The 72089-nt window shown below is 36.5% G+C and overlaps 2 protein-coding genes and 1 long non-coding RNA gene across 5 annotated transcripts in view; 2 read left to right on the top strand and 1 right to left on the bottom strand.

The window, feature by feature from the left end:
• LOC127800363 (uncharacterized) overlaps positions 1–1655 on the top strand; it is a 4706-nt gene extending 3051 nt beyond the window's left edge. The window contains exon 2 of the long non-coding RNA XR_008022785.1: positions 1474–1655. This is a non-coding gene — a long non-coding RNA (uncharacterized LOC127800363). The remainder of the gene's footprint in view (positions 1–1473) is intronic.
• Positions 1–3490, bottom strand: part of LOC127800362 (uncharacterized) — an 8945-nt gene extending 5455 nt beyond the window's left edge. For 2 of the 3 annotated variants that reach the window (XM_052334937.1, XM_052334938.1), the window contains exons 1-2: positions 3311–3490; positions 1781–1872 (exon numbers count right to left, since the gene is read on the bottom strand). In XM_052334937.1, coding sequence (XP_052190897.1) covers positions 1781–1872; positions 3311–3409 — 191 coding nt within the window. In that variant the 5' untranslated portion in view covers positions 3410–3490. Of the gene's footprint in view, positions 1–1780; positions 1873–2577; positions 2624–3310 lie in introns of all 3 variants that reach the window. The other variant, XM_052334939.1, reaches the window with a different exon arrangement.
• A 29533-nt stretch (positions 3491–33023) lies between these two features.
• On the top strand, positions 33024–60977 carry LOC127798964 (oxysterol-binding protein-related protein 1C-like). Its single transcript, XM_052332622.1, has 10 exons — positions 33024–33378; positions 33477–33839; positions 37705–37804; positions 38985–39427; positions 43472–43627; positions 58809–58976; positions 59050–59190; positions 60083–60310; positions 60431–60544; positions 60658–60977. The coding sequence occupies exons 1-10, from the start codon at positions 33058–33060 to the stop codon at positions 60820–60822; spliced, it is 2199 nt and encodes a 732-aa protein (XP_052188582.1). The 5' UTR covers positions 33024–33057; the 3' UTR covers positions 60823–60977.
• The last annotated feature ends 11112 nt before the right edge of the window (positions 60978–72089 follow it).

The following is a 72089-nucleotide window of genomic DNA, read 5'->3' as shown; positions in this document are numbered from 1 at the left end:
ACCTGTTGTGACTCTCAGAAGGGCTTGCTACCTCAGGCAAAAGCTAGAGTAACTGCTTCACATTCTTTGTTTCCCACTCTTTAACTTCCAGAATAAAACAAGAATTCAAGAACTTCAAGCTCCTCCCATTGTTGATCAGTGACTTTGCACGAATGATTAATCCTCACTTCCCTTTCTAATTCCACAGACAAACACCATAATCCATTTACTAAGTTAGCTGATATCCATAATTCTACCTGTACTTGAGCTTAAATCATCCTGCTCGAGAAGAGCTCCCTCATAACCACATTTTTTTTTGTAGCCATTTAGCCCAATAATAATTTGTTGAGTCCTCAACTGTCAATTCCTAATCCCCCAATTTGCACAGGAAACATGCCTTATCCCACTCCAATAGATGATAATTGAACTCTTCATAAATGCAGTCCAAAGAAAATTCTTCAGAACTTCTCCAACTTCTCAGCTACCAATGCTGGAATAGTGGAGGGGGAAATGAAATAAGTCTAACCAAAATCCTCTTAATCAAAGTAAACTCTTCCTATCTATAAAGATTGTCTTCTCATGACTAGTTGTCCTCCTTCACCTTTCAAGATCCAATTGAAAACTGGAGTGGCTTTGAGGGAGGATCCCCAAGGCAACCCCACATGACAAAGGAAATGAGCCATATTTTAAAACCAATCACTCAGCTATGTTTGTGATACTGCCAAATAAAAAGTGGTATTTAATTTTGCTCACATTAACTTTGAAAGATCATTTTCATCACTTCCAGTGTTAAACACGGTGCTCCTATTCACAACCAGTCCCAAGCCTGGATAAAGGAGGGCTATGTTAAAAAGCAAACAGCCATTATAAAAATCGTTGGATCTTCCATCATGAGTTCTAGGCAAAAAGTGGTTGCAGAACAAGGATTTATATAGTGAACCCACCCAATGGGAGTAAGGCTTGGCATGATGATGAGGTGATATTTATGTTGAATTGTTAACCACCATCTCATCTAAAAGTTTAAGCTACTAGATTGAGGTTAACTTCATGTTTTATATAATTATTTTTTGCTCTCAACACATCCCCTCACGTGTGGCCAGGCTTCACTTCATAACTAGTCCAAACACATGCAACTAATTAATTATTAGGTCAAGGGTGAGGGTTGACCTCAGTATATTTGCCTGCTCTAATAGAATCCTCCTCCTCTCAGCCCCTAATTTTTGCATTCAGATTTGAATACCATAACATCCAATGCTCACTAGTTTCTCCAGATTTTCATACCAATCCAATAGCTCCATCACCTTAACACTATGCTTACTCTTTGTTATTTATTTTAGAACCTAAAACTTAGTAGTAATAGCTGTTAAGAATTTTATGAATTAATTCTCCAAATTTTGAACAACTACATCAGTTTACTCAGTAAATTAAATTTCCTGCATTCTTATTTCTACTATTTACCTCTAAAAATACGGTCTTTTATTATGCGTATTCCAGGATAAATACAGGTAGCAGCAGCTATGGGGGAATGAGTAAACCTGATCAGGTCACAGTCTGTTGTCAGAAGGTAAACGTCTCTACCTGTTTACACATTGTATACATGTGGTCTAAAAATGGCACTATCCCTCCTATAGAATACTATCTCATACAATGCATTGCTGTCGCATTAAGAAAAGGAAGAGACATTTTATCCTATGTCTATAGAATAGATGACAATACAGATACATGTCAAGAGAACGAAAGCATGGGCATGTAAAATACATAAGAGAAAGTGTAACATAGATATGAGAAAAGAAGAGCATACAGCAGTTCCCCATCAGCAAGTAAATCAGAAATATCCAGCTGGTCATCCATTCTTGTGTGCAGGACTTCTCCAAGCCATATTCTTGTTTGAGTCTGAATCAGGTTTCGCAATTAAACAAGAGAGCTAACAAATCAAAATATTTAAATTGCTATGTTGTTTCCCTGATACCTTGGAGAACGTATAAATTCTAAGAGCTCATTTCAAATGATATACGACAACCAAATCATAAAAGAAATCCATCCATGGAAACAGATGTATCATTTACTAGTTAACCATCAATAATGAGCAAGAAAATTATGCCAAAATTCTTTTGTTTCGACTTTATTGTTTTTTCCATGTTTGTTGTTTCCTAATACAATCAATATTATTATCAGTTGATAGTTCATAAGAAAAGATCTTGTTCTCTTCCTATCATTCTCCTTGAGAAGCTAGTCTCTGAACAAACTAAAGCACATATCTCCATTACATTCCTTAGAATAGTGAAACTCCAACGTAGAGGTTCATTGTTATGATTATGTTCTGAATCAATAGAGAAACCATAGGGTTAACTCTTCCTTTCCTTTGAAAATAAAATTTTTTTTTGGTTCTTTTTGGCTATAAAACAACAGAATTTTAGTTACTTTTTTCACAAGGACAATATGCACTACAAGCTCTTTTGATCTCAAGCCTTCACTCTGGCATGAAAGCAGCAGGCCCCATCATTTGCCAATGGGGTAAAGCAAGAAAACACTGAAGCTGCTATAAGATTGTACAGTTTTATTCTAGGCAAATGGCAAACATGTGTACCCATAACTTACCAACATAATAGCAGGGGACTCCACATTAGCCAGCAAGTGATTAGCTCTATCCATGGAATAAAAGGGTAATGAGCCTAATGATCATGATTGTAGATACAGATAAAATAGGATTTAGCAAACATGCCTCCAAAGTCATCACCACGAAAGGGGCAAATTGGGGCATAAGAAGGAGAGCAGAAAGGTAACCAAATTTCTGAACAAGTTCCACTACCTTCAGGTCACTGAAGTCAATAAAGGAAACCACAACAGACCAGACAGACTGCATGGATAAGAATTTGCACAAACACACTGAAGTTATGGAAACGAACAAGATCTCATCGAATCTCAGTTCAAACTCACATGAACCCTCTTATTAATTTAAATAAGTTCAGTCAAGGACCTTCTGTAACGTCCAATTAATCTTCTTTTTTAACTGAAAAATACTCTGAGTCTATGACATTCCAAAGAAGAAGAGAACGCCATCTGGTAATTGTTCTAATCGGAATTCGAAAATTCGCCATTTCGGTTATCAAAAATACGAATAATTTTCTCCGACCGTGTGAAACAGAGACCTCAAGTCTGAAATTGAGAAAACAAAATAACAGTAGTAGTAGTAGTAGTAGTAGTAGTAGTAGTAGTAGTAACAATAACAACAACAAATACTAGGTTATGATGATCGATGTCGAATGTCTGTCTTAACCGGATACATGTGTGTATGCGTGCGTGCAGAGAGAGAGAGGGAGAGAGAGAGGACCTGCAAGAAGACATGATCGAGCTGACGGAAGCTACTGCTGGACTCGGCAGAAGAATCGCGGCCGCCGCCGCCGCCGCCACGGCTGCTCGTCGCTGCCATATATATCTTAATTCAAAAGAAAAAGAGACGCAGTGACTTCACCCGGTTGTTGATGCTTTCCCGCTTAACATCCATCATTTATATCTGCATTCTGACGAGTCTCATTCTCATTTATTGGCAGCGATGCGTAGCGCGTGATGATTTGGCGTGTATTTACGTGAGGCCCCATAAAACAGAAAATAGTGATTGATATATTTTCTTTTTTTACTTCCAAATGTTGTAAACTCTGCCGCCAAATAAAAGAAAAAAATATTTTTTAATTAATTAAACATTTAAAAATAATATATATTTATTATTAACAAATGATAAATAAAATACTTCTATACCTTTTTTAACATTACCCTTTTATAAAAATAAAATATTTTTCACAAATTACTCTTAATCTTTGATAAAAATGCATCAAACCCTCCTTATATTTTTAAAATAACACCAACATCCTTTTAACTTTTAAAACCGTGAATCAATTTGTCTTTTGTTGTTATAAAATGAGTGTTACTTTCTTCAATTATCCGATATATCGTTAATTTTTTTATCTCCTCATCTCTTTTTCTCTCGTTTTTATTAAGAAAGTCATCCATTTTTGTTCTTTTTTTTTTTTCTAATCTCTTATAGTAACAAGTCTAGCAATCAAGATGGCTCACTCTACATCTTTCTCACTCTTATTGTTGACAAACTTCATAAAAAAAATATTATTTTCATGATGGTGTTTTAATTTTAAATAACGCTGAAAAAGTTAAGCCAAACTAAGATAAAAAAAAGTTTTAACTATGGTAACGAACAATATGACATTGGTGACTTGTAATAGGAAAGATAAAGATTCCCCTCTCCTTTCTCTCTATCTCTAACCTAGATTGAACCTTCAACTTAAATTTGATGAATTAGATTTTATCTTGTCAATTTTAGATTTATCTCGTCAAATTCCAAACTTGGGTTTATAGTTAACTTGGAGAAAAAGTCATTCATCGGTCGTAGAAGAAAAGGAATAGAAAAAATGATTTGAGAGTCCCCGAAAAAGAAGACCAAGAAAGAGAGATGCGTGGAAGAAAAGAGATAAGAAACTATTTATATTAGGGAGGAATAATTAATTTTCATCTTCAATTAACCATAAAAGAGATTTACATCATTTTATAAAACACATGAATCATTGTATAATTTAAACAAACCTCTTGAGTGATTGAAATTTATCTATAAAAATACGAGATTTTTCTATCTCAACGTGACAAATTTAACGGAGTGAACTTGCTAAATTGAAAAAAAAAATATAATCATTTATAAATAATTTCATTTTTTTTATATTTTTTAAATACAATTTATAGTTTCAGTAGTTTTACAAAATAGAATCATAATTAGAGAAAGAAAATACTACTCCAGTTGTAGTAATAGATAATAGTAAGAGGTTTCATTTTGTCTTGGTTTTTCTCGTTTTTTGTCTTGATGTTATTTGTGTGGGGTGGGTTGTATGGGTCACGTGGACACCTTGCAGTCACTTGTGAAGGAAATTAAAATTTTATGGTTTTACAAGATGAAAAATTGCTCTTTATACTATTTAAATTATATTTTAAATTACATAATATAATTAAAATGATAAAAGTATCTCTCACTGATCATGACAATAAGTTGAGGCAGTAAGACGCACAGTGGTGGAGCCACGTTTTGGCCAACTGGGGCCTTGGCCCCAGTTAATTTTTTTATTTTTTATATATATTACTATAGATAATTATAATTTTTATAATTTGATCACGATTAAAATTATAATTTAGTTTAGACTAAAATTCTTTCTTAGTTCCGTCACTGAAGACACATGACTAAAATATCTCTCACCCATACATGACTAAAATATCTCTTATCCAAAGCGATGAAGTAGCACGAGGTGATGAAAGAAATATTTTAGTTATTTACGTATATATATGTAATCTAAAATATAGTTTTTGATGCACAAATAACATAATTATTTACATAATAACGTAAATTATTAGCGATATTATAAATGGAGACAAAAATTAGCTTAAACAACTGGCGGGAACACAGATTATTATGCTTTTTTCTTTGATTTAGATAATATCATAATAATAATAATAATAATATATCAGAGAGCAAATGTTCATTAAAATATATGTGACGACTGATGTGAGCAAAAATGGAATATTTCGTGTTTTATTAGTACCATGAGAAAGTGTGGTAATGAATGATGATATGGGACGAGTGGCGATGGCATGGCGAAGATAGTGGCGTGGCGTGGCGATGTGGTGTCGCTCCATTTCCAAGGAGACATTGTTTTTGTTTTGTTTTTATAATTTTAAAATAACAGCAAGCCGTGGAAGCTTCCTACTTGGAATGGAAACGTCATGGCTTCGTTAACATTGGAAGTTAAAGAGAAAATTCATTCAAAATAAATATAAATATAAAAATTATTTAAAATTATTAAAAATTTATTTTCATTTTAAAATTATGTATAGGTGGTAAGTTAGAGATAATAATGTAAAGAATATTATAATATTTATTAAGACTTTAAGTACATAATGAAATACTCTACCCATGTCCTTAACATTATACTTATGGATCTTCAGGTCGAGACAAAACATCTCAAAAGGAAAATTACTACCTGATATCTAGATATCAATTGGATTCATGTCTTCTACACTTGATAACAATACCTTTAAAGAAATACATTTTTTTACATTTTATCAAAACACATTTTTTAAGATGAGCCATAAGACTTAGCCAGTGTATAGAAACAATGAAAAATGGATACCGAACTTTTCCTGAACATCATGCATATCATGGCGTATATAAAAACACATGCTAGTCTCATATACATAAATGACACAATCCATACCATATGGTTATATAACACGATATCTAGCCATAATATAAATGCATAGATGCACATATAGGGTCATTGGGGCCCACATAAAATGCAGACACTGGTACTCAATAACAGATATACAACTTGCTAGCAACCAATGACAGACTACCAAATCAACCACATGAGCCTAAGGCTTCCATACCACATCCATAGATATCATATCCATCACCGCCGTCATCATGTGTCACAACGCTCACAATATCATCAAGGTCACAAACTGTTGTGGGCCTCCACCCACAATCTTACGCATCACAAGATCTAGCTATTGTGGGTCTCCACTTGCAGTCTTACGCATCACAATCACAAACTAATTTCCATCATCATTACCACCATGCAATGCAGCATATAAGGATCTTGCAACATTAGCGTGATGGCAAGGCCCCCATAAGCAAAAGCATCAAGTCATGTTACGCCCACGTAGAAATTCACAAACATGAATGCTCTAATGCATATGCTCGCCTAACATACATAAGTCAACACTCATAGGCCAATCATGTCATGCTAATGCTCACACTACCAACACATACAAAGCATGACTCTCCCCAATAAATGCAACCCATGACCCAACATCATAATGCGAAGCCATATAGTAACCCAACGCAATGCGACACAGCCACAAGCAAAGTGATAATAAGTGACATTCACACACCCTAAATTTTTGCCCATTAAGATTCTTGGCTATTTCACACAATTCAACATTTAAATAGGTTCCACCACATCAATTAAGTATAATCATTTGATAATATTGATAACCAGATCGAGGTAGAAGTATTCAATTCCAGAATTTAAGATTAAATGAATTTTAATAAAAAAGAAAGTTACAAATCAAGCATACATTTTCAAGGAATCCCACTAGCTCAATAGTTTCCCAAATGGCTCAAATCTTATACCAAATCGGAGCTTATCGAGTTAGGGTCACAAAAAAAAAAATGAATCTTAATTATGATATCAAGATAAAAGGTTATGATTTAAAGAGTACAAGGTGCGTAGTGTAAGTTTTTGTTTGAGCAAGTTTCCAAACATAGATGAGAGGTTTTGAAATATAAGTTTTTGTTTGATCAAGTTTCGAATATAATTTTATATTTGGGCATGTTTCAAAATACATAGATTATGTTTCAAAATCAAAGTTTTTACTCGATCAAGTTTTGAAATATAGGAGTTAGGTTTTGAAATCTTCAACTCGAAAAGTCGACTAAACACATATGAAATTGAAAACCCATGAACGACAAACTCTCAAAACACCCACGAACACAACCCTAACCCCCAAGTTGCCATTCCTTGAATAAAAGATAGGGAAAACAAACCCCATAGAAACCAAAACAAGACCCAACAAAAGATTTAGATAAGCCACAAGATTTAAGGAAAAAATGAAGATAATCACACAACTAATACAAAAATAGTTTTAACTACGAGGATATGAAGAATGAAGACATATTTTGACATTCTATCCGAAAGAAAGGGAAAACTTGTACAATATAAAATAAAGTGCAAGAGAAACTTGTCTTTGATGATGCTTGGAAGAAGAAGGTTGCCCCCCAAAATTTGGAAATCCTCCCTCTAGAAGCTTCAATATGAAAAGAAAAATATGAAGAAAAGAATAGGAGAAGGAGAAGACAATGCAAATGAAGAAGAAACAAGGAAGAAGAAAAGCAACGAGAGGGAGAGAGAAGAAAAGAAAAGAATAAAGAAGGAACAAGAAAGAATTGAGAAGAAATAGGGGAGAAATGGGCTGCCAGCCACCCCTTTGGAATTTACCATTTTGCCATTCCACATAAAACACACACATAACATATAAGCCTTATTTGGACATTTCACATTTTCTTATTTCTTTCTCATTTTCTTTATCAACCCAATTATGAAATTCTCTTTTTTGCCCTCACCATTTTCATAAAACATGTCTCTTTTTGTTATTTATCACATTTTTTATTTTCATTTAATTATAATGCTACCCTTTTATGCAGATGGGCCCAAGCCCAAATCAATGGCCCAATACATATCCTTAGGCCCAATGGATTTTATAACTTCACTTCAAATAAAACACAATAAAATTTACACTTGGCATCAACCCAAATTTCAAAGCCCAATTCATTAAATTAAACACATAACAATAACATATGGGCTTAGGCCTCATTGGCAACCCTCTTTTTATTAATATAAAATATTTTTTTTCCCACATATGATAATGTTTCCCTTAAATTTGGCCTCTACATCACTCAAAATATTTTCAACATTTAATTTTATAAAAGCCAAAAATTCCAATGCCCTCAATATATGACATACAAAATAAAATTTTTAATAATACTCTAGACCCACTAATGGGTTATTACAAGAAAGGCATTTGCTAATTTGCGGTTAGGTTGATACACAAATGGAGGGGAGGGCTGAAACACTCACACTCACACTGCAATCTGCAAATGCAATTTGCGTTGCAGCTGCTTTATTTTATTTTACTACTACTTTGAATGAAAATAATCTCTGGTTGAATTGAGGTCTGCAATGATGGTGTTTCTATTATAAATTCAATGTGAAAAATCATTATTAATGAACTTTAATCAGAATTGAGTAAGCAATAAAATAAGGACTGGCTCGTAGGATAGGAATGAGCAATAAGAACCAGGACTGGCTCGTTGGGAGAATATGAAATTTTAAAAAGTTAATATAATAAAATTATTATATAATTAAAAAGTTAGTACAAAAAATTTTCACTAAACTTATGCTCGACAGGTTTTAAATAAAAAATTCATCTATAATGGAATCTACATCTATTATAAAAGCAAGTTCTCTTTTGATATAGAGTATCATACAATCAACAAAGAAGGCATCCTCCATTTTGTTACGAAATGGTTGAATTTGGTTCACTTCAATGTTGCTGGGTTTCTCTTCCAGTGTTGAATTGAATGTGAAAACTATTATTTAGGGTTGTTTGAAATTAATAATAGGATTTTGATGGGTTTGGTCTTGGACTTACAATTTTTTACTTATAAATGAGTTATGGTTAGGAGTGAAGAGCTGAAAATCACATATTTTAGGGTGGGTTGTAATTTTTTTTTTGAACTAAGCTATTATTATTATTTTTATACTAAAAAATTGAATTTATTAGTGGGTTGTCCTAAGCTTCAACCCAGGACAACTCATTACTAGATCCGTGCCTGATAAATAAATAAATATGAGCATACATATATGTATTTAATATCTATTATGTATTGTACCTTTAATTATCTATATAATATATAATTTTGGTAAATTCCACACACCACCCTCTAAGTTTGGTTGGAAGACACCAAGCACCCTCTGTATTTTCAAAAATGTTACTAACCTCTCTTAAAGGTTAATTCTCAGTCCACACATAGTCCCTTGACCTTAAGTAATGTCAGTTAATTTTGTTAAAATTCCTAAATTCTCCTTTACTCTCTTTACTTTCTCTTTTCAAATTACAGAAACAAAAATTAAAAAAACTAAAATAAATTACTACTAAAACCCATTGTTGTGGTGGGCTCCTTTGTTGAAACTATACAAAACTCATTAATATGGGTTCCATGAGAAAGAAAGAGAGAGAGATTTGTGCGAAAGAATTTCAACCACATCGCCGACAACCAATGATGGGGAATTCCAATTGCCAATGAGTGACAATGGGTTTTTAGAGACATGATAGATTACAAAGAAAGTGTAACATTTCGCATCGAGCGATAGGAAGGATTGGAACAACTTACCCTGATGGGCCTACGCGAATTTCCCAATGGGTCACCCATCCTTGAACTTTCCTAGTTCAAGCATGCTTAACCCGGGAGTTCTTTGCCTACATTCAGTCCAAAAGGTATCCAGCTGGTATTGTTTCCTTTCTTACTTATCCTCGATATATACTACCCTTCACTGGGCTCTTGGGGTATTACAGAAAGTGTAACACTCGAATATTTCAAATTACCAAAAGATAATGATAGAAAATCCTAGTATGATAGTTAAAACTCCAAATTACTTAGAGATTAGGATAACTTTGATTATTAGAAATTTAGCTAAATAGATAATCATGAGAAATCCTTGGAAGAGCTAGGGAAGATAAGAGATAAGGATATCATAAAACAACTATTTGATCATATTGATAAATAGGAAAGATATCTTAGAGGATATGGATTCCAATCCACAATAGATAGGAGAAGACAAACTACATATATCAATTGATTGGGAATCATGAAAAAGATTACTAGTTGGTAAACAAATGAGTCTAATCCCAATTCAAAAAGGCTATAAAAATGGGTCAAGCCAGATGAATTAATTCATCAAAAATTTAAGCAAGAATCAAAAAGCATGAAGAAAAGTAATGAAACAAGAAAAAAGAAGGGAACTTATCTGAAATCATCAACACCAATACAAGATCGAAGGTAAGTTCTTCATCTTTTTTTTATTTGGTTATTGTTTTTTTGATTAATAGCTACCATAGAAAAAAAAACCCTAGCCTTGCAGTTTTGGAATTATTGAATAATAATGTCTAGGAATGTTAGTTGAACGAACTCTCTTTCAAATATCATTCAAGTATTAAAAGTTGGTAATCAAGTAAGATATGTTAGTGCTTAAAGTTTACCCAACTAACATGTTTGTGTAGTTGAGTGTATTGCTCTGACTTGAAGTTTAATCAGGTAATATATGTGATTAATAGAGTAATTATCATTTTAACCAAGTAAAGAAAGATTTTTAGTTGAGGAAAAAGTTTTGTACTCAACTAATTACCCTTTTGTAATTGAGTAAAAGTCAAGGAACTTAAAGAAGATTAATTAATTATACCTTAGCATGACTTGAGTAAGTAAAGAAGTAAGAGGTACTTTAATTGAGTAACATGTTCTTGTATTCAAGTAATTATTCTTGGACAAAAATATACTCAAACCCTTAGTCAACTAAGCTCACTTGTAATTGAGCAAGATCAGAGTATATGTATATTAATCAGTTATTCTTTGTGCATTACTCGAATAAGTGTTGGAATAACATTAATCTAGTAATTAATGTGTTAATCAACTGATTTATATATTAGTCAAGTAACTATATTTTTGTAATTGAGTGATAAATCTAGATGAAAAATGTCGAGTTTATGTATTTGGACAATAATGAACTAAGAAGTTAGGCTTAATCGAGTAATTCTTAGCTTAGTCTAGTAATTCTATACCTTAGTGGAGTAAATTTGATTGGATAGATATTGGGTATCTGTATTTGAAATGATAATTGACTAAGTAGATGTTGTAGTTCAGTAAAACCAAAAAATACTCGAGTAATACCAAAAATATAAACTTGAGTATTAATGATTTGGAAAAAAAACTATGAAGTCTTTGGATTTATAACATGCATTAATCGAGCAATATAAAAAAATAGTCAAGTAATACCAAAAAATACTCGACTAATACCAAAAAAAATTGAGTAATGTTGTGCTGAAATTTGAAAAACTAGCTGTTACGGAGTATTAAGTGCACATAGTTTTGATAATTTGAAACATTTAATGCTTCCTGACCATTCTCTCATGTTTTTGGCATGAAAATAAAATTCAAATCATATTCTAAACGTTATTTTGCCAAGAAAAATAAGAATGTTTCTGCAGATTTTCAGATATGAAGTTTTTACCCAATGAACAAAAAGCCAACAGAAATTAAAGAAGGGAGAAGCTATAAAAGGGAGATAAGTCTCAAGACAATGCTTGCTAGTCTAAATCCTTTCAATACCATTCTCAAGCTTGAAAGCTGTCAAGTATACATCACTACAAAAAAAGTATTTTTAGAGATAGATTTAAAGACGGAAATAAATTATTGAGTCTATAAGTGCCCTGCGAAATACCTACTCGAATCTAGAATTTCTATTTTCGCATAATATGTCATTGCTCTGATTTTAGCCTATAACGTTTTGTGTTTATATCCAAATTGAGATCCATTTATTGTGTTGTAAACTAGATTTCTTAAGATTCATTTTGATATACCATGTGAAATACCTACTCGAATTTGAAATTTTTATTTTCGTGTAATCTATCATTGCTCTGGTTTTTGGCCTATAACTTTCTGTATCCATATCTAAATTAAAATTTGTTTGTTTCTATGTAAACTAGACTTCATGGGATTCGTTTTGATATATTACCTGAATGTTTTCGTGTAATGTGACCATGCTTCAGTTTTTAGGGTATAACTTTTTGTGGTTATATCCGATTTGAGATCCGCTTTTTGTTCCATAAACTAGACATCCTAAGCTTCGTTTTGATGTATTACTTGCATAATTTTGGTTACATTATGAGCCAATAAAAACCCTGTAATCTTTGCCAAAAATCTAGAAATTTTACTATTCGAGTAATCTGCCTTGCTTCGATTTTTGGGAAATAACTTCTTGTGATTATTTCTAATTCTTAATCCTTTTGTTGTTTCAGAAACTAGAGATTCGGGGCTTCAATTTGAGTATATTATTCATAACATTTAGCTAAGATATGAGCCCAAAATAGGCCTTTGAAGTTATTGTTCAAAATCTGAAAATTTTCTAAAATTTTGCCTAATTAGTCCTTTTTGTATTGGCTATTCTTCCTATGATTGAGATGATGTTTAACCTTGTTGATTTTCTTAAATAATTGATTTATTTTATTCAAAATCCTCAATAGGGTTTCGATTCACCCTATATTTCTTAAAAAATTATGCATTTCTTGGTTAGGGTTTATTGTTATGCAAGATCTTGGTGCTATCTTGCGTGTACTTTTGGTTTCTCCCCGATTGTCGACTAATTATTTCTGTTTAGCTTTTGTATGGCCCTATTTGTCATTAATAGCTAGGGTGTAGTCCATGGGTTAATCTTAATAATGATTGAACATTTTGAGGGATAAAAGCGTGGTTATGGGAGAAAATTGATAAAATATTTACAATTATTCAGGAGTGTACATTTATTCATGAAAATTGATACATCATTTATGCATTGGGGCATGAGTATAGTATTGTTATGAATTGATACATGATGAGAGGAAATTATTATGCATGGAAATTGCCATAAATGGGCATTGCATGGGGTATTTGGGGAGATGAGACCATACACGAAATTTTATCTATTTTCAATTTGATACACGTGCATGATATATATATACACATTAGCGCACTTATTATTTTGTGTTGTGGCTATTATCTACAATTTATGGTCTGAAAAGAAATCAGTATGGTATCAAAGCAAGTCGTGGGGGTGCCTGTGTGCACGGACTAAGGTTGAATCCCAAACTTGGGCTCCGTAAGTGGACCTCTTCACTGAGCGAAGGTACTACTAGTGAACCATGTCGGTTACGTCCACGTGGGCTAGGCGTGTACTGCTAGGGAAAGGGGTGAGATTAAGTGGGACTTGGTCCATAAGAAAAATATCATTGGCAAGATTGTGTGTGTATATATATATGTCATAAGGAAAAACATATGCATAAGAGTGTGTAATGTTGTAAAGTATAACATATGTATGATTGCATGACATGAAATAAATTTGTATGGTTTTATGATAGGGTATAATATGTCATGGATAAGTCAATTAATATTGAGAAAAACATATTATTTCTCTTTTTGTTACTTCTCTTATGTTAAATGAGTTCTTCGTTATTACCTCATCACTTTTGATCTTATCAATTTTATGAATCTTATTACTGTCGTTTATTAGATATATATATATATATATACTTGCTAGGCCTTGTGACTCATATTTTCTTCACATCATTCTAGAAAAGGGAAAAGGCATGGATGTGGGCGTGTCCAATGGAGAGGATTCTTGTGGATTAGTATGTGTACAAGGCTTTCCCAACCAAAAGATCCATGAGAGTTTTTTGAGGGCAACAAGAAAGGAAAAAACTTTAGTTGTATTTTGGTTTTTATTAACCCTTACAATTGAATTGTAATGAATGGTGATGTAAATATTTATGTTAGATTTTATTGCTTAATGAAAAGATGTGATGAATTTTATTTGAGTTTATCAGCACTTATATATATATATATATGTATATGTGAGAAATTTTTTGGGTTGTTTCAATAAAGGATGGTGAGTCACATGGTATATTACATGAGATGTGACTAATAGACATATGGGTGGATATTGGTTGAACATCTGTTGAATATGATGCTTGCAATAAATCACATGGTTGAGAGGATTAATAATCTGTTTGTTGGTTTTTGATTGTGTATTTGATCTTCATACCAAAGGTGACAGAGTTGTCTTGTGCACTGGTGTCGGAGATTTTCCATTGAGTGAAATCATCCGATATAACAGGTGGGAATGCTCCATGTGTGGTCTTTGTGTAATGGTATATGGAGGCAAATGCTCATTAATGGGATCCATTAACCTTCGTCATGGGGGTAAACATCTTATATAGTCCCAATTCGTTGTGGTTGAAAAATACATTTCGATGCGGGAAGGAGTTCTGATGTGTCATCTTGTCAATAGCTGGCGTCGAGGGTTGGTCACCGTCACTACCTTTCAATAGGCCACTTATTGATGCTTGTGATGATACATCCTGTTGTCATGTTTGAAAGTCAACCTGCAATCATTTTGGATACATGGAATAATTTGTATTATCAATAGGGCAGTTAAGCATAATAAGATTTAAAATACACAACTAATGTATACTTGCATAAGTTTCCTTGGACCTCTTATCGACGAATCCCAAATTATGCTTTCTTTTATGCATGATGAGGAATAATTCAAACTGTATGGGTGGGAGACCAAGTTGTGTAGTCTAGAAGGGGGAAAAATAAAGGTATTCATGCAACTATACTTATTTTAGAAAAGTAATTAAGTGAAATGAAAATAATAGAAAACATCAAATGTTACCTGTCTCTTCTTGTGCTTGGACATAGGTATGGAGGCAGTAGTGAAGAGCTGGAGGCGACAGTGATGTAAAGGCAGTGAGGCGCTGGAGGTGGCAATGTTGAGGCGGTGAAGGCGATGATAAGCAGAGAAAGCTTCAACAAGTTGAGAGAGGGAGATGAAGTTAAGTTGCTGGAGTTTAAGGATTTGGGGATTTGGCCAAGGGAAAAAGAGGTAGGGCATCCTTCGCCATTACAATTGGTGCCCATATTTTGTTTGTTTTTCTAAACATTTAGTTGTTAAATAAATAATAAAATAATTTATAAAAATATTATTAATAATTATTTGATTGATGAAAATAAAATAATTTATGATTATGATAATTGATAAAAACTTTTAAATTATGAAAATTATTAAATATTTTAAATAATAATTTATGATAGTAATCTAAAATATGATAATATAATAATTTATATTATTGCATCAAATTAATAGATTATGATAATAAATTATTACATTGATGATTGTATTTGAGACCGACCACCACGTGCCACCTCGACAATCAGGCCTCGGGAGTGGCGACTTTGAATTTAGCTATGTCCGACCTCGAGAATGTAACTTGCAAGACAACGGAGTGGTGGGGCTAAGATCCCCCGAGGTAGACTTTGACGGTCAAGTCAGTAGAGTAAATGTAGGTAGTAGAAAATGTAAGAGTTGGAAAGCCCCTCATACCTGGTGAAGACCTCTGTTTTTTATAGGTAGGTTTGTTATGGGGTACCCGAGATAAAACCCAAGATGGGCGAGCACAACTCTCGACGACCCCGGTCAAGTTGGAATAGGTCTCGCGGTCCAGCTTGAATTTTTTGGACTCCGCTCCAGATTGTGGACTTGCCACGTGTCAGTCTCTCGGACAATCCACGTGGCAAGCAAGGTTACTAGCGCGTAGGAGTATTCTTGTAATTTTAGGTAGTGCCACATCACTTGCCCCCTACTCCTTGAGTTGAGCTAAAAATCATGCTGGGTCGAGGAGTAGCTTAATTTTTTAGGTTATTTGACTATAGATTGTTCCCAAGATGCACAAGAGTATTTTTAAGCATGAGATTAACATTTAACTATGTCGTTTATTACCTTGCAATTATAAGGGGTGTTTGGTTGGAGGGCTTGGGTCCCTCTATATAAGCCCTAAGGCCCCACCCCTCAATTATCACTTTAAGGCAAGCTCCCAACTTTTGAGGTTAGTCTTTCCCTTCCTCCTTCTCTGCTTTTCTTTTTATTTCTTCCTTTATTTTTTCTTTATTTTTTCTTTTTTTTTATTTCATTATCTTCTTCCTTGGCCAAGCAGACCTTTGCCTAGCCGAGGTCGGCCATGGCCGGGCTTGGCCTCGCTAGATCTTGGCGGGGTCGAGGTCAGACCTCGGCCATGGCTGAGGCGCGGCTAGGATCGGCCTGGCTGCCCTCTTCTTGGGGCGCTTGCCCCCTTTCTTTTTCTCTTTTCTCTCTCATTCCTGTCTGGTTGTTCAGCTCGCTTCACCTTCATCATCTCTTCAGCGTTGATGTATTTATTAGCCCAAGCAAGGACTTATGTGGAAGTATGAGGTGAAGTCTTAGTCAAGGACTGAGCGAATGGCCCAGCCCTTAAGCCATTCTGAAGAGCCACCATTGCAATCCATTGATCAAACTCTTTGATGCTCAATGCCTCCTCATTAAACCTAGTCACAAAATCCCTTAAGGACTCACCCTGGTTTTACTTGACGTTCACCAGAGCCATAGAAGACTTCCGGTGGTTCTTTAAGGGAGCGTAATGGGCTAGGAAATGGGTCTTTAGCTCTCGCCAACTGTTGATGGAACAATGGGGAAGGTAAGAGTACCAAGTTCGAGCATGACCTCCCAAAGTAGCTGAAAAGGCCCAGCACGACATCATGTCTGACCCTGATTGCACCAGCATGTGAGAGAAGAAAATCTTTATATGATCATAGGGGTCAGTGCTTCCGTCATAGATCTTGATGGATGGGATACAAAACTTCTCCGGATGAACCTCTTCCATGATGCTCCTACTTAGGGGTTGGTTAGAACTGAAGTGGGGCAACTCATCATTTCCTTTCTTGAGTTCCTGGACTTGCTTCTCCAGAAAACGCAACTACCTCTCCTGTGAGGTCCCTCTATCTCGCGAGGGGGATCCTGCTGCCTTAGAAGGATGGATTTCTTGGCCCGATTGACAAGATTGACAAGGCTCCCAAGCAGAAGGAGGTGACTAATGCTCCTCCCACTGAGAGGGCGCATGCGGACGATGCTATTCATTTTGGTATAGATAGCCAGTCAACAACTCAATTAATTGTTGGACCAGATATTCTAGCCTGGTGAGTCGATCCTCTAGTATTGGATTAGCCGGAGGCAATAGATTCTCCCCTTGAGTTAGGGCCTCTAGATTGGTACTAGCCTGGCTACGGGTCACGCCTCTTCGGGGAGCCATGTAGTTAGTTATGGCAAGGAGCGAAAGTTGTTGACACTTGTGGAAAGACCGAGGTCTGAGGTGAGGAGTAGAAGTCCGAAGTGCGAGGAAGGGAAAGAAGAGGCTGACGAGTATGGACGCTGAGCCCATGGTGGACGCCAAATGATCATGGTATTTCAGACTGACCACTACGTGCCACCTTGACAATCAAGCCTCGGTAGTGGTGACTTCGAATTTGGTGATGTTCGACCTTGGGAATGTAACATGCAAGACAACAGAGTGGCGGGCTAGGGTCCCTTGGGGTAGACTTCGACGCTCAAGTCAGTAGAGTAAATGTGAGTAGCACAAAATGTAAAAGCTGGAGAACCCCTCATACTTGGTGAGGACCTCTGCTTTTTATAGGCAAGTTCGTTATGGGGTGCCCGAGATAAAACTCAAAATGGGCGGGCACGACTCTCGAGGACCCCGATCAAGTTGGAACGGGTCTCGCGATTCGGCTCGAATTTTTCAGACTCCACTCCGGATTGTGAAATTACCATGTGTCAATCTCTTGGGTAATCCATGTGGCAAGCAAGGCTACTAGCGCGTAGGGGTATTCTTGTAATTTTAGGTAGTGCCACATCATGCATCAAATTAATAATGTAAATTATTGCATGAAATTAATATATATATATATAAAGAAAATTTTTAAGTATCTTTTAGGAATAATATATATATATAAAGAAAAATTTTAAGTATCTTTTAGGAATAAAAGATCTAGCGCTTTGGTATCCCAAAGGAACTTCTTTTGAATTAATTGGATACTCAAATGTTGATTTTGTTGGAAGTAAAATTGATAGAAAAAGTACAAGTAGAACTTGTCAATTCTTGGGACGCTAACTTATCTCTTAGTTTAGTAAAAAACAAACATCAATTGCACTTTCAACACCCAAAACTGAATATATAGCTGCTGGAAGTTATTGTGCACAAATTGTTTAGATAAAATATCAAATGGAGGATTGCAGTATTAAGTTCAACCATATCCTTATTAGTTGTGATAATACAAGTGCAATTCAATTAATTTAAAATTTCATTATTCACTCTAGGACAAAATGCCATTGAAATCAGGGATGTATCTAGGAACAGATTTTGGGGAGGGCTAGCCCCAGATCCATAAGCCATTAATGAGGCTGGAGGGAGGGGGTCCTAACTATGCCTAATAAATCTGGGAGGAGGGGGGGCTGCAGCCCGTGCCTGCCCCCCTAAATCCGCTCCTGATTGAAATAAGACATCATTTCATTAAAGAACATGCAAAAGAGAGAGATATCGATTTAGAGTATTTAAACACAAATGATTAACTCACTGATATATTTACAAAACTCTTAGGAAAAGACCAATTTTGCAAAATTATAAAAGAATTAGGAATGATGAATCTTTTTGAGTAGTATGCTTTTCAAAAATTTCAAAATCATCTCAAATTTTTTATGTATAGATTTAATCCAATTTATTGAATTAGATATTTAGGTCTTCTAACAAAAAAAATTCAGTATTTGTTGTAAAGTAAAATATACGTAACATTTAACAAAAATGATACTTTGTACACTTAATTTTAATATTTATGGTGATGTTAATGTATCAATATATCATTTAGTGTGTTATATCAATATAAATATATAATATATTAATATAAAATGTGTTAAAATTAATGTAATATTTTCAAACATTTAAAATTGTTGTCTTTTTTAAAAGTCAAGTCATTTAAGTGAGAAACTTACGTGTGTCAAATATATTCGATAGTTATAATTTATTTTTTTTTATATAAAATTGAAATAAAAAGAAGTTTGGGTATATATAGTAGTAAGTTTCAAGTTAAATGTATGTTAGAAATAATTTTAAATTTAAATTTTTTGTAATGATAAATTTTTATTTTTTTATGTAAAATATACAAATAATATTTTAAAAATTACTTTATGTATAGAGTTTTATAATATTAAAATGTATTGTATGTTTTATATAGTAATATAAATGAACATAGATTATAACATAATATAAATTTGAAATAAATGAAAAGCTTGATCCTATTATTCAATAAATTAAAATTTATAACATAAGTAAAAATATATTAAAAGGTGATCACCTTTTGATAATTAATTCTATCTTGTCACAATAAACTTAATAAGACAAGCATGATAGACTAATGTGATGACAAATCAAGTTTATTACAATAAGTATATTGTGACAATTTTCATAGTTATTATGATAAATTAATGTATTGAAAGAAGCTTACATTCTTGTAATGATACTCTCACCCTCAACCATCATCACTCCTTCAAGCACCCTAAAGCCAACAAATTTGATGTTTCTACTAGATTGTTTCATAAAATAATTGTTTATTGCATAAAAATGTGATGACATATCAAGATTTTGAATTTTGATATATTCTTCTTATCTCTCTCATCAATCTAAGAATATTTATATAATCTCTTCAATCTAAGAATAATATTTATATATTCTCTAAATACCATTCAATTTAGTTTTAATATACTTTTCACATTAAATAAAATATAATTCATACTCTAATTTTTTTTTAAAATGTGAAAATGCCCATTTCTTTCTATCTCATCTCCTTTTTTTTTTTTTCATTTTGTATACATTAATAAATATTACCAATACTTAATTATTATACATTTAATATATATTTTAATTTATAAATTTCTACATATTGAGTTTACATTTATATATATATATATATATTTAATTTTATATTTTGTGCACATGAAATATATTCATTTATATATTTAGAATTTAAATAAATATATTTAATTTTGGGCTATATTTAATTTCTATATTTATAAATAAAAATTTTAATTTTCATAAGTTAATATTTTAAATTCATCTAAAGTTTGAGACGGATATAAAATTCGACTCAAAATCTGTCTACAATTTGAGACGGATAATTTTTCGTCTCAAAATCCATGTTAAATTTGAGACAAAAATTTTTGTCTTAAAATCTGTCTCAAATCTGAGACATAATTTTTCGTCGCATAATCTGTCTCAAATTTGAGACAAAAATTTTCTATCTCAAAATCCTTCTCAAATCTGAGACAGATATTATTCGTCTCAAAATCTGTCTCTAATCTAAGATGGATAATACCCCTATCAAATTTGAAGTGAAAATTGTTCTATATCAAAATTTGTTTCAAATTTGATATGGTTAATTTTTCGTTTCATTCGTAATTTTTTATCTCAAAATCCGTCTAAAATTTTCGTCTCAAAATTCATTTCAAATTCGTTGTTTTTTGTAATGAAAGGGTGGAAAACTTGCTAAAAAGAACTGGCCGATTCAAGACTACAGCCCAAAGAAATCTTCATCCTCCAACCTTTGAATCTAAAGAAGAAGAAGAAGAACTAGCTGAACAATCTGAACAAGTCGAACTATTGAATTGGTTGAGCTAATGGAATTAGCTCAACCTACTGAACCTGAAAAAGTCAATGTAGCAAATTAGGTTGAAAATTGAAAATTGTAATGAATCATTGACTATGTAAGAATTTTGTGTTAATGAAAAACCTTTTGATCTATTTATGTCTCATTTTGATTCCTGAATTCCATAATCTTGGAATCAATATTTATAAAAAGGGGGAGAGAACATTATTAATTGTAGAGGGAGCATCTTATACAAATATCTAGCCTAAAAAATAGGGCAAGCAATTTAAATTAAAAAAACAAAACATGCACCCATTCTCCCATATATTTTTCACATGGTCAATTTCAAAGTAATATCATTTCAAGTGGTATAAACTTCAACAATATCAAACTTATTCTCCTTAAGAAGATTCCTCAAACAAGGGGAGAAAAACCAATGAAAAAGGGGGAGAATAAATCAAATCAAACATCATTCACCCTTCTTAACAATGACAAAATAGGGAGAATAAGAATATCGTTAAATCAATATGTTCATTAAAGTTTTGTGATTATAAAAAAAGGGAAGATTTTTTAGTTATGTTTTGATGATGAAATCTAAACAAAACTTTAATAATACTGTTAATCGACTAAAGTTTCATGTTAATCAAGCAACACAATGTCTACTCAAGTATACTCCACTTATTCATTGAGTATATATGTTTGAGAAAATCAGTTTTAACTAACTTTCAAAACATTTCTCAATTACTCACTATTGTTAATCGAGTAAAACAATGTATGGCTCTAAGGTTAATTGAGTAAGGAAAGTATTAGTTAAGTAATAGATGTTTACACTCGACTAACTTATCAGATTAATCGAGTAAGACTTGAATAATTAATCGAGTATATGCTTAATGATTTGAGTAAAGAGATGAAAATATTTCAATCGAGTAATCTAAGTACTATTTGACTAACCATGATATTAGTTGAGTAATTATATTCCTTAATCGAGTAAGAATTAAGGTTAGAATGACAAGTCTCTAAACTTGTGATGTTTATGGAATAAAAGAAAACAATAATCGACCAATACATCTTTTTAGTCAAGTAAACAAAAAACTTACTCAAGTGATAAATTAGGTGAAGAATGTCAAGTCTCAGTACTTGGATTAATCGACTAAGAGAATAGGCTTAATCGAGTAACTCTTTCCTTAGATGAGTAAATTTGTGCCTTAGTCAAGTAAAATCTTAGAACAGAGAGTGAGTCTTTGTATCCTTTTTATTAATCGACTAGGAGGAATCTTGTATTTGAGTAAGTGAGATATTATAATTGAGTATCAAGAATTTTTGATTGAGTATCAAATACCAAGTTAAAATATTAATCGAGTATGACTCATTTTGCATTCGAGTAGAACCATTGTACAATTGAGTAACAAATATGTTTAATCAAGTACTTAATCGAAATTCAAAACATTAACCAAATAAAATATTTTGTATTCGAGTAATGATATCATATAATCAAATATTAAAGAGACTTAGTCGAGTAAGATATAATGAATAGAGAGTAGGTCTCTATATTTGAAATAATAATCAACTAAGAAAATCTTGTAGTCGAGTAATGCCTGATCTCAATTGACTATCATTCAAGTATACTCAAGTATCTGCAAAAAAATACTAGATTAATTGTAACGACCCGAAGATGGGGTGTTGATATCAATGAATAACATGGTATTATTTTATGTCTTGTGGGTAGAATTATTTGTTAAATTGGGTTTTGGTGTAGTGTGAGTTTGTATGTAAATGTTTTGGAAGGTTTAGGATGAGTGGTTAAGAGTTAGGAGGGTTTATGAAGATGGATCTGAATGTATGAGGCTTTGGGAAGCTAGATATTCGAATGGATGAAGCATCATTCGAATGAGAGCAACCCCATTCGAATGGGGTGTGAGTCATTTGAATGGGGGGTGATCCATTTGAATGGCCTGTTTTGCTAGGTGGTGTTTCTTCATTGTAACCCAATTTTGACTATGTTCCAGCCCAAATCTTTCAAAACTTAAAACATGAAAGTTATAGATCTTTCTCTTTTCGTTCTATATTATCTTGAATCATTTAAATCGGAGTTCGAATGAGAGAGTTATGCCAAAAATTTGAAAGGGCATCAAAGATGTCCAGAATCCATTTGAGCCTTTACATTCGAATGAGTAATGCGAAAATTGCAAAATTCATCCGAATGAGGGCACTGTTGCATTCGAATATCCCTATTTTTTCTTCATCTTTTCATTCAACTATTCAAAATTCATTCGAATGCTTTGCTGTGGCATTCGAATGTCTTTTCCATTTCATTAATTCTTTTACCAAAAGCCTCAAAACTCATTCGAATGTGCCCAGATCATCCGAATGACTTTCATATAGCTACCTATATATGTATATATCATCCGAATGCCTTAAATTATATTCGAATGCCTCCCTCAGTGATTCATATATATATATATATATCGCCCGATACCTCATTAATTCTGGAAACACAGAAATTTCTAGAACTGAAATATCAAAAAATATATAATAAATATATAGAGAATTTGGGAAATAATTAGATGGATAAAGATGACTTATGAAGAAAATATAAAAGAGAAATTTGTGAGAAAAATCTCACTAGAACAGAGCACTCTTTTTCTCTTTCTCGTAAGTTCTCTGTTCTTCTTCAAACCCTCATTCTCCTTCTCACAGCAAGCTAGATCCTGCTATCCAAGGAGTTCTTAGTGATTGATCGCTGAAATAAAAGGCAAATTCTCTCTTCCTTCCTTTTTTCTCTTGGATTTTATTGTGTTATGGGTTGGTTACGTGTCTTGAGCGCATGACTGAGGTTAGGGTATTTAAGCTTGAGGGAAAGTTTCTAACAGCCAAGTGGGGCTTGTTTCTCCCCACAAATCCTAAGGAATGGAGTTTTAAGTTAAATTTTACATGGGAGACTTGTTTCTTCTCCATGCCCTGACTAGCATACCTCGCTGTGATCTTGAGCTTAAGTAAGAAATCCATATTTCAGTGTTATTGGCTAACTGTGTTAAACATGTTTGTAAACTGAAAATAACTTTAAATTGCTCATATATGTACTATCATGGCATGTTTTGAAAGAATGGTACTTATGCATCATGAGCATGTCTTGGCTTGATCTCCTGCTTAACATCTCATGAGTGAGCACGAGCATCAGTTCTTATTTCTAGCACACGTGTAATTTGTATGTGGCCACTTTATGTGTTGCATGTGCATTGGAAAAGGCAAGGACAGAGATGATTATGCGCGCTGCGATTGTGTACCGCCGGGATATATCCCCTAAAACTAGTAGGCATTAGCCTAACTGGGGTTACACTCCTACGGTGATGACAGAGGGGCGCACCCAGTGGTGACGACCATGGGTGAGATTATATATGTATATATACGTATTTATGGCTATAGCCTAGTATATGAGATATGACCTATGGTCCACATGGTATCACAGTTTCTCTAGTTGCCAGACTTCGCTACAGGCTGGTACGTATTATGACGCATTATATATTGTTATGTGAGGCCACTGGCCAGTTATGTGCTGATCGACTTTTATGTGTGTTATGCATGACATTATCATTACGGGTGTGTGTGTAACTCCTGAGTTATAACTTATCATTTCTGTCTATATGCATGTTTACCACACCTGTATCCTATTATTATCTGCCATGCTCTTCCTTCTTATTTCCTATGCTTGTTGAGCTTTGTAGCTTATGTTGTACTCTTCTCCATTCCAGGTAAAGGTAAAGAGGTGGCAAGGAGGGAGTTAAGAAAGAAGGATGGGTAGACATGTGCGCGTGCGGGTCCCCTCTTGATTTAAATGGTCTTGGGAAGCTGTTGGTAGATGTGTAGACATTATTTTGTGTGTAATGTAACTCAAAGAAAAGTTGTGCCTGTAACCCTTGGAAGTATTTATTTTGGGTTTGAGTTTGATGGATGTCAGGTGTATGCATGCTTGCGGCTAAGTGTTGTTTTGTCTATATTCCCTAACACCCACTCTTCCAGGTTGCCTTGGAATATGATAGCTTGGGGGAGGGGGTGTTACGGTAATGTTGAAAAATAATCACTAATATTGTGCTAAAATTTAAAAATATAAATGTTACGAACAACATTAATTGCACATAATTTTTTATTTTTAGACATTCTAGCCATTACAAAAAGCTATCTGAATGATCCTTCATGAAATTTAATAATATTTGAACTTCAAGGACATATCTAATCGTTGGATTAGGAGAAAATATAATATTCTTTGTAGATCTTTTTTTTTTTATTCACCTGAGGTGTTTGAGTTTCACCCGACTAATTCTAAGGGTGGGTGACTTTCCCCCCTGATGCACCCTTCGAGTAAATCTGAATGCGGACACAGTCTATACACACTTAGAGATGAAAATTTAGTGCAATCTATGCAGAACATGCCTTCTAGCATTATTGTTGCCTTCCAAGTCGCCGCATTGATTCAAACCCCGATACTCCATGTGAAACTCCAAGTACTTTACTACTGCACCATGCTCGTGAAGACATATTCTTTGTAGATCTTATAGGTTATATGCTTTGTTCTTTGGATAGTGTATTGAAGGAACAAACACTGAATATCCAAGACATGCACGAGAACACGTTGTTGATGCTCACTAAAAAATCCTAAAGAGAATGAGAAAAAAGAAAAAAGAAGAATTGAGCTTAAAGCAATTTGTTCTCCTACTTTCTTAAAAGTTATCTTAGATCTAGAAGAAAAAGTGAAGTGCTTCCCATTTCCTATTCTTTAATTCTCTCAATTTGTAATTTAATATTCTCTCGTGAGCTTTTCATTCATATCATTTGAGGGCTATTTATTTTTCACTGTGAGCTTTTGCTCAAACATTTTCTCTGAATATGTTGTAAGGGTTATGCCTTATCCCTATAAAAAGCTTGTAAAGGTTACTGTTTTGTAAGGCCCCCACCCATTTCTGCAAAGAATCAGAGCAGGTGCTCTACTAAAATAGAGACAACCTGAACTTTGATGAATCTATCATGCATGCAACTAATAAATACTAGAAAAACCTAATAAAGGAAACTTGTCATCCCGGCATGTATATCAAAACCTCAACCTTCTATACAACAATTGATCTCTAGGTTTTCATAGCCCAAGCATGCATAACATACATCATAGACACACTGACCACAAAATAAATCACAATCCATACGTACCCTATAAACTAAATCAAAATGTAATTCGAAAGTGACAAAATGCATAAAAGGATGTATTTCGTAACAAATTGAAACTCATGCATAACATGCCATGTAATCTCATAAATTGATATATGTACCAACTGTATAAGTAACAATGCACACATATAGGATCTTGGGGCCCAAATAAGAAATGCACTAGCACCCAAGTTCTTATAACAAACCTGCCACTGCCTTAAAGGTAGACTGTACCTATACTACAAGCTGAAGCTAGCTCGGGTGGGAGCTACCACACCTACTAGCACGCATATACGTCCAAGATAAAAACTAGGCATGTCGGGGCATCCCTAAATAACTCAGTTCTAAAAACCAGACACCGTACAATTGTATCTCAAAACTGACACCATGACTCGTGCAGATGCAACAAATAAAGGGTGGCGTAGTAGACCGGACAGGATACAAAGCCCCCATAAGCCAAGCATCCCGCCAAGTCTCACCCAACTAGTAAGACACATGCCAAATGCAAATGCTCGTGCTTAACAACTAATAAATAAGTATCATGGTCGTGTGACAAGCACTCAATATTAAATGGACCACCCAAAATGAATAAACCCATCTCGAGCATACAAAACATACATTTGAAAATACTGTATGTGTTTAACTGGTTGGAACAAGGAAAATAGTGTTTAAAACATACAATTATCCCCTATGGACACTAGTTAGCCTCCGCCCTGAGGGTACCTATCTTCATTCTGATGAAAGAAAATAAGAGTGAACAAACTCTCCTGAGCCATTTCGGAGACTCAATACTTCATCTAGATTGCTCCCTGCAAGACACAAAAGCAACCCAAAAGAAATCTTCAAAACCACCCATCCATGTTTGAACTTTTGAATAACCAACATATACCACCACATGCACCATAATTTAATTCACACAGGGTCTTGGCCATGCTTGGGGTCTCGGTCAAATAGTACAATTAAGAACCACACCATGGGCATATAATCTCGACAATATATAGATATAATTCATCTTTCTGCCACTTAGCTCAAAGTATAACCATGCTTCTCAGCCATGTATACACATATTTATATATATATACACATAACTATACATTCATAACAGAGAACCAGCCCACTCACCCGCGCAAGCTAAATTAAGGAAACTCAAAGGAAACAAGGGAAGGAAAAAGAATGGAAGAGCTTGCCTGTAGAACGTCTTCTTCTTTTTCTTCTTCTTCTTCTTCTGGCTTTGTCTCTCTACCGAACAACAATGAGATCTCTCTCTCCACTATATATATATATATATATATCATCAAGGCACTCAGAACATGAGTGGGACACACGTCACACACCGAAGATAATTCTCCACTGCCTAAGCTCCATTTCACCCAGATAATGCCCTGGGATTTTGAGATTAATGGAGTTCATCCAGATGCTGGAAGGAGGCATCCGAATGTGATGGGCAATAGTTGAAAAAATGAAGGTTTTGGACAGATTTGATACATTCTCGAATTTTGGGCATAACTCTCTTGTCCAATCTCCGATTGAGGTGATTAAAGATGCTATGGAAATATAAGAGAAAGATTTACAACTTTCATGTTTTAAGTTTTTTGAGATTTGGGCTGTATCAAGGTCAAAATCTGGCTTCAATAAGAAAATTAATTTTTGGAATGAGAGTCATCCAAATGCAATAGGAAGATATCTGGATGTAAGAACAAAATTGAACCTATCTGGGTGCTACAAGGGACACCATCTGAATGTGGAAAGCAAAACTCATCCGAATGCTTCAACCCTCATCCGAATGACACATGCCTCATTCGAATATCTAAGCTACAATTCTCCCATACATTCGGATACAACACCATACTTAGCTTAATCACTTAATTTTCAAACTTAAACATTATCCAAAACAACCATACACCAACCATTAATTATAATATCAACCCAACAAGATTAAATTAATACCAAGGCATACGAAAATTATACTCGAGACTCAACAACTGGTCATTACATGTTTGGCCTAAAAAGTGGAGTTTCCAACATAGCTTGTAAAAGTTGAGGTTGTTGCTTGGTCTAAAAAGCGAAGATTCCAACTTAACTTATAAAAATTGAGATTATTATTTGTCCTGAAAATGGAGGTTCTAACTTAGGTTGTAAAAGTTGAAGTTTCAGCTAATTTTGTAAAACCTGAGGTTATAGGTGTAGTGGCCCTCTCCTGGATAATCCTGCTAGCATAGAACATCCGAAAGTAGGTCGTCACAAAAATGATATAGAACAATATAACTCAACATCACAACTAACTTTTGATAATATCAACGGAAACCATAATATAAGTTACATCATCCTGGCACTATGGCCTATACAGAATAAATTCAAGGGCACTAATGGAATTAACAAAATAAAATCTCCTCACAATGCTCCCTCGACAAAACTACCAACACGGACCTTTTGGTTGGGAATGCCTCTGTACACTTCTAACTTGGGCTCAAGCCCAACTAAACTCGTCCCCAACGATTTCTTTGTCCTTACTTGGAATGACATGAATAAATAAAGTGAGCCACAAGACTCAACAAGTATATATACAATAACAAAATCAAGAATGAAGGGATGGATAACAAAATAGAGTACACCCGACTCCTCAATACAATTTAAACCCATCCTTCAATTCTCATTATTAATACCATCCCATATCGTCATCATTATGGATTTATGCAACATTTCATTTCCCATAGTCACATAAATCTACACACCTCACATTAGCTCACACAGCCTTCCATATACATGGATCACATTGGCTCTCAAATGCCTTTATTCACATGTATGAATGCATACATATATATAAAAATCAATTAGCCACTTATTGGCTTGAGCATCGCCTACGGGTTTATGGCTACCTCACCCGCGTCAGGCGTTCTTTAAGATATCCTTTTCTCACCCCGCGGTTCATAGCCACCACCCAAAATAATAGGTGTGAAAATAGTAATGTCATGCAATGTTCATGAGATTTCACATAAATATAACACATATGCGCCATTATAGAAGTGTACACATTATGCACATTTAAAGATTTAAATAACATATTCACTCATGAGCCCATATATATACATATATGCATATCTTCAATCACATCCTAGCATTCTGGAGGGTTGAGTGATGATAGAGGAAGCAATTAATAGCAACTTAGATCAACAATCATGCTTAATTTGGATTGAGGAAAGCCTTGACCAACTAAAATAAAAACCAAAGTATATGATATTATATATCAAATCAATTCCCTTGAAGTCTAGTTTATGACGATTCAAACGGTTCACAATTCTGAGTTCTACATCAAAAGTTATGGTTAAAATAGTGCAACATGCGTAGTGTTGAAAAAAAATGAATAGTCAACTTTTGGGGAAGGAATGGTCGACTAAGGAAATGCTCAGTCGACTAATGCTTAGTTGATCGATCAACCCCCATTAGTCGACTGAGCCAAGGGCTGACACCAAAATCTGAGCAAACAAGCTTCTGCTGAGTCGACTAAACCCCAAAAATAGTCGACTCAACGCACACAAACACACAAAATGGCCCCAAAACACCCCAAACCAATCACCACTAGCTTCCTGTCCCACAAATGTCATTCCTTGAATGAAAAATTGGGTGAACAAGCCCCAACAAGACTAACACAAAGACCAAACACAAGCTTTGACATAACATACGGTTCGAAGAAAATATATAACCAATACCAAAAATAATTTTTATCAATGAGGGGACCAAGAACCATGAAACATTTCAACATCACAATGGAAAATAAGGGAAGCTTGCACAAAATAAAATAAGAGTGCAAAAAAAACTTGCCTTAAATGGTACAACTCCAAGAGATGAAAAACACTCCCAAAAACTGTAAATCTTCATTTGAAATCCAACCAAAAGCAATAAAAGAAGAGAATAGAAGAAGAAAAATGAAGAGGAAGAGATTGATGAGAATGAGAGCAAGAGAAATTGAGAGAGAGAGAGAGAGAGAAGAAGTGTTGAGAAAACAAGAGAGGATGGGGTGGGAGTGGGCTATCGCCAACTCCAACCACCCCCTCATTTTTCTCTTCCAAAATTGCCTTTCACTACACACACACACCACTTAAATATCTATGCCCCTTTTGGTCATTTCTCATCTCCTTTTCATTTCTTTTCCTTTCATTTAATTCAATCTCACATTATATACATGGGCCTAAGCCCAAATAAAAAGTCCACACATATTGGGCCCAAGCCCATAACTTTGGACTATCCCACACATTTTAAACTCCATTTATGTGGGCTTACAAATTTTACTTTCACTTTCATTTATCATCCCACACAATTGTTATATTCATTAATTGTCTTTTATCAGCACGTAAATTATTTCCACAACTATTTGAGGCAAAAATTCCAATACCCGAAATAAATTATCAATAACGCCTAAACTCACTAACGGGTCGTTACAATAGATAAACCTATATAAGCTATTATAGTTAGTGGAATTGTTGAAATAACTGTTAAAATCCTTAGTAAAAATCTAAGATAGTAAATGTAGACAATTGGGTCGAACCACTATAAATATCTTGTATATTAAATCATTTATTTTTATTTTCATTACAATATATTTTATTTTCATTTCTATATTTCATACTTTCAGCATTGATTTTGAAGTTGTAAAAGTCTAAACTTTTTCAATCTATATTTACAGTATTATTTTTTCAAAGTCATGGAGTGTTTAAAACAATTTTTGTGATAAAAGCCAAAAAAAATTGAAATACCTAATTCACCTCTTATTGAGTGCACATTCCTACATTTCTTAATAATATTGTTATTGAACTTGACATGGTATATATTAATATAAATCTAAAAATTACTTGGTTGTATGGTTTAAGTGAATTTTAACATCTAGTACCTTTAGAGTTTATATTAAGGACAATGCTATTTGACTTTACAAAATAGTTTGAATTGGTAGTCCTGCTACATGAAATGCTAGTATATCCTTGTAAAGCCAATGCAAGGCTAAGGGTGTGCAAAAAGTGGATTCGATTATCAAATTGACCAAAATTTACTAATCAATTAAACTAAAGCGAGGAGTAAAATAGAATCAAACCAACCAATTAATCCGAAAAATTAAACTAACCAATAACCAAAAAATCAAACTCAAACCTTATAAACCTAATCGAACCGATTAAACCAAAGAAATGCAAAAGATTGAAAAAAAAAACTAAAATAACTAATAGAAAACAGGCAAAATAAAAAAAAACGATGTCGTTTAATAAATATCAAAACAATATCATTTTGAAGTTTGATTAGTTCAGTTTCTTTCAACCAAAAAATCGGACCAAAAATTAAAAACTAAACATTTAAGGAAAATTAATCAAATCGAATCGATACAAGAAAAAAATCAAATCGAACCAATAAGTTCGATCAGATCGGTTCGATTAGTTTAGGTAGATTAACTAATAAACACTACAACCACTAATTTACTATAAAGTGCAAAGTTAAGAAGTAACATTTTAATTTAATCCTTTTAACAATGTTAAATTACAAAAAAATATTAAACTTTTAAATCTATTACAATTTTATAATGAACTTCTAATTTTACCAATTAATTAATCAAATTTGTCAGTTTATTGCAGCAGAACCCCATTTGAAATCAGTAACTTTTATTGTTAAATGATGAATTAGTAGATGAGTTAAATAGAAAAAAGGAAATGTGGAAAATGATGATTCTTTTAATTAATAATATTTTTTGAAAGAATTTTATAAGAAAAATATTATTAGTACTCGTTGAATTACGCAATGTATGTAAAATGATAAAAATATCTCTTACTTAAAATAGTAAAATGGCGTGAAGTGATGACTAAAATATTTCTTACCTAATGCGGTAAGACGATGAGAGGCGGTTAGGCGTGAGGAATGAAAAATACTATTGGTATCCCTTGAGCTATATAATATATATATGAAATAACAAAAATATCTCTCATTTAAGGCAGTGATGCGAGATGGTGAGATGCATAATTAAAATACCCATCACCTAAGATGATGATGTGAAATAATGAGACGTGATAAGTATTTTTGTCATTTTATATGTATTAAGTAATTCAAAAAGTACTAATAGCATGCTACTTCTATAATTGCAGCAACTGAGTGTTAACAAATTATAAAAATTAAAATAAGTCTAAAATTTGAATATCTTTTTAATATAATTTACCCTTTTAAACAACCCCCTGTCCCTGGTATGGTTGCAGTGGACGCCAGGAGGAGGGAAAGCTTGCACGCCATATCAATGGTGGAAACTCTGTCTGGAAAGGAAGAAATCAAAGGCATTTTACCTCCTCTCGATTGTGCCGCCCTTTTCTATGTACGTTTCCGTCATCTGCTCCTGGCCCTTCTCTCTTTCTCTCTCTCTCTCCCGAAAGCTCAACCACCACTCCCACCAAGCGTACGATTTTCTCGCAGATAAGCATTTTGTGTTAATTCAAATAAAATCGTTAAAAGGAAACAACAATCAGAAAAAAGGGGGGAAATTTTACGCACCTATCTCTCTCTATCTCAGCGCCGAGTTTTCCGGCGAACCACCGTCCTTGTGCCTTCTGATTTGCATGAATGAGAGATAACTATTATCATTTTTATTTACTTTGATTATCGAATAATTGCAAAAACACGAAATCAAATGCATCCATTTTGCTATCTCCACCGTAACCGAGCGGAATCCGGCGACTTCCCATTTCCCGCTGGCGGAGTTTCTCAAGATGCCGTCATTCCGGCCGCATTCGCCGGGCCGTCGCAGCAGCAGCAGCAGCAACAGCAGCCGAGCCTCCACCGCCACCGCCAGCCGCAGCCGGGGAACCTCCCCGAAGCCGTCCTTCTCCTTCAACAACAATCATCATAACCCTAAACAGCAACAGAAGAACCATAGCTTTCGAACCGATGGAAACCAAAGCGGAGGCCACGGTCGTCAGATTCAACGATCGTTGTCGACCTCGATGCTATCACTTTCGAGGATACCGTCGCTTCGGGATCACGCGGAAGTGAGGATCAACGACATTGTCGGCAATGGAATCTCCGGCATTCTGTACAAGTGGGTCAATTATGGTAGGGGATGGCGTCTGAGATGGTTCGTTCTTCAAGACGGTGTTCTCTCCTACTACAAGATCCATGGCCCTGATAAGATCGTCATCAATCGAGATACGGAGAAAGGATCCAAAATCATCGGCGAAGAATCGTTTCGCCTGATCAGTCATCCGAAGAGGATCCCTTCCCAGCCTCTCCCTTGCCGCAAACCCTGCGGTGAAATCCATCTCAAGGTAGTCAGAGTCCAACAAAATTGATTTCTCAACTCTTGGCACATTCTTTGTTTTTTGTTGATAATGAATTGACAGTGGTGTTGATCCTGGTGTTCAAGGTATCGTCAATCAGAGAGAGTCGATCAGATGAGAGAAGGTTTTCCATATTCACGGGGACAAAGAGGCTGCATTTGAGGGCAGAGACGAGGGAGGATTGTGTGGCGTGGATGGAAGCGTTTAAGGCCGTGAAGGGCATGTTCCCCCGGCTTTCCAACAGTGAGCTGCTCGAGATAGCTCAGGCAGATAATATGGTTATATCTACCGATAAATTGAGGCAGAGGCTGTTGGAAGAGGGTGTCCGAGAGGCAGTTGTCCATGAGAGTGAGCAGATCATGAAAAAGGAATTCTCCTCGCTGCATAACCAGCTTCTGCTTCTTAAGCAGAAGCAGCTGCTGCTGATTGACACATTGCGCCACTTGGAGGTATATATATATATATGCTACAATGACTAATAATATCTGATGCTTGTATTATGTTTCTATTAACTGAACAGATTCACACCTATTCTCAGCATATACAACAGTTAGAAATCTAACCAGATGTTTTAACTGTCTTCCTTACATTTGCCAATGATAGAAATCTTCCTTACATTTCTTTTCTTTTCTTCTGACAAGTTGCCAATGTTTGGGTGGTTTCAATTAATAGAAAGGATGCATTTGCAGTGGAAAGAGGAAAGAAAAAGGGGGTGTTGCCCCTAGGGGGGACCCCGCACCTCGTGGTGCGGAGGTTTAAGTCCATGATCGCGGCCATGCGTGTGTGTTAGTGTTTGTGTATTTATATATATATATATAAATGTGTGTGTGGATCGGTCATGACTGACCCCCTCTTTCTCTCTATTCGGCTTCCATGGCCGCAACTGTCATGGCCGCGGCCATGCATGTGTGTATATATATATATGTGTGTGTGTGGGTCGGCCATGGCCGACCCCACCTCTCTTTCTCTTTATTCGGCTTTCATGGCCGCGGCATACACACATGTGTGTATATATATATATATGTGTGTGTGTGGGTCGGCCATGGCCGACCCCACCTCTCTTTCTCTTTATTCGGCTTTCATGGCCGCGGCATACACACATGTGTGTATATATATATATGTGTGTGTGTGAGTGTGTGTATATATATATATATATATATATGGTGTATGTGTGGGTCGGCCATGGCAGCCGACCCACTCTTTCTCTATGTGTTTGTGTGTATATGGTGTGGGAGAAAAAGAGAGGTGAGGCGGCGGTCGGGATAGTCGGAGGAAGTAGTGGACGGGGCTAAAATGAGAATTTTAAAATTTTGATAGAATTTTATATGAGGTGGGCTGTAGAGAGTAATTTGTCTGACTGAATATAGAATTCCCCTTTTTCATAAAGTATTGGAAGATCGATTCTTAGAATCTCCATGTCACCAGAAAGAGTTAGTTAAATGTGCTTAATTGTATATAAGCTGTGTTCATATTTGAATTTATTTAAAAGATACATCAATAAAAATGTCACCCGCTCCTAGAATTAGTAAGACAAAAACTCATATAACCGCGGAAGAATAATAAAAAGACGGCCGGGGGGGGGGGAGGATGGTAGTATGAACAGTTGCAACCTGAATGATATATAGGGCAAAAGGTGTTAATAGGTTTAAAAAAAATCAAAAAATAAAAGCGGCCAGATAATATGAACTATTAAAAAAAATCAGAAATGAAACTAGTGTGGTTAAAAATACTAGAATTGAAACAAATGTCTAATTTCTTGAACCCATTCCTTAATATAATTCAAGGTGGGCTTCACCCTTTCCTAGATTTTATAGTGAGTAGTAGCCATCTTCTAAATCTCATTAAGAATATTTGAAGTATCTTACATAAAAGTGGTTATAGAATGTAATTAGTTTGTTTAGTAGTATAAAAATATTTTTTTCTTATAAAATGGTTAAAAATAATTTTATACATTTAATCTGAATTAATTATGAATTCCTCTCCTTCTTTTGGGTACAAGATTTAGAATGTTATAGGTAACTGCAAGTATTTATCTCATTTTTAAGGATATTTTTTGTACCTTAAAATTAGCATTGAAAGCTCTTATAGTTTTAATTTTTTTCGAGCAAACCCCTTTTGTTAACTTTAATAAGGCTAATGCCATTCACTTTTATGTGTAGTTTTGAGGTAGAAAATATTTTTTATAATTAAAAATTACAAAAAAGTAGTTAAAATATACTAAAAAATAAAAATAATAACATCAAAAATTAAAAAGGAAAAAAGGTTCACCATCGTCGGAAACCATGGTTCCAACACGATTGTTTTTCGCGACTTTCTTTGGAACTGAGAGAGAGAGAGAGAGAGAGGAGAAGAAGAAGAAAATGGATTAAAGAAAAAGGAGGATCAAACCCATCTGGGTTCGTTCCAGAGGGTTTGATCGGACCCATCCCTTCCCCTTGGAACGAAACCCGGATGGGTTCGATCTTTAACATCTTCTTCTTAGATGGTCGGATTGCTTTTCTAGTGGGTTCTCCTTTCGAAATGGCTAGATAGAGACAATCTGGCTAGCGAAGAAGGAGAAGAGTCGCTGGCTGGAAATGGTTTCTAATTAGTGACTCCACATCTTCTTTTGATTTTTTTTTTTAATTTTATTTTCTGTTAAATTTAATTTTAAGCAAAACCAAGTTGATCTAACTCAAAAGAGACGGTGTTAGTTGTCAAAACTAATGGAGGGGGCGTGTGCCAAAAAAAATTGAAACCACAGGGGCTTCGAGGACCAATTTTGAAGTGCGGGGGCTGTCCTTGAAAATGAGTCAGCCACATGGCTGTGTATAAAATTTACCCTTTTAAATTTGAAGGAACACCAGAACTATAGAGCATGTTGTTACCCACTTCCGTTTATGCGAGTCCATTCTGTTGAGGAGCATTACTCGTTACCGAAGTTTCATATTGAATTCTCATATTCTCTTCCTCGATCATTTCAAGGATGCTTGAATTTAGTATTACAAGTGTTCTCAACTTCAACTCCGTAGATTTTCAAACAATCTGCAGCTTCATCTGTTTTGCGTAGACAATAGACATAAGTATATCAAGAAGCATCATCAATGAAGGTAATAAAATAATGTTCTACTCCCCTTGCCAGAACACCAGTCATTTTGTAGAGATCACTATGTATTAGGCCAAGTTTGCTGGAGATTCTAGGAACACTTTTAAATGAACACTTTTCATGAAGACTACTACCATATCAGATTTCAAGCTTGCTTAGCCACGAGTTTCATTGTACTGAAATTAACATGACCAAGTCTACCATGACTGGTATAAAATGACTCCAGTATATATAACTTGAAATAATTGGCATGATATTAAGTTTGAACATTCCAGATTCAAGATAGCCCTTTGCAATAAAGGCACCATTATTATTGGTCATGGCAACCTTACCTGATTCAAATCCATTATGAAGCCTTACTAAGCAAAGATCCTGAGACTAGATTCTTTCTAATATCAGGTACGCATAGAACCTCCCTTAGAGACAATTTTTCCTGAAGTAAATTTGAGTTCCACGGACGCTTTCCTTACAACTTTCAATGAGGAAGAATTACCCGTCAACAAGTTGCCTTCATTCCCATTTGGCTCATAAGTAGAGAACATGTTTTTGTTGTTACAGACATGCTGCATAGCACCAGTGTCAAGCCACCAATTAGCAGCGCCTTTGTCCAAATTAGCCTCAGTCACCATTGCAACGAACATATTCTTGTTTGAGGGTGCTCCCAATGTGTAAGGATCCTGGCTTTGCTATAGTTGGGAGAGGATCATATTTGTACACATTCTTCCCTATGCTTTTTTTACAAAGAGGTTGTTTCCACAACTTGAACACGTGACATTCTAGTCACAAAGGGGCAATCTTACCATTGCCATTAAGGCTTGCCCTCACTCATGTAATGTTGCTGTCAGCTTGATTTCAAATCGATTGTTGTGTACCTCTTCTATTAGCCCTACAAAGGTAATATGTTTTCCTATGAAGTGATTCTTAGGTGATTTTTCTCGAAGTGTGTCTAACTGTTTATAGTAGATGTTTGCCTATAAATTCTTGTGCTATGTTTTGTCTTCTTCCCTTTCAGCATTTCTTTCAAGTTTCTCATACTGTAGGTCCTTGTTTTGAATTCCAACCTTGTATCTACTGCAGGACCTCTATGCCCATGGATACAAATGTTGATGCATTGCCTGGCTTTAGAACTCTCTTTCATGCCATGTTATTAGTCAAATTTTTATGATATTCCTTTTTTCTGATATCCTTCTTTCTTAAGATAGAACAACTCTTTGTGCCACTTGCTGCAGACAGAAAAGGTTGATTTGGAGAACACTGTAGTTGACGAGACCCAAAGACAGTTGAAGTTTCAAGACACTTCCTCTAGACTACATCAAGACAAATACAATGGTAAGTTGTGGCTTGATATTAAACGGTATTACTGTTATATCACAAAAATACGTTTGTTTTTCTTTTTCTTTTTCTTTTCTTCTTGTTCAAGTCATTACTATATTGTCAATTTTCAGGATGTTCTTGGTTAATTTAATACATAAAAATTCATGTATATGCCTTCTGCAGTTGATTGAATCTTGTTTATAGTTTGTATTTACAGAGGAGACGTCAAATATGAAATTGTTCATAAAGATTTAGTAGCTAATTTGTGTCTATTTGTTCACAGAACATTGCATATTAGTTTTCTACTAAAAATTTCCTAGAGTGCTTGGCTTATCTTCCTCCACAATTGTTTAAATTCATGATCTAGTTGTCAGTGTCTCAAGTATGTAATCCTCCAAACCTAACCAAACAACTTTCTCTTTAGAGGGAAAGCATTACACTAGAAGGACCAAAGAAAAAATTTCATCAAGACTGACTGTTCATGTGACTAAAGTGCTTTCTTAAAGTCCATCCCCTTCGGTATTTAATCAAGATGGCATAATTTGACGGTCTATCTTGACTTAACTTCCTTTTATATTAAGGTAGTAATGAGATCATCTTTATTATGAGGTGGTTGAGTGAGTGAATGAGATTTAAGACTAGAATGTTGTGTTATATGCCAAATTTTTGGCATCCTGACTTTACTGTGAATCATTTTGCTAGAGTGTTCCATTTCAACTGTGAAATCATTTTGATAAGTTTAAAAGACTGAAAAGTTTTGGCATGCAGGTTGTTGGCCTTTAGTGTTTTGGCAGCTTTCAGTTGGGTCCATTTATATGAACTTAATCTAGTTAAGATAACTTGCAAATTACAGTTTACACTTTTCCTTTTTTGTAGCTTACTGCTAGGCCCATCCTCCCCTCATATATTTTGCAACGTTCTTTTTCTCCACATGACCAGTGCCACCAAGCCTTAATCCAACTAGGTGGGCATGTTTTTTTTTTCTATATAACTAATTTCTTTGATATGCATAATATGTTGCCTGATCCATACTCAAAGATTTATACCTGTTTTCTCCATTAAAACCACGGGAAAGTGAACACTGCTTTTTCTAAGAATGAAAAGTTTGGGAAGCTTGCTTTTCTTTAATATATTTATGTCTATTAATGTTATTTTTTGATCATTGATTCTTTTCTTTTTCTAATGTATGTCTCAGAAGGAAGCCCAAGTGATTCTGATGATGACAATGACAAACATGATGTATTGGAGGAAGAAACAGATGATGAGAATGATGCCTTTTTTGATTCTCAGGATTTTCTCTCTTCCGGTTCAGTTAGAAGTATTGGATCTGAATTTCCGAGATCATCATTTGATTCTGAGGATGAGATGGATCTTGATTGTGGCAATGGTACTGATTCTTGCATTGGATCTGTTGGAATGAATTATCCTCTTGTTAGAAGGCGTAAGAAATTGCCTGATCCAGTTGAAAAAGAGACTGGAGTTAGTCTGTGGTCAATGATCAAAGATAACATTGGGAAGGATCTCACCAAAGTTTGTCTTCCAGTATATTTCAATGAGCCCGTCTCTTTGTTACAGAAATGTTTTGAAGATCTTGAATACTCCTACCTCCTTGATCGAGCATATGAGTGGGGTAAAATGGTGAGTTTGTTTTTAGAACCTATGTTTACTTTCTACTTCTCCAGAAATTGCGGATTGTAATGCATCATCTTGGTTAGAGTTTATAGTTTTGAAATTAATATTATATTAATTCATTTTGCCATTGGCTTTCACATGTTTTCCTTGTGGGTTGATGTCAGACAATTGCTAGTACTGTTAAAAGCATAATATATGGTGGTCATGGTTTGACCCTTTTGTTTCAGACGTGTTTGTGCTGGAAATTTCTACAAAAATGGACGAAGAAGACCCTGATTTTTTCTTTATTCCTTTTTTTCAACAAATTTTTTTTGAGCCCATGAGTGCACATATACATTAAGAGTGAAAGGTTTCCTGCTTCATTTAGGCTTGGAAACTATTAAACATTAAAGCAAAGCTCTTAACGTAATTATGCATTTATGTATTGCTCAGATAGGCTGAAATGGAAAATTCTCTACTCCATTTTTTTTATAAACTTATGATTGCTGGTTCTCGCTTTTCCTTCTGTTTAATGTGATGCTTCAAATGGTCATAGCGTATTTTGAAACCCTTGGAAAAATATTCTATGATTCATCTTAGGGCACGGTCATGAATCATCTAAAGCTCTTAGAAATTTGTCTATTGTCCCATTTTTATGTGCTTGAATAGTCAAATCTAGTTGAATTGTGCTTTTTGTGTGCCATTTTAGTTGATGGAGCCTTCACTAATATAATACTATCTAATGTTACAAAGACCTTCACTAATTACAAAACGGTTACAAATACATGCAATTTTTATCAAGCTTTTTCTATTGATTTTATATATTCTTTAACTAATTTTTCATCAACTATTTCCTAAACCAATTCTTTTCTTTTTATGTATTTTGTGTTAAAGTTGAGTTAGTAGAGTTGACAGTGTCCTTATCTATGTCAGGGAGTCCATGTTGGCAATTTCATATGATCAAATTTCTGGTGGTTTGTAACCTTGTATGTGAGATTCATATTTATAATGGAATTGCATTATGCTCTCAATGTATCTAAACTTTTTGAATACATTTAAGCTTGCTACGTTCTCTAAATGTCAGGATGTAGGAATGCTACTATGTCCCTCGCCTGTAGTGCAGAATAATTGTGAACTTTTCAAGCATAAACCATATCCTTGTATAACTTGCATTAAGGTAACTGACAGCATAAAAATTGCTGAGTCTTTTTCTAGACACACTCACGTTTCATTCTGGCATAATCCCCCTAGCAATGTGTTATACTGCACAAGTACAATGCAAAATGGGCTAAGGTTGCTGTGTCAATTCCTTGAGGTTCTGCTAAATTTGCAAGGATTTTAATATTTTCATGGAATGAAAGTAAAATTAGTACAAAGACCAGCAGCTTAGGATTGAATTTCTCAACTATGACAAGAAAATCTGTGGATGTGATGATTAGAAGAAGTGTCTATTTTATTGGGTAGGTAAGAAAGCTAAGATCCTTGTTAAATTAGGATATAAGCTTTGCTACCAGTGTTCTAAAACACGCTAGGTGCTAGTTGGGCGGCCGACGCGAGCCTAGCGCCTAGGAAAAATGTTGCCTGCCTGCAAGCAGCAAGGAGGAAGATGGCTTGCTGCTTGACGAAGATGGCGCAACAAGTAGCAAGGAGCAAGATGGCCATACATACCGGAGGAAGAAGAGCAAGAACAACAGGGAGAGAACAGCCCGATCGGCGGCAAGAGAGAGAGAGAGAAACAATGAGATCAGCAGTCAGAGAGAGAGAGAGAAATGACGAGATTGGTAGTGGCGACAAGTCCGATTAGAGATAGTGAATGGGAAAACGGCGAGAAAGAGTAACGATGAGAGAGAGAGAGGGAATGATAATCGGCCAAGGCTGCACGCGACCCAGGCAGCCCAGGCCAAGTGGTGACCCAAGTGGCAACCCGCTGATTGGGCCTAACAACGCCTAGGGGTGCTGATTTGGACTGATTTGTGGCGGCCCCTTGGCCGCCTTTTAGAATACTGTTTGCTACTCAAGAAAGGACCATGCAAACAATGGAATGGAAATTATAATAGATAAGACTTTGGAGGATGAGGTTGTGGGTGGTGTAAAGAGATTGGGAGATGGGATTGTTGTGATTAAAGTTGTTCTAAGAGATGTGACTCTGAATGTTGTTAGTGTATATGCATCACGAGTTTGATAAGGAGAAGAGATAAGGCAAAAATTTTAGAGGATTAAGCCAAATTTTTAGATTAAGAAAATTTTGAGTATTACCTTGTGGCATATGATCTCATCATATAGCTAATACAATTTTTAATAAGCAAGCTGAACATTTCACTTATAAAAATGGCTTATCTCAAATAGACTTATTTTTTAAGATGTAAAAAGTATCTAGTGTTGTGAGAATTGTAGAATTATAACAAGAGTGCTTAAACCAGCACCACACAACATAAGCTTATTTTGATATCCAGATCAGAAAATGGAGTAAGGTGATAAGCAATGATGGCCAAGAATCCAATGATAGGATTTAAAAGATGAAAAATAAGTTATTTTTAAGTAAAAAGTGAGTGACAAAAAGATTGGATTACAGGAGGTGAGGCTAATTAAATGTGAAATAAGATGTCAACTGCTATTCAAAACACATCAAAGACTATTGGAAGATAATCGAAGGAAAAGTCCCAAACCAGGAGTCATGGTGGTAGAGTAGAAAGACAAAAATATGACCAAGAGACTTTGTTACAAGACTTTGCATGCATGCCCTAATTAGAAAAAATGTGAATGCATGTTTTAGCTAAAATGAAGAAAAGGTAGTCAGTGATGCAAGGTCAAAGGTTTATGAAAGTTTATACAGATTTATACAAGTTAGCTAAATCAAGATAAAGACAACAAGGACTTTGAGCCAAGTGAAGTGCATAAAAGATGAAAACCAAAAGAATATAATCTTAGGAAGACATAAGAATGTTTAAAGGAATCACCACCAAATAATATAACCTAACATAAGACTTTCTCTCAAATTGCATGCCTTCATATTTTCAATGTTTCTTAAGCAGATTTGATATTGGTATGATCCTGAAGTATCTAATCTAGGTTAACCTTTCTAAGTTTACTTTGGTTATCCAGTTGTCAGAGGAATACTCTACTTTGCCCCTCTGCCTACAGTGTAAGAATGTGAATTTTCAAGTGTAAACCTAATGTCCGTTGTCTACCTTTGAGTACTTTCTTGTCATTTTCATTATTAGATTATTTACATACAAATATTAATGGCATAGTTTGTAAATCCTGTCATTGACCCAAAGAGTTCTGTAATCTTTACATTAATCTTTTCCTTTTTACTTGAAAAATTCTACTGAACAAAATGAAAAATTGTATGTAAGGGAGTTGACATCAAGGAATATAGTCAAATAGTAAGAACCATTTAGAGTTGTATGCTTTTAAAAAAGTCTGAGAGGGGAACCCGTCATGTAGCAAAAGATTTAACAAATGGTACCTATAACTATTAGTGCAGGCACTTTATGCTCCTTGGATTTTGAGAACGGTTTTTGTACATAAAAATATTGGTAAATGCTGTTACTTGGAAATGCTTGTGGAGGAAGCCCAATTAACTGAACTTATAAACTGAATAAATGAGACTTAGTTTGCAATTTGCACTCAGAATTTTGTTGAGATAATGCTGTAAAATGATTGTTGAATGTTGAAAAGAAGTTGAATAAAATATTACCCCCAGGGTTCCAAAACAAATTTTTACCAGTGATATTTTTCTTTTTGCAATATTTTGACTTGAATCTAGAGTCTCCATTTTGAGGTGTGCTTTATTGATATGATTTATTTTTTTTGGGTTTGGGGGGGTGTTGTGATTGTAAAAGCATTGGACATTTGTCCGATTTCCATTTCTTAACAGGCAGGATCTTGACTTACAGAAAAAAAAAAATGCAGGATCTTGTACTTTGATGCCTCAAGTTCCAAGAAAGCTTTAAAAGAGGAAGACAATAATTGTCATCTGGAACTACTGTGTTCATCTTGTAGACATCAATTTTTTGTGGAACTTAACTTATCTTTACATATTGATGATTTTTGTGTGTGACCTTGCAGGGCGATAGCCTAATGAGGATCCTGAATGTAGCTGCATTTGCAGTGTCAGGATATTCTTCTTCAGAAGGAAGAAGCTGCAAGCCATTTAATCCTTTATTGGGGGAGACATATGAAGCTGATTATCCAGATAAGGGCCTCCAATTTATTGCAGAGAAGGTAACTAAAATGGATATTTGAATATTCATAAATAATTTAAGCTGCTTACATTAATAGTCTATGCTATATACAAGTACTAAAATGTATGCTATGCATTTGGTGAATATTAATTGATGTATGCACATGCTATTTGACATTCTTTTATTAATATATTTTTACCTAAATGTGGATGCATCACCATGTTGATAGGGACAAAGCATTGTTTTATAGAACTGAAGATTTAAGGACCCCCCCTAATATTAAGTAGTGAATGTATCTTCATTCATTGTCATGATTAACTATAATTTATGGTGTCATGGCATTCATAATGTCAATTGACTTCTAAATGTTGCATTGACAATACAAATCCATGCAAAGGAAGAATGTGAGAGAATTCTACTCTGGATGCCCTTCTTGACATGACCCTCTAGCGAGAGAGTGATGTGATAAAGTTCCAACACTATTTTTATATGGAAAAGTTTCATGATATGGTGGTAAATGTAAATCTAAAATTTGATTAAGATGAAAATTAAAGTCATCCTATATCAGGTTTATCAAGCATTCTATGACAAGTTAGGTCTCTATTGCATGCTGGTTTTCAAATGAATTTCAGTTGTAAGTGGCCATTTATTATTCTTTATCAGAAGGCACTTAGTGGAAGCTGCACTAATTTACAGATTCAAGCATTAATGGAGTCAAGAATAGCCATATGTTTCCTTGTCATTAGTGGCACTGGGAACACAATTCAGAGTATACTACCTTCAGTTAGAGCACTTGATTGTATCATCTCCGTATCCCGTCTATAGTATTGAGATGTGTAAAGGTCCATCTCTTTTAAACTACACATAAATTACCTGTTGTCATGTATTTGTCACTCTCAACTCATTTTCAGCCTTCCTTTAGTTTTTCTTCATTTATCAATGCCTTTTTATTTTGCCCTTCTATCTTGGACTCTTTCCTCTTTCATTATGGAAGAATTCCAGGGTTGATATTTCTGAATTCATTTTTTAATTTTCTGTTCTTATTTTCTGGGAGATTCGGCCCTGTGGAAATACGAATGTCTTCCTTTTTATAGATATGAAATTGCCATCAAGTGGGGCTGGGAACTCAACACAACTGAACAAGCCCACTAATTGAAACTAAACAGCAAGAAAAACCAGAACAAGTACAGAGGGCTCATCCAGGAAATGGGCAAAAGAGAAGAAAGGAGGACAAGAACCAGAAAACTGAAAAATTGAAGGAACAAGAGTATAGTCTAGAAACAGTTTTTTGTTCCGTTAATTGCAGAAAGTAGAGATTAATTAAAAATATGTTTGGTTGCTGTACTAGAAACCAATTTGAGGAAATTGAGATGTGGAGAATGGATATCTAGGGAAAATAAATAAATAAAAAGCATCCTGTTTTGAATTTCCTTTTTATCTTTCCCTTCAAAAACATTTAAGTTCTTGAAAGAATTTGGCTGTTTGTACTGTTTTTCTTTAGGAATCCCTTCGGTGTAAAATTGGTAAATCTCCCTTTGAATTGTTTTAGGGATTTATCTGGGTTCTAACTTCTAAAAGAGATCTTTTATGTTCTTGTGGAAGGATATGATAACAGATTGGCCTCGTAGAAAATGAAGTATTTACCAAAAGAGGCTTAGGTTAGCTCTTTTAAAGAGTTGTCTTTTGTTCCCATTTGCATGATATCTTCTTTTCATATTGTTTTCCTTCTCTACGGAACTTAAAGAGAATTCTGAAGGATTTTCCTTGGGCTGGACTGTCACAACCTTGGATATTATAAGGGCAAAGCTGTAATTGAGTTACAATTATAGTTAGGGGGTATTTTTGTAATTCGGTTACAACATAGGGAAATTCTATTTGCAACCATAAAATTTGCTATTCGTAACCAGTCTAATTAAAATATTTAATTTTACTATTTGCAGCCACACTTATTATTTTTTACAACCATTTACATGCCAAATATACCCTCCACACACTCAACCCTCAAAAACTACGTCCACGCGCATCAAATCCTATTCTTCTTCTTCTTCTTCTGTGACAGCGTCGCCGACTTTGCTTGCCGCGCCCACTTTGCTTGTCTCGTCTAGCCTGTTGGAATCTCCCAAATCGCATAACCAGATAAAAATTTTGCCTTCTAGTTTGATTTCATATAGATGCGATAGTGTTGGGACTCGTCGAAGTTCCTAGAATCCGGCCGATGCTTGGTTACCGCTCGAACTAGGTGTTCGGGAGAACCCGCACCCCCGAATCTCAGTGTTCGGGGGTTGGACCGGATGCTTGGTTACCGCTCGAACCAGGTGTTCGGGAGAACCCGCACCCCCGAATCTCAGTGTTCGGGGGAGCCCCAGCCCCCCGAAACTCATTGTTCGGGGGGTGGAGCTTCCCCGAACCTCATTGCAATAATATTTTATTAACTTTATTTAATAATATTACCCCATTGTAATAATATTTTATTTTAGTATTTGCTGTTAGATTTTATTTAAATTTATTTAATTTATAATAAAATGTCATAAATTTAATATAAATAAAAATAAATATAATTTTATTACGATTTGTATTTAACTCAAAAAAAATTAAAATTAAAGCAACATTAATTTAAAAAAAATAAATATAATATTAATCTAAATATTTGGGGCACGATCATTCGGAATAATTTATATACTTTTGAAATAATTTATATAAAATCATTATATATATGTATATAGTTATAATATATAATAATATAATAGTATAATATACATATATTATATAATACATATAATTGTATTATAATATATAATATATTATATACATTTGCATTCTCCCGAACCTCATGGTTCGGGAGAATGGATAGTATGCATATTATATATTATTATATAACATATATAACATTATATTAATTATATAATATGTTATATAATGCAATTCGGGAGAATTGCATTCTCCCGAACCTCAAGGTTCGGGAGAATGCAACTCTCCCGAATTCATAATTTCGGAAAAAATAATTTTTTTCGAATTCATTGATTCAGGAGAATTAATTTTTCCCGAATCTATGAATTCGGGGTGCTTACCGAATCCTGAAATTCGGGATTTCCCGAACACCCCGAACCTCGGGGTTCGGGGCATCCCCTAGCCCCCGAATCTCGACGTTCGGGGGCATCCCCCAACCCCGAACCCCGAGGTTTGGGACATTCCCTAGCCCCCGAACCCCGAAGTTCGGGGCATTCTCTAGCCCCCGAACCCCGGGGTTCGGAGGCATCCCCTGAACCCCAAGGTTCGGGGGCATCTCCCAACCCCGAACCCCTAGGTTCGGGGCATCCCTTAGCCCCCGAACCCTAAGGTTCGGGTGGGTTTCAAGGCGTATTTTTTATTTTTTAATTAATCTTATTTTTTTAATTCATCCCTCTTCTATGTATATGTAAATTATGTTATTGAACTACTGATAGATGTTGTAAATTGTGTTGTTTCTCGACGAAACAGGAATACTCATTATCTTTTTCGTCAAACTCTATGTAAATAATAATGGATATTAATCTTCCATCGCTGGATAATAATATTTCATCGCTAGTAGTAACTGCTGATAGTACTGGTAATTGGTTATGGCGAGGAGAACTGGTCCGAGCAATATTTAGTATTGAATAATAGTGGTTGCGTAATGCTAAGTGTTGAATAATAATGGTTGTGCGATGTTCAGTGGGTGAGTAAAGTGGCTATGGTGATCATGATCGAGAAAGTGAGTGAACGCACTTGAAGAGTAATGATGGGTGGTTGAGCGTCAAAGATTTAAATGAAGGGCAAATATGAGTTTTCATTTCAGGGTATTTTAGGAATATTAAAAGTGGGTTGTGAAAAGCAAAACGTATGGTTACAAATATAATTTCCCTACAACATATGGGTGTTGTTATTCTATTATTTTTCTTTTTTGTCTTATAATTTAGTTGGTTAGAGAGCTTTGTTTGGTAGCTAAGTGAGACTATATATATATTGCCTCAGCAGTAGGAAGGGGATATGCTTGAATTGATATTGAATCTCTCATTTTCTCTCTAGAATTCTCTTCCATTCTCCCTCTCGTTTTCTTCTACAATTCTCCCTCATTTCCCTCTAATTTCTTCCCTCATTTCTGTCCATTTCCCTCTTGAATCATTCTATTTCAGTTCTATTCAATCCGATTCTTTCGATTGCCAATTCCAGCCCTATCATGAACCCCAGCTTCATGACAAATGGTATCAGAGCCTTTGTTCTTCAGTTGTGGTTCATAGGCGGAATTTGACAGTGTTCTAGCAAGGCGATTTTCGTAACTTTCGGTGCGAACTTGGAAGCGAAGTGGGAGGTTGACTCTTGGATGCAAATCTCGATAATTCTTGCTCGTAACTAACGTGCGAACCGGGTCAAGTGATTTCTGTCTTGAATCCGACAAAGTGTATCGACTGCATCAGAGTCGATCAGCATAGAAGACGGATTCTGCTGGGCGATTCTGAATTGGACGGTGATTGGGTGAGTGATTGTAATCTGGGAATTCTGGAAACTCCTATCCGAGTTTTGAAATCGAAGACGGCCATTTGATCTTGGAACTGATTCCGTATTAGGAGTTACCGGAAGTAACAGGGATTCCGACAATCCTTAGCAGTAGGTTTGGGAAGAAGCAGCAACTTCCGACGATATATGCTTGAAGTAGTCGGTGATTGGGTGAGTACCTCATTGGGAATCTTGGTTGGCATTGATTATGGCTAGGTACTAGGTGGCAATCAGTTGCAAGCCATAATTGAATACGGACTTGGGAGATGAAGCAAGAGGTGGATGTCCGGCCACGAATTTCGGCAAGCTCCGCACGAAGTGGAAGTAGGTTGGGGCAGTCGTTGAATCACAATAGTCGCACAGAGAGTCTAAGCGACCTTGGATTTGCTATGATCGAGTGCTGGAAACGATTGCAGCAGGCGATTCCATTGGAGAAGCATAGTCAATCGGGCGGAATTCTGGGGAGTGGAAGGAATACACGTGAATTCTAGAAAATTCGAACTATCTTGGCGGCAGAATTCAAGGACAGATCAGCCACATTCACTGATCCAAAGTGGAGCAAATCTTGAGCGATAGAAGATCCGTAGTGGTCCGTTGCAGTGAATTTCAGCGATCAGCTTAGATTGTTGTCAGTCCTAGACTCTTGATCAGCAATTAATTGCAGATCAGGGAAGGTAATGGTTGCGGAATGGAAAGGATTCGTGACTCTTACTTGTAGTGGGGAGGTTGAAGCAGATTCGACGGATTTATAAACTAATTCATAAAATTATTGCATCCATTAGGTCTTAATTACGAAGAATTCTATTGGGTGCATCAAAATTAATCAAAGGAGGTGAGCAGTCTAGGCGATTCCACTAGCTATTTGAATTCTGGTGGAAGATGACATCAGGATGAAGCCGAGAGAATCTCAATTGCAGCAGAATGATGCTGTATTTTCAGGGGGATGTCTTGCTTGTGAGGCCATGGGGAGTAGTATACGCACGAGGACATTGGAGTCTCAATTGCAACAGAAGAATGTTTTATTTTCAGTTGGAATGGAGCCCCAATGGCAGCCAAAGAAGGCTGCATTTTCAGGTGGCAGCAATGGGGATAAGGAGCAGTGTAGCTAGAAGAATCAAACATGGGAAAAGAAAATGGATAATCAGTTCAATCAAACATGGGATTCATGAAGAGTGTGAAGAATTTGGGCATATGTTTTGCGAGAAGCTATAGGAGTTTGCAATGATACTGACTAAGTAGTATCATTACAACTTCCCCGCAAAATACTTCGATGATTATTGTGAAGAAATCAATAACTGGGAAAATAAATCTGCTCAAAACAGAGAAGAGAGAAATGGAATAAAACTTCTCTAAATCATAATCCGTCAGTTCAAGACTTATGCCTACTAAAATATATATATATAACATGACTAATCCTCTACATCCGTTTCTATTTACATACACTGCTGCTGCTACTGTACATATATGTAAATAAATCTAACAGTATAACCAAGAGCCCCCCCTCAAGTTGGAGATTGGGGAGAGCACAAGCCCAACTTGACAACCATAGATTGATGATGAGCAGCTGTCAAAGGTTTGGTGAACAAATCCGCAAGCTGCAATTGAGAAGGAACAAAGAGTGGAGCTATAAAACCTTGTTTGAGATAATCGCGGACAAGATGACAATCAATATCAAGGTGTTTGGTGCGCTCATGAAAAACCGGATTGGCAGCGATGTGTAGAGCAGCTTGGTTGTCACAATGAAGGGTAATCGGCAAGGGAACCGAAATATTTAGATCCTTGAGAAGATTAGAAATCCAAACAAGCTCACAAGTAGTGGATGCCATGCTGCGATATTCAGCTTCAGCAGAGGACCGTGATACCGTAGGCTGTTTCTTAGTCTTCCAAGAAATCATAGCACCACCCAGAAAAACACAAAAACCTGTTAAGGATCGTCGTGAAAATTTGCAAGAAGCCCAATCTGCATCACAATAGGCTGAAAGTGATAGGCTGGTAGAAGCTGGATAAAAAAGACCATGAGAAGCAGTGTCCTTAAGGTATTTAACAACATGGAGAGCTGCATCAAAATGAGGCTGACAAGGAGATGACATGAATTGACTCAAGTGCTGCACAGCATAACTAATGTCTGGCCTTGTAAGATTAACATATAACAGCTTACCAATTAGCCGTCGGTATTGATCAGGATTGGAAAGAGGAGTACCTTGATCAGGTTCTAAAGATAAACCCTTAGACATAGGGAAAGAAGAGCCTTTAGTATCTTGTAAACCAGTTTCAAGAACAAGATCCATTATGAACTTATGTTGAGATAGAAATGTTCCAGAAGAGGATCTAGCAACTTCCAAGCCAAGAAAATATTTGAGATATCCTAGATCCTTAATAGTAAATTTCTTATCAAGAGCTGCCTTAGTGGATTGAATGAAATCAATATCATCTCCAGCAATAAGGACATCATCAACGTAAACGAGTAAGGCAACAAAATGAGAATCAGTTTTGTGTGTAAAAAGACAATGATCATAAGGAGATTGAACAAATCCAAGCTGAAAAAGAAAACCACTAAACTCCAAATTCCATTGGCGTGAGGCCTGTTTTAGCCCATAAAGGGAACGTTTCAGCAAACAGACCTTGCTGGGATCAACAGAATAACCAGCAGGTGGAGTCATATAAACCTCCTCATCAAGATGACCATGTAAAAAAGCATTATTAATGTCAATCTGATAGATAGGCCAAGTTTTGACAGTAGCCACTGCTATAAACAACCGAACAGTCACTAACTTGGCAACAGGAGAAAATCTATCCTTATAATCCAGACCTTCTATTTGATTATATCCTTTGGCTACTAATCGGGCTTTGTATCGATCAATTTCTCCATTTGGTTTATATTTGACACGATATACCCATTTGGAACCAATGGGTTTCTTACCCTTAGGTAAATCAACCATTTCCCAAGTACCATTTAACTCTAAGGCCTGCAACTCATTCTCCATTGCTATAACCCAGTTAGGATCTTGAGATGCTTGATGAAAAGTACATGGCTCAGGGGATGAAGATATATTGTTTAGGAAAGAAATATAGGCCAGAGAAAAAAGAAAAGATTCAGATTGAGAAAGATGACAATTACCTGTAGACGCAGAAGTGGAAGCATAGGCAGGTGAAGTTTGAACCAAGCTGACAAAGTCACTAAGCCAAACTGGTCGTTGTGGGACACGAGTACTGCGGCAAGGTTCAGGTAAAGAGGATTGTAAATTTGAAGTTGGAGAAGAAACATTTGATGTCCTGTCAGTCAAAGGAATAGAAGGCAAACCTGAAGCTGGAACAAATTCAGGTGTAGGTAAGCTGATTGGAAATTGAGGTAATGGTGTATCTAGTTGACTGGACGAAGATACTTTGTCTTGAAAAGGAAAGGTAGATTCAAAGAATGTAACATCTCTACTAACAAAGATAGTGTGGGTGGCAAGATCAAACAATTTGTATCCTTTGTGACAATGAGAATAGCCAATAAAAACAGATTTAATGGCTCTTGGAGAAAATTTATCTTTATGAGGGAAGGTATTTGTGGCATAACATAGGCAACCAAAGGTTTTCAAAGAAGCATAATCAGGTTCTTTATGAAACAATCGAAAATAAGGGGTTTCCCATTTAAGAACTGAAAGAGGCATTCGGTTTATAAGGTAAGTAGCAGTAAGCACACATTCAGACCAAAATTGTTTAGGTAAATGAGAACGTAGTTGTAAGGCTCTTGCCACTTCAAGTAAATGTCTATGCTTGCGTTCAACCACTCCATTTTGCTGTGGAGTGTAAGTACAGGTTTTTTGATGCAAAATACCTTTAGATTGCAAGAAAGTAGACACAGAGTGGTTAAGAAACTCTGTACCATTGTCCGTTCGAATGGATTTGATTGAGGTTTGAAATTGGTTTTCAACTAGCCGAATGAAAGCTTGAAGAAGAGAAAGGCTTTGACTCTTGTGTTGAGCCATGTAGGTCCAAGTGTCTTTTGAATAGTCATCAACAATAGTAAGAAAGTATTTGGCACCAGTTAAGGAAGGAGTTGAATATGGACCCCAAAAATCAACATGTAAAAGTTCCAAAGGATTGGTGGTTTTAGGATCATGAAGAGGAAAAGGCAACCTGGTTTGCTTTGCTAAGGGACAGACATCACATGAAAAAGTACCATCAACCAAATGCTTCAATGTAGGTATGTATTTCAGGTTTTTAACAGGCATATGCCCTAATCTGTTATGCCACAAATCACAACTAGAAGTAGTAACAAAGGAATTACCAAAGTATGGTAAAGTAACAGGTAGAACACAACTAGAAGTATTGGTAAATGCTTTATTCTTGTAAGAAATTGTTGGTAAAGTATCTGATACAAGAGGTAAATTGAGAGATTTTAGCTGGAAAAGAAAGCTGGTTATAGTGTCCACAAGGAAGCTTGACTTGTCCAGCTTGTACAATCTCCCTTCAACCTTTCCTACCGCCAACACTTTATGCGTCCTCAGGTCCTGTATGAGGCAACCAATAGGAAAAAAAATTACTTGCAAGTGATGATCAAAAAGCAATTTACTAACAGATAAAAGGTTGAAGTGGAATGAAGGAATGAATAAAACATCTTGAAGCTCAATAGCAGGACTTAAACAAATAGTTCCTGCTTGTGTAACAAATGTGGTGGTGTGGTTAGGTAAATGGATTGAAATTTGGTGTGACAATTTGTGTAAAGAACGAAACAACCTTTTATGATATGTAATGTGGTCAGTAGCACCACTATCAAGAATCCACGTACCCTCACCAAGCATATCAAAAGAACAAGAGTTAATAGATCTTGGGTTACCAGCAAAATCATTCAGAGCAGTATTGAGTCTAACATTTGCAGCATTGGGCTTGAGCATTTTTAGAAGAGCCGCTGCAATTGAGTTTCCCAATTCTTGATTATCCGACCAGACAGCATCTAGAGGTGTATCAGAAGTTAATTCAGCCTTGTTAGTCACATTTGCAATAACCTTTTGTGTTGAATCTTTATTCATCTTCTCCTTATACCAATCAGGATAACCAATCAATTTGAAACAAGAGTCCTTCAAATGCCCATTCCTTTTACAGTTTTCACAAAAACTTTTGTTCTTGAATTTCTTCTGATCTCTCTTATTGTTTGGACTTTGCTTAGAGAAAAACACAGCTCCTTCATTAGTTTCATTCAAGGTAGAAACTACCTGACGTTGTGACTCTATTCTCAGAATCATCGAGTAAGCCTTGTTAACACTTGGCAAAGGATCAAGTAATAAAATCTGACTCCTCACCTGATCATAACCATCATGCAACCCCATAAGGAATTGCATCAACTTGTTTTCTTCAGCAAATTCAGATATAGCCTTAGAGGCACCACAAGAGCAGTTTGGTAAAGGCTTTACTGCAGCCAATTCATCCCATAATCGTTTGAGTTGAGTATAATACACAGATACAGAAAAATTATCCTGACTAACGGAGCTTATCTTGCGTTGGAGTTGATACACAAGTGCTCCATTACTTTCCCCAAATCTCTCCTCTATCTCACGCCAAAGTTGTCTAGCATTGTTAGTGTAAATGAAGGCATCTACAAGATCCTTAGAAATCGAATTTAACAACCAAGAGGTAACCATATAATCGCACCTCTTCCAGAGATTAAACTCCTCGCTATTTTCATCCGGAATCGGAATTTCCCCATTTACAAACCCTAGCTTGTTCTTAGCACCTAGGGCAATTTGTATTCCTCTACTCCACGATCTATAATTGAGACCAGTTAGTGGAGCAGAGACTAAGATCATACCTGGATGATCTGAGGCATGAATTTGTAGCGGATCTCCTGCCGCAATATTAGATCCGTTCGAAGCCATGAAATGCTGTCGCTGGTTTGATTAAAACAGAGAATCTGAAATTGAAGATCACTTCGATGACGGATCTGAGAACGTCAAATGAAATTGGTGAAACAAATCAAGCAGATCCCATTGATCTCTGCTCTGATACCATGTGAAGAAATCAATAACTGGGAAAATAAATCTGCTCAAAACAGAGAAGAGAGAAATGGAATAAAACTTCTCTAAATCATAATCCGTCAGTTCAAGACTTATGCCTACTAAAATATATATATATAACATGACTAATCCTCTACATCCGTTTCTATTTACATACACTGCTGCTGCTACTGTACATATATGTAAATAAATCTAACAGTATAACCAAGAATTATCAAGGAAGTTTTAATAAGGAGGAATTCCTTAAAGTGGAGCAGCCGAAGAAGGACAACCTTGCTGAAAGTAAATCCTTGGTGTACTCCAACTACCAGCAAGTAAAAGTATTTTCACTTGAGGAGGCCCCTATTGGAGATATAGAAGGGTCTAAACATACTGCTCCCTTGGTCTTGGCTGTGGAGAGGGCTAAAGAGTACATGGAAGAAGAGATTAGGGAGGAGGAAGTGGAGGATGGCACTCAATCAGTTTGCAACTTCTCAAGCACTACCTGAGACTCCTGATGCCATTGATCTCCTAAAACAACTTAATAAGGTGCCTAAAGAGAAGGAACAAAGGATTGCACCGAGCACCTTGCTTGTAACATCTCTCATGTATGTCATTAGCACGGGCACACAAGACAAAGCAAATGTAACATTGCAGCAAGAAGAGTTGGAGATAATGTATAGATTTTTACCTGCAAAGAGGATTGAAATTCTGTCCATAATTGAAAAGGATGGGGGTTGTAGGGCTGACGGCACATATGGAACCATTTTTAACGGCACTAAGGAAGAGGCGGATGGCTGAAATTGGTGTGGCAGCAAGACATAATGTCGTTGCTGCTAAGGTGAAAGAAAAGAGAAGGTAAAAGAAAAGGGAAAAACAAGATAAGAAGAAGGAAAAGTAAAGAAGAAACCACTGGGTGAATATGGGCATTGGATAAAGGAGCAACGGCTAGGTGGTAATAAGTTTCTTGGGGACAAGAAACATTTCAAGGGGGGAAATTGTCACAACCATGGGTATTATAGGGGCAAAACTGTAATTGAATTACAATTACAGTTATGGGGTATTTTTGTAATTCGGTTACAGCACATGGATGTTGTTATTCTGTTATTTTCCCTTTTTGTCTTCTAGCTTAGTTGGTTAGAGAACTTTGTTTTGTAGCTAAGTGAGGCTATATATATATTGCCTCAGTTGTAGGAAGGGGATATGTTTGAATTGATATTGAATCTTTCATTTTCTCTCTAGAATTCTCTTCCATTCTCCCTCTCATTCCCTTCTGCAATTCTCCCTCATTTCCCTCTAATTTCTTCCCTCATTTCTGTCCATTTCCCTCTTGAATCATTCTATTTCAGTTCTATTCAATCGGATTCTTTCGATTGCCAATTCCAGCCCTGTTATGAACCCTAGGTTCATGACATGGACTTAGGATAAGTTTAAGTATAATATTTAGTTATTTGGAAGGTGTACGTGGTAGACAAGTAAAGTGATCTAACATGCTAACTGTTAGACAAATAAAGTGATATAACATGCTACAAATATCAAAATAGCATTTAGATCAATTCGGAAAATGGTGTTACCTCTAGCCATTGTTGTTTGATATGTCCCTGTTGGTTTGGCTCTTCCAAGCTCTTAAACATCCCAAATGATGGTGTATGATGAAGAGAAATGGATGATTAAGCTTAGGGACCAAAACCATGAATTTATACAACATTCTCCCATCAAGAACATACATCTATTACCAATTTACAACTCAATCAATAAGAAAACATAACTGGCATAAATATGGAAACATAATCATGAAAATATTTGGGCCATAATCAATCAAGGAATTCCTTTACAACCCATAACTAGTACAATAATGGAAAAACAATTGGACCACCTTAAGGAACTTTACGTTCTCCCACTTGGTCCAAACGTTTAACCTAATGCCTTAATCTCATTGATTGTCATTTCGTAAGAAATAAATACATGAATCATGGCAATAAGTCCTCTAACAATAAGTATTACCTTCCATCCATTACAATGCATTCAGTTCCTTAAGAATTATACTTCATGTGGCAACATTACTTAATGAATAAACCCTATGTTTATTCTTAGTCCTATACAGATGTGTTTTCTCAAATAAATTAAGGTGCACATGAATATGAGAAAACATCACAATAAATAAGAGTTTCATTCAAATATCAAATGTATACAATTACATAGTGGAACCAAGTCCCATTTTATCTATATGATCCTTGAATTTCATTAGTGGCATGCCTTTAGTTAAAGGATCAGCAATCATCAATTCAGTACTGATGTGCTAAATGACCATTTTCTTTTCTTTAACACATTCCCTTACGGCTAAGTACTTAATGTCTATCATGAGCCCAACATATGGACACGCCTCCATCATTGGTCCTAGACATGTTCAAAAATGAAAGTAATAATAAAAAAAAAATTTAGGGCAACTAATGGCTGTCTAACATGTATCCTTAACTTCCCAACACATATTCATGTCTGATACATGTCTAACATGGGTGCAACACCCAAATGAAGTTTCATTGCTTCCTAGCTCGTGGGATTGAGTTATGGAAGGTTTTATGGTGGTTCAGGAAGATTTTTATAGACTCGTGCATGTTAAGATTGGTAATGGGGCAGGGACTTGGTTTTATCTAGATTGTTGGGTTCGCTCTAGACCTTTAGGCACCATTTTTCTGAACATACTTTCGTGTTGTGACAAGGATTCTTCTCTTAGAGAATTTTTAAGTTTCTTCTTTGGTTTTGCTTGGTCTGCTCCTTTAAGGGAGTCAGGACTGTGAATTGGAATGTTATTCTGCATGAGCATGCTTCTTCTCCATAATTACTCAATAGATTAGTCCTGTGGTCATCATGAGAAGGTTCTTGTTTTGTAAGTTATTTTTTCTTCTAGGCAGCAGAGAACCCTTCCCTTGGAAACCTATTTGGAAGACAAAAACCATTTCTAAAGGTTCATTCTTTTCTTGGTTGGCCACTCTTGGAGCTACCTTACAACTGAAATGTGTGAAGAAGAGATTAGTTTTTGTTGATAGGAGTTCAATTGTGTAAGTGTGTGTGTGCGTGCGAGTGAGAAAGAAAGAGAGAGAGAGAGAGAGAGAGGGTGGGGGGGGGGGGCTGTCTGTGGTGGAATCATATGGCCATATTCTGCTTTACTATTAGTTGGCCAAATAAATTTTTGTTACTTTTTGGTGTTGTTGGTTTAAAGTTTGATATAAAGTGTATGGACCTAAATGAAGATATGACAAAAGACAGAAATACATGGAAGTCTAAAATTCATGTAGCTGACCCCACATAGTGGGAAAATTCTATTTTCTTATTGTTATGGATTTGATTTTTTAGATGTTTTTATTGAATCCAAATGGGAGGTACTTTCTTATTAAATGTCCACATTTTCTTTAATTTATATTTTACCTTTCATTTACTTAAACTAAAAAAATGTAAATATGTTGTAATATATACATGCTATGGATTGTATCATCAAGCAAATTTATTTTTTCCAAAAATCTTGTCTAAGAGTTGACTCCCGGTGAGGTACAATCGACTGTGGGTTATGCAAAGTTGAGGTAGTCGAGAGCCATTTATGCAGAGTCAACCCAACCGAGAGTTGTCTTTTGGGAAGTCAACTCTTGCTTGGAGAAGTCGACTTTTAGTTTAGGAAGTCGACTCTCATTCAACTGAAAGTCGACTCCTCTTTTAGGAAAGTCGACTTTCTGAGTCCAACGGTCAAAAATTTGTCTGTTATGCAGATTGTCCAACAACAGCTATATATATTTGGGGCTAGATATTGAGATAAGTTTTTGCAATTTCTGAATATCAAAAAGCTCTCTCAAGTTCTCAAGCACTCAAGAAAAGAAATCCAAGGCCCATGCATTAAAGATACATCATTTGGAGCCCAAGGCAAAGAAAAAAAAGTTTTCTTCTTGTTGGTAATTCTTGTATCATTTGTATATTTGCCTTATAAGATTTGTTCTTGTATTCATATCCATTTTAGTCCAAGTTTGTTGGAAATAGGATTGTTTATTTGTATTAATTGTGGATTGTGAGTTGCATCCTAGAGCCCGTTGTAATCTAGGTGGGTTGTATTAGTTTTCAGGGTGAGCTAAGGGAAAAACCTCAGTGTGGTGTAAAAGTTTCTTAGGTGAACTTGTTGGAAAACCTAGATGTGGTTATAGTGGAATCTCAAGTGTTGGGTTGATATTGAGAGAGTGGACGTAGGTGTTGGAGATACCGAACCACTATATACCTTGTGTTAATATTGTGGTTATTTGTGTGTTTATATTGCTATCACTCCCAAACAACATATATATTTATAACAAGTATTTTCTTTATATAAGAAAAGCTCAAGAGTTTGAAAAGGAAAGAATTCAGTTTAATAAGTTTTTATCTCTCAATTTACCCCCCCTCTTGAGTGGCCATTGTGTGTCAAGGGACCAACAACTCTCGGCATTCCTTGTGTGGTTTGATTATTCTATCTCTGCTTTTGTCAATTCTTTTACCTATTGTTTCTGTTGTATGTTTATCGGTGAGATAGAGAGTGAACGAGTGAATGATTAAAGATGATGGTCTTCCTGTTGTTGTTCTTAGTTATCTCAGTAAGCATGTTTGAGTATGTTCATGCTTTGGTTGCTATATAATGTTTCATTGGCTTCTTAACTTTTGTTAAGCTCTTTTCTAATGTACCCTGAGTTTGACAACAATTGATTTATGTTGACATAGGTTAGTCATCACCCCATGATTGTTGCATGCCACTGTGAGGGCCGTGGTTGGAGATTCTGGGGTGACAGCAATCTTAAGAGTAAGTTTTGGGGTCGCTCAATTCAACTTAATCCGGTTGGGGTTCTTACATTGGAATTTGATGATGGAGAAGTGTTTCAGTGGAGCAAGGTATGTACTAGCATAATGGAGCACTTCTCTTCTTCTTAATGTCTTTTTGATAGTTGAGGTTTTAATCTATCAGGTAACAACATCCATCTACAACCTTATTTTGGGAAAGCTCTACTCTGATCATTATGGCACCATGCACATACAAGGAAATCGTGACTACTCTTGTAAAATAAAATTTAAGGAGCAGTCTATGATTGACCGAAATCCTCATCAGGTGTGCTTTCCTTAGTTCACTATTTTGCCTATTTTTTCAATTTTAAAATATGTAAATATTTACACTTACATTGTTAATGCTGTGTGTAATGGTTAGAAGGTTCCCTGATATCAAACTTTTTGTACCTCCATTAATCTTATCATATCAAACAGTTGGCGTGGGACACCTTATGCATAGGAATAAAGATTAGCTGTTTCCATGCACACTGTTTTTGGCTATTATTTTTGCTGTCCATAAATTGGTCGAGCTCGATAAGGCTCTTTTAAGGAAGTGCCTTTGGAAGCCCCTGTTAGGATTGCTTTGCCATCACTCCTAGCAGAGTGGTGTTGTCCCTAAGGTAGACAATTTTCAAAATTGGGATTTTGATTTGTTCCCCAGCTTTTCTTAACCTCGGGATATCTTTTTCTGAGAAAGAATCTCTAGACTTTCCTTGAGAAGTTCTTCCTTAGTTGCCTTCTTTGTGTATGTCCTTACATTTCGACTATTGATAACTCAGGAAGTGAAGCCAGGTGGTATTAGGTTAGTGCTACGTCAGTAGGAGCAGTGGTGACTGGCTGGTCCATATCCTTTCTTCATTGTCTAACATCATGAGACTCTTGGGGTTCTATGTTCCCAATTTTGAATCTACAGTGGCATCACGGATATCTCAGCCTCCTAGGTTGATTTGGATGACCATCCATTTGTGTGTTTACAGTGTACATTCTGACACAATTTAGGTGTCAAGATGTGATCTTTCTGAGTTAATGCAGAGAGATCAACATCGCTTACTAACATGTCAATTTTTAAACATTAATATATATATACCTTCCCCTCCCCCATAATCTGCATTAATATATTTGAGCAGAAAGGTGATCTGTCTGAATTGCAAGTATCATTGTAATTTCTCCTGCAGGTACACGGTGTTGTGCAGGATAAGTCTGGAAAAACAGTGGCAACATTAATTGGAAAATGGGATGATAGCATCCGCTATTTTAATGGAGAAGTCTCTGGAAAAGGAAAAGGATCAGATTCGTCAGAGGCGCATTTGATATGGAAAAAGCACAGACCATCTAGATTTCCAACCAGATATAACTTGACAAACTTTACAATAACCTTAAATGAACTCACTCCTGGACTGAAGGTTATATCATCATTGTCATTTGTCACTGACCAACTGATTGCCTTGTGATTGCACTTCTTTCTTCTGTTTTTTAGCATACATTAACATCTTCCTTGTGCTTGTGTTGAAATTCATAAGCAGGAGAAACTGCCACCAACAGATTCACGACTCAGACCAGATCAGAGATATCTAGAAAATGGAGAATACGAAATGGCTAACTCAGAGAAGCTGCGCCTTGAACAGAGGCAGCGACAGGTGTGTGTGTGTGTATTTCTGTCATTTCAATTATGTACATTGATGTGTAGGGACGTGCTGATTTGCATGCCAAAACGGGTGACTGAAAATGTGTTTTCTATATGGTTTTGCAGTCCCGTAAAATACAAGAGAGGGGATGGAAGCCTATGTGGTTCAGAAAGCAGAAAGGCAGTGATACATACAGCTATGTTGGAGGGTATTGGGAGGCCAGGGAAGAGGGCAAGTGGGAATCATGTCCTGATATTTTTGGACAAATCCCTAATGATACAGATTTTTGACTCTTTTTTAGTTTTTCCAGCTCTTCCTTCTTCTGCTTCTTTTCTTCTTCAATTTCTCAATTCTCTCCGTCATTTTACCAACCATATAGAGAAAGCTTGGATGCCATTTCGAGCTGTAAAGAGATCAGATAATTGAAAATAATGTACATGTTATTGCTGCGATTTACTAGACTCTCTCTCTCTCTCTCTCTCTCTCTCTCTGTGCTTGTCTTTTTCACACATTTATCTGCAACTTTTGCACATTTGGTGCATCGAACGGGTGGGGGGTTGTTTACTGTAGTTATTATGGTTATTGTCTATAATTTTACAACCCCATTAGTTTGTTGAAATGACTGGTCAAGCCCTTTATTTCTGGAACTGAATGGTTTATTTCTGTAGTATTGTTGTTAGGGTTAATTTGGATTTCCTCTGATTTGACTTGCCTTGTTTTTATTTCCATTTTTGCTTTCCTTAAGATTAAGACTAAAATTCTTTGTAATTAAAACCAAGGATTCACAATTAATTATCTTTCCCAATACGATAAATAAATTACACTTAGGGTAGCAGTAGCACTACAAATAGCAAGTATGCACCCCTTGAGGTGACCAAGAATACAATGTCTAGAAGTAGTATAAGAGAGCCAAGTGGTAACAGTAAGAAGGTATAATTAGATACTTACACATCAAAACAAAAATATCCAATTAAAGATTTGAATTGAAGTCTAAAAAAACAATAGTGGGTTGTAGAATCAGTATAGAGCGTGCCTATACAAAAAGATATATAGAATTAGGGAGTTGGAAGGTTATATTAAAGGCCATGGCCACTATCATAGACAAATCTTGAAAAATGTTAAAAGGTAAATAGGAGAGCCACATGCATAACCTTGGAACTCACCAAATTAATCGTGTCGACCTTTTTGGTAACAATTAAGTCAACTACCTTTTTCGGATTGCACCTGCCTTGGGATTTTCACAACACCGAAACCAGTAACATGACAACAAAACACGAGAATAAGAGAAAACAAGAGCACTTTAAAGAAAAGTTTTGAAAACACTTATTGTAGATGGAATGAATAAAATTAAAAGGAGGTCCACTATTTATAGCTTTTAGGCTTATGTACACAAGATAGAAATCCCCATGTTAACTTTATTTACAAAGGTATAATTACAAATTTGATTCAATCTATTTTCATCTCCAACTAACTAGATAACTATGAAACCTTTTGAAATTGACACAACAATCATCCATGTAGCATGCCATATCTTGTCGCCTAGAGTGGCAAATATTTTGAGGCGCTCTCTCACATCGTGTCATACAATCCTCCCGATCACATCCACATGTTCAACTATTTGCATGCTCTAAACACATATAGTCCTTTTTCATTCACGTCCTTGATATGTTGTAGTCATGACCTTGTCATGTCCCAATCATTTGGACCATCTACAAGACTCCTCATATTACCATATGTCACCTATGTGGTAGAGTCTCCATTCATGATGAAATGACAATATTCATTTCAACAAAATAACATCCTCCCCCACCTAATATAACAATGCCCCTATTGTTAGCAATATTGGTTGATTAACCCTCTAAGTTGCCACAAGTCCTCCTTAACCTCTTAATTGGCCTCTGTAATACCCAAGAACTTTGGGTTATTACTTTAAAGGAAAAATAGAGATTCAAAAAAATTAGGTATTTGAAAAGCCTGAAAAATTTACCGAATTGACCGAAGGGAGTACCCTAAAGCTTAAATGTCTAAGGAAATAGGAACGCCTCTAACAAGCATCTCGAGGCATGATTTTTAGAACCGAAAGAAATGCAATTAGGAACAATTTTTGGTACAGCAAAAAATACAGCTGCCATTTAAGCTGCAAAACCGAATTCTCTTAGGAGACTCCCGAAATGATGACGGAAGCTATGGGAAGCTTCGTTTTATTGAGTAGAACAACTCTTCAGAGGTTTCAGGAAGAAATGAGTAGGTTTAAAGCCAACACGGAGAAACATGCCTAAGTACAATTTTCCAAAGTTGCCCAATGAGGGTCAAGATGACATTTTTTGCAAAAGTTTCAAAGAGGGAATGGAAAGATTGGAACTTAAGGGGCTCAATTGCAACTAAGGAAAGAGTAGGGGTTGTGAGGAAATGGGCCAAAATGGGCAAAACCGAAATTGAAGGGCTAAAGTGCAAAAAGAAGAAAAATTCGGCCATGGCTTCTGATAGTGGCGCACCATCTCTGGCAGGCCATTTCAGGAAATGGGCTCGCACGAGGGATGGTCGGGGATCTCGTAGGAATCATCATGAGCCGCAATCGGGCACTTGGATGGCCAGATTTTTGAAAAATTCTGGCCAGATCGCAGGCGATAATGTCGCGACCTGCAACTCAACATTTTGGTCAGGTGAGGTCGATTTCGGGTCGATCTGGGGGAGGGGGAAATGCTTAAGGCAGTGGGTAAGCCATCCAAGGCCATTTCGAATCTCGACATTCGCCGATAAATAGAGCTCTTGATGGCCGAAATTTTTAGAAGTTGGAGGCTTAAATCGAAGGCTATTTTGAACGAATTGAGGGGCAAGGATAGAGGTTTTTTGTTGCCCATAGGTTGAAGATCATATCTGAAGCATTTGGTGAGCAATGGAGTAGAATCGAAGGCGAATCGAAGCTTCGTCGGAACCCTAGGTGGACCGCCTGACCGAGAGTTCGAGGCCTCCGTTGGCCGGCTTTCGGACCTCCTTTGGAGCCCATTCAGGTACCCCTAGGATCAATTAAGCATGGGCTTTCTTTTGGTATAGTTTTTGAAATTTTTCGGCAAGCCATGGCCGGAGAAGACGACCAGTGCGTGGGCCCCACGCGCCAGTCTCACTCGCCCTAGCACGCACCAGCGCGTATGGGCTTGGTTTTTTGTGCAAATTTTTTAAAAATATTTATAAAAATAATTTAGAAATTCCTATGTAAAAATATTTGAAAAAAAATAGGTGTAGGTATTTATTTTGGAATATTAGTAAGGAAAAAATTGAGGAAAAATAGAGAAAAAGGCAAGAAGATTGAGGAAAATTAGTTTTTTTTTTATTATTTAAACAAATATCTTGCCTATGGTGCTTTGGGAAGTGAGGTGAAACATTTGGTGCGAATTTTAAGATTGGCACGCAAATCGAGGCAGTTTGCACACTTTTTGAGGTATTTCGATAACTGTGAAAGGTGAGTGGTTTTGCTCCTATAACTCATGTATGATATGATTTCCTTGCTATGCATTATATTTTCACATGTTATGATTATTTTGTTCATATACTGTTGCATGGAAAAACGTGAAATATGCACGACACGATATTTTTGTCATATTGAAACTCGTGCATGGGATTGGGATGTTACCCTAAGAGTGTAGCCGAAATTCCCCTAGGGCAATTAATGGAACAACGTTAGGCTTATCCCGCAGAGGTTCAAGATTCTGCCTAGGGTTTCGTGCCGGGCTGGTGGGCCTGGGAAGTTACATTATGGGTATGTGTTTATAAATGTCCATGCATCATGCATCATTCATTCATGCTTATCTAACCCTCACTTAGAAGATTTCATCTTCTAATATTGGATTATGTCCCTGGAATATTCCACGTTCCAGGCGAGGCAAGCAACCGGAAGGGCAAGGAAGTAATCGAGGCATGATCGTGGTAGAAATTTCGTGGGTCCCATGTGGGACTAGGACTATCGATTTTATTCGGATGTATTGCTTAGATTTTAATATTGTCTGTAATGTTATGTTGGGCGAACGATACGTATGTACCCACATATGTTATGTTTTCGAGGTTTCTTACAGGTTCTGATCTTGCTTCCGCTATGTTTAATGTGTATCATTCCTTTACTATATTTGGGAGTGTTATTAAATAAAAGTTATGTTGAGGATTTATTGCTGGTTTATATTTAAAAAAAAAAAAAATCCTAGCATGTATTAATGCCCTGGAAGGCGGGGTGTTACAGTTGGTATCAGAGCCAAAGTTCTATTTGAAGAATCAGGATAGATCTTTAGGGATCTATGAACTCGATGTTTAGAAAACTTAGATTAAGAAATCCTTATCTATAGATTAAGAGATTGATGATCGATGTTTAAAGGTTGCAAACTTAAGTGTGTTGTACTGAAATGTGCATGTCTAGGAAAGTTCTGGCTAAGGCAAGATTTGGTACTTAAGTGTGTCCATTGTGACCCACCTCTCTTACCTGGGAACTTACCTGGTGCACTATTCATGTACAAAATGCTAAATGGCTACCGTTCTCGGTGAATAGTAGAAAACTTAACTGATTTTTAAATGGCAGCATGGAAAACGATTATCTCGAGCAGTTCTGGGTGATCCACTAGATCAGCCGATGGACAGATAACGAGCCAATTGTGGTGGATGTCTTCGGTCGCCTGGACCTCCTCGAAGGAATTCTAAGAGATGTGCCGCCGAGCAGTTTCGTGCGACCAAGCCTAATGACTGCCCAAGTCAATTTTTTGATAAATCGTATGGAAGGAGTATGGAGAGACCTAGCCGAAGGACTTTACCTCCAAGGCAACTATGCATCCTTGTTCTTCTATTGCCAGCAATTCCGCGACCATGCCCTCAACATGTACGAGAGAGATGAACTGGAGGAAGAAGGAATGTCCAACCCCGATGAAAATTGGGAAGACATGGTGGCAGCCGATGCTAATATGATATGCGCCGACTACCTTAGCCCGAACGATGAAGAAGAAGGAGTAACGGTGCACGACGATCTCGAAGGACCCGAGGTCGAGTCTGAGGACGACACGATAAGCGATGATGTTTGGGTTTGGAAGTTTGCCAACCCATAAAAAAGAATCGTGGGTGATCTTATGTTCTCGTTTACTAGTATTTTGGGTGTATGCCTTATGTTTCTCATAATCGATGTTATATACAATATTATGAAATAAAATTTCCTTTTTGAAGAAATTCTCGTGGAATGAGATTTTGTATTGTCTTTTAGATGGTAACCACAAGACGGCAAAGGAATATGACTCCTATCAGCCCCAGTCGGGGAATAGAGGATGTAAGAAGCAGTGGGAGTCGCCGCTACAGTAGTAACATCCAAACGGGAGAACCAGAGACGGAGTCATCAGTTCTTAAGGGACGCTTGGATTGCATCGAGAGGGTTATAGAGAATCTTTTGACCCACACAACCAGAGAAGGACCACCTAGGCACACTGAAAACGTGTTGGAACAGTACCGACAGCAGCGACCACCAACGTTTAAAGGGAAGCCCCATGATGACCCCTGCGTGGCCGAGTATTGGTTAGAGCAGTCGGGGAAGTTGCTTCGACATCTCCAGTTCAACGACGAGGATAAAGTAAACTATGCCACTTTCATGTTGGAGGAAGAAGCTGGGAAATGGTGGCAGACTACAGAGCGAGCGTTGCAAAGATCTCGCTCGAGGCAAGGGTTTGAAACTAATGAGACCCCAGTATCAGTTTGGGAGGCATTCAAGAAGGCCTTCAATGATAAGTACTTCCCACTTAGCTGGAGGCAGGAGAAGAGCTGGGAGTTTGCGAACCTGAAGCAAACTGGAGAAATGTCGGTGACTCAATACGACACCAAATTCAATCAGCTCATTAAGTACGTGCCAATGTATGATACCGATGAGTGGCAGAAAGCACAGAAGTTCATGTCAGGACTTTGGGTGGATCTGCTACAGGCCTTGAGCATATAGTCGATCGAATCATATGAGGAAGCTTTAAGTAAAGCTTTGACGACGGAGAGGAACCTTCGGCAAGTAAAGCAGATTAGGTCTGGAGAAACAAAAGGGGAGTCGGAGCAGAAATCGAGAAATAAAAATCCCCAAGGCAGCAAGCAATGCCCCAAGTGCAAAAAAAACCATCCGGGGAGGAAATGCTTAGCAGGAACGTCTATCTGCTATTCCTGCGGAAAGCAAGGGCACATAAGTAGGGATTACCGCAAAAGAAACGAAACACCTCCAGTTAAAGACCTGTCGAATGTGGTGTGTTTCCAGTGCAATCAACCAGGGCACTACTCAAGTAACTACCCGAAGAAGCCAAGACTCGAACAAGCAAATGGGCCAACTGAAAAAGCAGGAAAGGCTCGTGGGACTCGTCAGGGACATGTCTACAACCTCACCAAGGAAGATGTGGGGACAGATCTAGCAGTCGTGCAAGGTACGCTCTTCATATCGGATACCCCTGTGCATGCATTGATAGACCCTGGGTCAACACATTCATTTATGTCGTATGCTTTGGCTACAAGTTTAGAGGTAGAGACTAAACTTATGGAATCTCCGATAATAATTTTGATGCCCATGGGTAAAAGTACAAGGTCCTCAAAAGTGATAGAAGAATGCGAAATTAGTTTAAGTGATGCTCGATTTCAAGTTGATCTAATTTTGCTAGAAGTGTATGACTTTGACATAATCTTAGGAATGGATTTCTTGTCCAAATACGACGCCAGTATAGATTGTCGAAGGAAGGTAATGACCATAAAGGAACACGAAGGGGAGTGGGTCAAATTTCGGGGACAGGGTGACCCTAGGAATGGAAAAATGATTTCGGCTAGGAAGGCAGAAAAGTTGATAAGCCAAGGATCTCATGGATGTATAGCCTACGCTTGTTTGGAAGAGAAAGAGGTACCAAAGCTCAAGGAGGTGCGGATAGTACGAGAGTATGAGGATGTATTTCCAAAAGATCTACCAGGACTACCGCCACCTCAAGAGATCGAGTTCTCAGTCAAGCTAGTACCAGGAACTAAACCGATATCTATTCCTCCATATCGAATGGCCCCGACAGAAATGAAGGAATTATGGAGCCAGCTACAGGAATTAACCGATAAGGGATTCATTAAGCCGAGCACATCGCCGTGGGGCGCGCCAGTGCTATTTGTAAAGAAGAAGGATGGCAGCTTGAGGATGTGTATTGACTACCGTCAGCTGAATAAAGCTACGGTAAAGAATAAGTATCCACTTCCAAGAATCGATGAGCTGTTCGATCAATTGCAAGGAGCAAAGATATTTTCAAAGATTGACTTAAGGTCAGGATACTACCAATTAAGGATTAAGCCTGAAGATATTCCGAAAATAACTTTTCGGTTAAGGTACGGCCATTTTGAGTATTTCGTGATGCCATTTGGGTTAACAAATGCTCCAGTGGCATTTATGGATCTCATGAATAGAGTGTTCAGACCCTATCTAGATCAGTTCGTGATCATGTTCATAGATGATATATTAATATATTCCTCAAATGAAAATGATCATAAAGAGCACTTAAGGGTGGTGCTAGGAACTCTCAAGAAACACCAGTTGTACGCCAAATTCTCAAAGTGCGAGTTCTAGCTACCCCAAGTCGCGTTTCTTGGACACGTAATCTCTGCCGAGGGAATCTCGGTAGATCCTCAAAAAATTGAGGCAGTTCAGGGGTGGAAGCAGCCAACGAATGTGACAGAGGTGCGAAGCTTTTTAGGATTGTCAGGCTACTATAGAAGATTCGTGAAGGAATTTTCAAAAATAGCCTCGTCAATGACAAAGCTCATTCGAAAAAATGTTAAGTTCGAATGGACTGCCAAGTGTGAGGAAAGTTTTCAAGAGCTCAAAAACAGATTAACCTCAGCACCTGTTTTAGCAATGCCAGATGGGCACGGGGGATTCGTTGTGTATACAGATGCCTCTAAGATAGGTCTAGGTTGTGTGTTAATGCAACACGACTAAGTGATCGCATATGGGTCGCGATAGTTGAAGAGGCACAAAGAAAACTACCTGACACATGATCTGGAATTAGCGGCCGTAATATATGCTCTGAAGTTATGGAGACATTACCTGTATGGTGAAACCTTTGAGGTGTTCACAGACCACAAGAGCCTGAAGTACGTGTTCTCGCAAAAAGAGCTGAACCTTAGGCAGCGATGGTGGATGGAATTTCTAAAGGACTATGACTGCACCATACGATATCACCCAGGGCATGCCAATGTGGTGGCTGACGCACTGAGTAGGAATGTGCCTATCTTTATGGCCGGAATGATGGCCTGTGAGTGGCAAATGTTGGAGCCTTTTAGCCATTTTACGGTGAGTGTAGTGCCGAAGGAATCATCCGTCCTTATCGCTGGCATGGTAGTTCAGCTGGATTTGGTGAACGAAATACGGGAGGCATATGTGGATGATAAACGGATACATCTATGGGTGGACAAGCATGGCCAGCCTAAGAGGTCTGATTTTGAAATTCATGATGGCATACTGAGGTTTCGGGGAAGGATTTATGTGCCAAACTTAAAGGACTTGAGATAAAGAGTTTTGAACGAAGCCCATAGAACTCGTTATACAGTACACCCGGGAGCCACAAAAATGTATAGAGATCTCCGAGAAGTCTATTGGTGGTTGGGAATAAAGACAAGTGTGGCAAGAAAGGTAGCGCAGTGCGATACATGCCAGAGGGTAAAAATTGAGCACCAGAGACCAGCTGGACTCATGAGACCATTAGATATCCCAGAGTGGAAATGGGAGCATGTCACAATGGATTTTGTGACAGGGTTTCCCAGAGGTCAGAAAGGCAATGATGCAATTTGGGTCATCGTAGATAGGCTAACAAAGTCAGCACACTTCTTGCCTACGTGGATGGATAGACCTGTACGAAAATTTGTGGAGCAATATATTGGAGAAATAATTAGACTTCATGGCACACCGGTAAGTATAGTCTCCGATCGGGATCCGAGGTTTACCTTAAGATTTTGGGGAAGCTTGCAAGAGTGCATGGGGATGCAATTGAACCTTAGTACGGCTTATCACCCATAGACCGATGGATAGTCTGAAAGGACCATTCAAACATTAGAAGATATGCTAAGGTCATGTGCCTTGGATTTTGAGGGTAATTAGGAAGAACATCTGCCCTTAGTAGAGTTCGCTTATAACAACGGTTACCATAACAGTATAGGAATGGCACCCTATGAGGCTCTATATGGAAGAAAATGTCGATCGCCTATCTGTTGGACTGAGGTAGGAAAGAGACAAATATTGGGATCTGAGTTGGTTCAGCAAACTACAGAAAAGATTCGGAAGATCCAGGAGAGAATTCGAGCCGCACAAAGTCGTCAAAAGTCCTATCTGGACAAAAGAAGGCGAAATTTGGAATTTGAGGTAGGAGATCACGTATACTTAAAGGTATCACCTTAGCATTTGGCAACGCGGGGAAAGAAGAAAGGTAAGCTAAGACCCTGATTTATTGGACCGTATCCAATCAAATGACAAGTTGGACCGTTGGCTTATCTCCTAGAACTTCCTATTAGCTTGTCCAACATCCATGATGTCTCAACTTCAAAGGAATATACATGATCCAAACCAGGAAATTCGAGTGGAAGTAATTGAGCTAAAAGATGATCTGACTTATCCAGAGTCGCCTGAGCGAATCCTAGATCGGCGCGACCAAGCCCTGAGGAATAAAGTCATCCCACTGGTAAAGATTCAGTGGAGAAATCATACTGAGGAAGAAGCTACGTGGGAGCTCGAGGACACGATTAGGGAAAAATATCCCCTGTTGTTCGAGGAAGTAGGATGAAAGTAGTAAATTTTGATTTTCTATGTAATGTTATCAAATATATTGTGAAATAAAGGGATGTTAATGAATAGTACGTTTATATTGGTGATGCTATCAACTATTTTTGATGAATGTGGCCGACGGTAGAGAGTTATAACGGGATATTCTGTACTAAAACCCAATATACCTGATAGGCATTAATTGTGTAAGTAACGCAATTGATGTATTTACAAAATGATCAATGATAATGATCGACTAAGAGATAAAAGTTGTTACTTTTATGAGTTGTTAGCCTAATATTGATGTCTTAGAAGGTAAGAATACGAAAATTTTGAGGACGAAATTTCTTTAAGGGGGAGAGAATGTAATACCCAAGAACTTTGGGTTATTATTTTAAAGGAAAAATAGAGATTCGGAAAAATAAGGTATTTGAAAAGCCCAAAAAATTTATCGAATTGACCGAAGGGAGTACCCTAAAGCTTAAATGTCTAAGGAAATAGGAATGCCTTTAACAAGCATCTCGGGGCATGATTTTTAGAACCGAAAGAAATGCAATCAGGAACAATTTTTGGTACAGCAAAAAATATAACTGCCATTTAAGCTGCAAAACCGAATTCTCTTAGGAGACTCCCGAAATGATGACGGAAGCTATGGGAAGCTTCGTTTTATTGAGTAGAACAACCCTTCAGAGGTTTCAGGAAGAAAAGAGTAGGTTTAAAGCCAACACAGAGAAACGGGCCTAAGTGCAATTTTCCAAAGTTGCCCAAGGAGGGTCAAGATGACATTTTTTGCAAAAGTTTCAAAGAGGGAATGGAAAGATTGGAACTTAAGGGGCTCAATTGCAACTAAGGAAAGAGTAGGGGTTGTGAGGAAATGGGCCAAAATGGGAAAAACCAAAACTGAAGGGCCAAAGTGCAAAAAGAAGAAAAATTCGGCCATGGCTTTTGACAGTGGCGCACCATCTCTGGCCGGCCGTTTCAGGCAATGGGCTCGCACGAGGGATGGTCGGGGATCTCATAGGAATCATCATGAGCCGCAATCAAGCACTGGGATGGCCAGATTTTCGAAAAATTCTGGCCAGATCGAAGGCGATAATGTCACGACCTGCAACTCGACATTTTGGTTGGGTGAGGTCGATTTCGGGTTGATCTGGGGGAGGGGGAAATGCTTAAGGCAGTGGGTAAGCCATCCAAGGCCATTTCGAAGCTCGACATTCGCCTATAAATAGAGCTCTTGATGGCCGAAATTTTTAGAAGTTGGAGGCTCAAATCGAAGGCTATTTTGAACGAATTGAGGGGCAAGGATAGAGGGCTTTTGTTGCCCATAGGTTGAAGATCATATCTGGAGCATTTGGTGAGCAATGGAGCAGAATCGAAAGCGAATCGAAGCTTCATCGGAACCCTAGGCGGACTGCCTGGCCGAGAGTTCGAGGCCTCCGTTGGTCGGCTTCCGGACCTCCTTTGGAGCCCATTCAGGTACCCTTAGGATCAATTAAGCATGAGCTTTCTTTTGGTATAGTTTTTGAAATTTTTCGGCAAGCTGTGGCCGAAGAAGACGACCAGCGCGTGGGCCCCACAAGCTAGTCTCACTCGCCCTAACACGCGCCAGCGCGTGTGAGCTTGGTTTTTTGTGCAAATTTTTAAAATGTTTATAAAAATAATTTAGAAATTCCTATGTAAAAATATTTGAAGAAAAATAGGTGTAGGTATTTATTTTGGAATATTAGTAAGGAAAAAATTGAGGAAAATAGAGAAAAAGGCAAGAAGATTGAGGAAAATTAGTTTTTT

This window comes from Diospyros lotus, chromosome 4 (genome assembly GCF_014633365.1).
Source record: "Diospyros lotus cultivar Yz01 chromosome 4, ASM1463336v1, whole genome shotgun sequence".
Classification (NCBI taxonomy): Eukaryota; Viridiplantae; Streptophyta; class Magnoliopsida; order Ericales; family Ebenaceae; genus Diospyros; species Diospyros lotus.
The sequence above is the reverse complement of the archived record's forward strand: the minus strand, read 5'-3'. Positions and strand labels throughout refer to the sequence as shown.

What these genes read in the sequence shown, in the direction of transcription:
- LOC127798964 (XM_052332622.1), top strand. Translation starts at nt 33,058, where the DNA reads ATGCTATCACTTTCGAGGATACCGTCGCTTCGGGATCACGCGGAAGTG. An exon ending in ACACATTGCGCCACTTGGAG is followed by an intron (nt 33,840 to 37,704) that starts GTATATATATAT and finishes CACTTGCTGCAG; the next exon opens with ACAGAAAAGGTTGATTTGGA. An exon ending in ACATCAAGACAAATACAATG is followed by an intron (nt 37,805 to 38,984) that starts GTAAGTTGTGGC and finishes TGTATGTCTCAG; the next exon opens with AAGGAAGCCCAAGTGATTCT.